This window comes from Nycticebus coucang, chromosome 10 (genome assembly GCF_027406575.1).
Source record: "Nycticebus coucang isolate mNycCou1 chromosome 10, mNycCou1.pri, whole genome shotgun sequence".
NCBI lineage: Eukaryota > Metazoa > Chordata > Mammalia > Primates > Lorisidae > Nycticebus > Nycticebus coucang.
In genome coordinates, this window is record NC_069789.1 from 113,670,882 (window position 1) to 113,741,805 (window position 70,924).

A 70,924-nucleotide genomic window follows, 5' to 3' on the forward strand; every position below is an offset into this window, starting at 1 on the left:
GCATTTATTTGATCCATGGATTGACCCCTGAGCTTTCTGGAGGACATTGTATAATTCTTGCCTTTTCCCTGCATAAAAAAAGACTTCAATAAATGATAGTTTACCTAAACCTTTTGCTTCTGTACTTCTTTTATAGGGCGGTGCCTGTGGCTCAGTGGGTAGGGCGGCGGCCCCATACACCAAGGGTGGTGGGTTTGAACCCCCCACCCCCACCCCCGGCCAGCTAAAAGAGCAGTGGTAACTCGACAAAAAATAGCCTGGCATTGTGGCTACTTGCAGTGACATAGAGAATCGCTCAAGCCCAAGAGTTGGAGGTTGCTGTGAGCTGTGACGCCACCGCACTCTACCGAGTGTGACATAGTGAGACTCTGTCGCAAAAAACAAACAAACAAACAAAACCTTTTGCTTCTGTACTTCTTTTATAATCACCCAGGGTACTTGCATGTCTAGTACCTCTTTAGGTCACCAGCTCAATGCAGTCAGCTGAGCCCTTCTTCCTATTTTGACACATGGGGACATTAAGATCCCCAAAAGAGTCTGTGGTAACTAGAAACCCACTAAAAGGTTAGAGGGACCCACAGTCTTTACACAAGAACACCCTCGCTTCTGACACCAACTCCAAGTTTGGCGAGTTTCCCAAACTACCCTCAAGCTCAATCATTTGCTAAAAATATTCACAGAAAGAGAACAAAGCAGACTATCTGAATGAACAAGGAAGAGATGAGGAAGATGAAGCTCCCAGCTGCGAGGGGCAGAGAGAAGTCACTTGAAAACATTCTAGTTTCTCTAAGGTCTAGATGTCCTTTCTGCAGTTGGCTCCCCATAAATTCCCTTATGTTCTTCCAGAAAGCACGTTTCACTCAAGCCAGCTTAAGTGGGTTTCTGCAACTTGTGCCTAAGCACTCCATTCCTAAGACACGCATGGTATTTGCAAGAATGAATGTGGTGTGGTACAGTACTACTGAGGCTGAGCATGATAAAGGGAATGGGGAAGAGACAAAGCTGGGGGAAAGGGGGAGAAGAAAATTACCCACTAGGCAATTTACTGGGAGATCCCCTGGTCTTTCTGAACCAGCAAACCCTGGAAAGGCAAAAAGGCCTATGATGTGGCCTAAGGACAGGGAAAAATGATACCCCCTGTCCACTCCCAAATCCTGACAATGTCTAGCTCATACCTAAATAGTGCCTCCAGGGAACACAAATGGCTCTAGTAGAATTTAGACATTAAGAATACAGACCTTGTGGCTTGGTGCCCGTAGCTTAGTGCCAGGCCCTTAGTATAGGGCGCCAGCCACATATACTAAGGCTGGTGGGTTTGAACCCAGCCGAGGCCTGGTAAACAGCAATGACAACTGCAACAGCAACAACCAAAAAAATTGTTGAGCATTATGGCGGGCACCTGTAGTCCCAGCTACTTTGGGAGGCTGAGGCAAGAGAATCGCTTAAACCCAAGAGTTGGAGGTTGCTGTAAGCTGTGATGCCACAGCACTCTACCGAGGGTGACACAGTTACACTCTGTTTTAAATAAATAAATAAAAGAATACAGACCTTCGGGCAGTGCTCATACCTCAGTGGGTAGGGCGCTGGCCACATACACTGAGGCTGATGGGTTCGAACCCAGACTGGGCCAGCTGGACAACAATGAGAACTGCAACAAAAAAAGTAGCTGGGCATTGTGGTGGGTACCCAGCTACTTGGGAGGCTGAAGCAAAAGAATCGTTTAAACCCATGAGTTTGAGGTTGCTGGGAGGTGTGACACCATAGTACTCTACCTTGAGTGACATAGTGGGACTGTCTCTCGGGGAAAAAAAAAAAAAGAATACAGACCATCCTAGGCTGGGAGCTGTGGCTCACACCTGTAATCTCAGCACTCTGGGAGGCCAAGGCAGAAGGATGTCTTGAGCTCAGGTGTTCGAGCCCAGCCTGAGCAAAAGCAAGACCCTGTCTCTTCTAAAAGTAGAAAAACTAGCTGGGCATTTTAAGGGGTGCCTACAGTCCAGCTACTTGGGACGCTAAGGCAGGAGTATCCCTTGAGCCCAAGAGTTCGAGGTTGCTGTGAGCTATAATGCCGTGGCACTCTACCCAGGATGACAGAGTGAGACTCTGTCTCAAAAAAAAAGAAAAGGAAAATAGAATACAAATCATCCTAACAAATTGTCTGGATTGGAATCTTGACTTCACCTCTTATAAGATCCATGACTTGGGGGGAAATGAATTATTTTTTCCATGTAATATCCTCAGGGAAAAGACAGCACACTAAAATGAAATTTCAGCACACTAATTGAAGAGAGTTTAAGGATGGTTCCGGTAGACTAAGGTGACCAATGAGGAAGGCGGGGGGTGGGGACCCAAAACTAGCAACACGGTATATTAGTTTCTTTTTGCTGCTGTAACAAATAACCACATACTTGGTAGCTTAAAACAACACACATTTGTGTGTCTTACAATTCTGGAGATCAGAAATCTGAAACTGATTTTACAGGGCTAAAATCAAGTGCCAAAAAGGCTGTGTTCCTTCCAAACATCTAGGAGAGACACTGTTTCTGGCTTGTAGAGGCTGCCCAATTCCCTCAGCTAATGGTCCTTCCTCCATCTGCAAAGCAGGCAGTGTAGCATCTCCAAATGTCTCTCACACCTGGACACCCTTGCCTCCCTGTTTCACTGATAAGATCCACAGGACGACATTGGGTCCACTGGAATAATACAGGATCATCTCCTTATCTCAAGAGTCTTTTTTTTTGACAAACTCTGAAGCTCTCGCCCTGGGTAGAATGCCATGGCGTCACAGCTCACAGCAACCTCAAACTCTTGGGCTTAAGTGACTCTCTTTCCTCAGCTTCCCAAGTAGCTGAGACTACAGGCAACCACCACAATGCCCGGCTATCTCTCTGTTGCAGTTGTCATTGTTGCTTAGCAGGCCTGGGCTGGGTTCGAACCCGCCACCCTTGGTGTATGTGGCTCACAGTGTAACCACTGTACCATGGGCGCTGAGCCATCTCAAGAGTCTTAACTTGGCCAGGTGTGGTGGCTTACCTCAGGTCAGCCAATAGATCAAAAGGCAAAGTATTGGGGCAAGAAATAAATTATGTTTATTCAGAGAGCCAGCAAAGTGAGAAGATGGCAGCCTAATGCCCCAAAGAACTCTCTTAAGTTAGTCTGAACTTTAGGCTCCTTTTTCTCCTAAGGGAAGGGGCATTAAGAGTTGGATTGCAAGAGGTAATCAAGGATCACAGACATCTGGATGTCAGTGAGGGTCTGAGGAGGTTGCAAAACTTCTTTGCTCTTGGTCAGTTAAATTTTAATGTAGCTTGTTACTTGTGTGCATACCTTTCTTATCACCTCAGGAGTTAGTTTGGGAAAAGGCCCAGTTGTCACTTTTCTTCTACCTTACCTGCAGAAGCTCAGCAGAAGCTTTTAAGCTACGGAATGTGACTACAGAGGGTCAGAAGCAAAACAGAGCTGGTTATGTTAAGCTTCCCTTCAACTGTTACAATTCTGGGTAGTTAAAGTGAGAACTGAATTAGAGTGCGACAGTTGGTGTCTGCAGAAAATTAGAGGATTGCACAGTGTGGAAAACCCACACCTTGAACGTTAGAAGTGTTTTGAGTATAAAAACAGGTTTTTCCTTTCATCTTCAATCCAAAATATCACAATCAACCCCCACATGCGGAGGACCGTGAGTGGGAGAACCTCGCACATCTGGACCTCCGCGAGGCCCCTGCTCTCCCCACGATGGGGCTAACACAGTGTTCCTTGCCCTTGGCTGTTTGGAAATCAGGAGAGACCCTGGTTCCGGTTACACGGGCAGTCCCCAGCCTATTTCCCCTCCTTGTTCCTCAATTCTATTCCTTCAGAAGTTCCTGAAGCTTGAGAGCAGAAAAGCTCCACTTTGTGGAGTAGTGCTCCACAAATTACTGGAACCCAGACAATCCCCAGGGCAAGAGCTATATTAGGATGTGCACCTGGGTCGGAAAATAGATCCCAAGGCCGGTTGGTGGCTCTTGCCTATAATCCCAGGAGTCTGGGAGGCTGAGGTGGGTGGATACCTTGAGCTCGGGAGTTGGAGACCCGTATGTACTACAAATAGAAAAACTAGGCAGGCATGGTGGCGGGAGCCTATGGTTCTAGGTACTTGAGAGGCTGAGGTAAGTGATCACTTGAGCCTAGGAGTTCGAGGTTGCTGTGAGCTGATGCCATGGCACTCCACCCAGGGTGAGAGGGAACCTCAGTTCGTGTGCTCCCAGGAGGGAGTGCTCAGGACAGACACCTGGGACTGAAGGCTTCCTCTCCTTGAGCCTCTGTCTTCTCATTTGTAAAATGGGTATATTAACAGACCCTCTCATGCAGGATCATGGCACAATGAAAAGTGATAGTTTATTTCTTTACAGGAATGGGGACGAGCAAATCACAAGCACGCGCACATTGTGGGAGAAGCAAGGCACAAAGGTGGGGGCACTGTATCGTTTCATCTGTAGGAGCTTTAGAAGTGGGGGGGCTACTGCTGATCAGGGTTAGGACAGTACTTACTCTTGTTGCATGGGGTGGGGGTGACCAAAGGGGCTTGTGAGGGCGTCCTGCGTCTGGATCCCGGTGCCGGTTTCAGGGTGTGTGAACATTGTGAGTTTGTTGGGAGGAACATTTGTAGGAGGTGCAGAGCTCTGTGTGTGTATTAGTCTTCAGTACAGATTTTACTGAGAGAGAAAGGAGGGAGGGAGAGAGGAGGAGACACAAGGGAGGAAGAGAGGAGAGGAGATGGCGACAGTGAAAAGAAAGATAGATTAGAGAGAGGGAAGGATGGAGGGAGAGAAAGGAAGAGAGAAGAGAGAGGGAGCCATTACTTGACTGAAGTGAAGAGTAACCAAGCATTTATTTGTAGCCTGATTATTGGTGATATAATTATAAAAAATAAAATTTGAGGCTCAGCGCCTGTGGCTCAAACAGCTAAGGCGCCAGCCACATACACCTGAGCTGACGGGTTCGAATCCAGCCTGGGCCCGCCAAACAGCAATGACCGCTGCAACTAAAAAATAGCCGGGTGTTGTAGCGAGCGCCTGCAGTCCCAGCTACTTGGGAGGCGGAGGCAGGAGAATCGCTTGAGCCCAGGAGTTGGAGGTTGCTGTGAGCTGTGATGCCATAGCACTCTACCCAGGACAACAACTTGAGGCTCTGTCTCAATAAATAAATAAATAAAATAAAATAAAATTTGACTGGCTTTAAAAAAAATAACTCTAAAAAGAGGTACTGGATTATGCAAGTTTCCCTGAAGTTATAATTGTATGGCATTTACAATAAAGAGAATTGTATGTTAAATTATTATTTGTAAAAAGAGTGCTACATATCCTTTATAATAAGCAAAAATTATAGTAAACTTATGTATTTATACACAGAGATGCATTTGGTTTTCCTGGACAGCCAGTCGTTAAACATTTATCGATACACCACTGTGCAGGAAGCGCATGTGGCTTGGATTCTGTAAAAGCTGCGTTCAAATCCCAGATGTTACTACTTATGTGTCCTCAGACAAGTCACCTCCCTTTTGAACCTCAATTTTCTCTTCTTTAACATTGGAGCTGTAATTACTACCTGAAGGAGACCTTTAGGCTGGAGCCCATGAATCTGAAGTGGGCACCACAGACCTTGGCATATGTATCATGGTCACCATCAACATGATGGCTATTTCCATCCCCTGGAGACAGGCCTGCTTTCTCTGTCCTCTGAGACCCAGACCGCTGTGACATGGCATTTCCTGCCCGATCTGCCCTCTCCCAGCCTCAGAGTCTTCCTTCCTCCTTGCACCTCCCTCAGGCCATCAAGAAACTGGGGGATCATTTAGCAGTAGGTTTTACTCTGACATCCTCCAACGTGGAGACATCACCTTCTGGTCCCATGCATCTTAGAAGAGGCCTCAGGAGCAGTTCTTAGAAGAGGACTAACCTTATGAACTTTTCCAGGGCAATGACCAGTGGCCAGCTTGTCACGGCTTGCGTGTGCTCTGTGCTAAGCTGATGCATTGGTTTGCTAGGGTGGCTGTGACTTGTCACCACAAACTGAGTAGCTGCAAACCACAGAAATGTGTGAGCTCACAGTTCTGGAGACCAGAAGTCTCAGATCAAGATGTCAATACGGTTGTTTCCTTTTGGAGGCTCTGAGGAAGAATCCCTTCCACTTGTCTCTCCTATAGCTTTGGGGGACTGCTGGCAATCCTTGGCATTCCTTGGTGTATGGATTCAATTTTGTCTTCCCAACCCACCTTCTTATGTTGGTTGAAGCCCTAACCCCTAGTACCTTAGAATGTGTTCTTATTTACATTGGACCATTGATGTCTTTTTTCTTTTGGAGACAGAGTTTCACTTTGTCACACTTGGTAGAATGCCATGGAATCACAGCTCACAGCAACCTCAAACTCCTGGGCTTAAGTGATTCTCTTGCCTCAGCTTCCCAAGTAGCTGGAACTACAGGCACCCACCACAATGCCCGCTATTTTTAGAGATGAGATCTCGCTCTGGCTCAGGCTGGTCTCAAACCTGTGAGCTCAGGCAATCCATCCGCCTCGGCCTCCCAGAGTGCTGAGATTATAGGGGTGAGCCACCACTTCCAGCTGTTATTTTGGTTTTTGTTTTTGAAACAAGGTCTCACTCTGTCGCCCAGGATAGAGTGCAGTCATATCATCATAGTTCTGCAACCTTAAACTCTTGGGCTCAAGTGATCTTTCTGCCTCAACCTCCCAGGTAGCTGGAACTACAGGAATCTGCCACCATGCACTTCTATTTTTAGCTATTGTTTGGGACTATACATTTTTCTGTTCTTAAAAAAATTTTTTGAGACAAGCTCTCACTCTGGCACTGAGGCTGGAGTACAGTGGCCTGTAACAGCTCACAGCAACCTCAAACTCCTGTGCTTCAGCGATCCTCCTGCCTCAACCTCCCAGTAGCTGGGACTATAGGCACCCACTATAACACCTGGCTAGTTTTTCTATTTTTATTGGAGACGGGGTCTCACTCTTGCTCAGGCTGGTCTCAAATTCCTGAGCTCAAGGAATCCTCCCAGAGTGCTAGGATTATAGGCATGAGACAGCCCCCTCAGCCTAAATTTTTCTATTTTGGTAGAAATGGGGTCTCACTGTGTTGCCCAGGCTGATTTTGAACTCCTGGCTTCAAGCAATCCTCTCTCCTCGGCTTCCCAATGTGCTAGGATTAGAGACATGAGCCACTACGCCTGACTGCAGATATAATTATTAAGTTAGATGAGGTCATATTGGAGAGTAGGGTGGACCCCATAACCCAACATGACTCATGTTCTTATGAAAAGGGGAATTTTGGACACGTGCTCAGAAAGGGCACCATCTGATGAAGGCAGAGATTGCAGATGCTTCTACAAGCCAGGGGACACCAAAGGCTGTCAGCAAACCACCAGAAGCCAATTGAGAGGCGTAGAATAGATTCTCCCTCATAGCCCCTGAAGGAACCAGTCCTGATCTTGTACTCCTAGCCTCCAAAATTGTGAGACAATAAATTTCTGTTGTTTCAGTCACCAGTTTGTAGTACCACCAGCCCTCGGCATTTGCAGGTTCCTTATTCAAGGATTTGACCAATTACAGACAGAAAATATTTGGAATTAAAAAACAATAAAACATACCACGAATTTTTAAAGTATAGCATAACAACTACTTACATAGTATTTACATTGCATTAGATATTATAAGTAACCTGGAGATGATTTAAAGTACACAGGAGGATGTGCACCAGTTATATGCAAATACTATCCATTTTATATAATTGTCTTGAGCGTCTGTGGATTTTGGTATTCAGAGGTCCTGAAACCAATCCCCTGCAGAAACTGAGTGGTGAGTGACTTAGTTATTGTGCCAGAAAACTAATGTTTGTCTACTGCACACATTACTCCAATCTCTGCCTCTGTCTTCACATCATATCTTCTCTGCGTTGTGTCTAATCTCCCTCTGCTTCACTCTTGTAAGGACACCTGCTTGGAATTTAGGGCCCAGGATAAGCTCAAGTCAATATTATTGTTATTATTATTATTATTTTTAAGCCTACAGCACTGGATACTCCCAGGCGGTCTCCCATCCAAGTACTAACCAGGTCCGACCCTGCTTAGCCTCTATGCTTTTTCCTAATAAGGTCACATTTACAGGGTCTGGACTTAAATGTATCTTTTGGGAGGGGTCCCTATCAACCCACACAGTGAGGGCTCATATGCCTCCCTTCATTTGATCCTCACTCCAATACAGTGACAGAGGAGGGAAACCAAGATCTGAAAGAATAAATCACTTTCCCAAATTCACAGATGTTGGAGGTGGTGTTAGAATCCCTGGTTCTTCTGACTTCCTGGGGTGTGAGGCTCCATTACAGAGGATGCCTCAGTGACAATGATTGATGAATGAATGAGTGAGTGAGTGAATAAATGAATGAAGCAATTCAGTAGCAGGCAAGCAAGCTTTTTTTTTTTTTTGCTACATATTTACTTATTGTTTTTGAGACAGAGTCTCATTCTGTTGCCCAGGTTACAGTGCAATGGCCAATCCTAGCTCACAGCAACCTCAAACTCCTGGGCTCAAGCAATCCTCTTGACTCAGCCTCCTGAGTAGCTGTGACTATATGCACTCACCACCACGCCCAGCTAATTTTTCTGTTTTTAGTAGAGTCAGGGTCTTGCTCTTGCCCAGGCTGGTTTTGAACTCCTCAGCTCAAATGATCTTCCCGTCTCAGCCTCCCAGAATGCTAGGATTACAGGCATGAGCCACCTTGCCCAGCTCAAGCAAGCTATTTTGTACAAATGGGTTCTAGAAATCACAAATTACCTATGAAATAGTTTGGGAGCCCATTTAAGCTAGGGTTTCTTCCCTGGTTCCTCCAATTCTGCAATGACACCGAACCTATCAGGAACCTTGGTTTTCCTATTTGGGAAATGGGGATTACAATACTTTCCTCAATAGTATTTCAAGGATATTGAGAGAAAGTACATAGGTTGATGCCAGGCTCATAGATACATTATTTCACCTTTGGGATGAGTTTTGTCTTAGTCCAATGGTTTTCGGATTTCAAAGTATGTAAGAATTATCTGGGGCATTTGTTGAAGTCACTTCTAAAGCTCTGAGCTGACCAAATCAGAAAAAATGGGAGAAGGGTCCAGTAATTTGCATGTTCAGCAAACACGCACAGATGATTTAGATGTTTTAGGGTCCACAGACCAGTTTGCAGGATACTTGGTTATATGGAGACAGTAGCAGCCAGTACAGCCAGTGTCCTGGGCTGTGCCCTTGGCAGCTTTATTCATCTCTCATCTCTAACATTTGGAAAATGGATTCATCACAGGGACCAGAGGGCACTGGCCAGGATGGTATCAGACTTGAAAACACAGATCTCATCTCGAAGTCCTTAACTTCATAACACCAGCTTAAACATAATCCCTAAAACTCTTTTTTCCAAGTAGGGTCACATTGAGATGTGCAGGGTGTTAGGACTTGAAGGTATCTTTAGGGGCCACCAGTGAACCCCCGTGCGTATGAGAGCTCACGGCACCTTCTCCTGGGACCCTCTCGTGTAATCCGTAGCAGCATTATTTCCTCTTCCACTGGAAATGACAGCATTGTGGTTTGGAGCCGCTGGACTGTGGGTACTTGCAGCACAGACCCCAGATGGGGCCCCCAGACTTGCGAGGCTCTGACTCCTCTGTCTGCGGCCCACCAGACACGCCCCTCTGATGACTCACCATTCACACTGCACAGTTTGGCTGCTCCCCAAACTTCTCTGAGCTTCTTTTTTGCTATAATAAACTCCCCCCAATATGCCAGGATAGGAGGGTCTCCTCACCCCATGCTTGACAGATTTCCTCTGGGCCCAGGGAGGAACTCACACCCGAAAGAGTTCCATCCACCCACATCAGCATGGTGATGGGCTCTCCTCGGCCACAGGTGGCTAAGGTGGAAGAGCAGGCTCGGGCCCGAAGGTGGCTTGGGGCTGGGAGGTAGCTTGTCCATGGCCACCAGCCTTGGAACCCAGGAGTGTCTGATTCCAGAGCCCGCACTTAGCTGACCTCTTGGATGAGAGCTGTAGTGTTCAGGGAGGGTGAACTGTCCCCTTTCTTGCCACTGAATTAGCCATGGAAACCTTCAGCTACTGCTGATTCAGAGATGGCTAAACTCACTTCATAGTCCAGAGTGCCAGGCATACTCTCTGAATCTTAAGGGTTACCCTGTGAAGGATAACTTAAGATAGACCCATTTTACAGATGAGGAAAGAAAGGCTCCGGGGAATGAAATGTCTCCTTGCCAAGAACTTTCAAGTAGCTATAACATAACAATGGTTTTTGCATGTACTTCGCTGATGTTACAGCCCAGTGGGGTCCCTGCACAACCCCCAGTGAAAACCAATATCCTCAGACCAGTAACGCAGTAGAGAATGAGCTTTTATTTTTCATGTTCCCCCAAAATGAAATGAGAGTAATTTCTCAAATCTGCCTCCCTGAGAATTTGGGAAAAAAGGTTTTTAAAGATAGTTTGGCAGGCAAAAAAGTTTAGGGAATTGGGTCTGCCGATTGGCAGTGAATGAGCGCATAGAATTGGGATGCAGAAATTATCTTCTCATTTGTGACATTTCCTGGATAAGGAGTTTCAGGGTTGTTGGATCTGTTCCCATGTCTCTCCATGGGTCTGGCTGACGTCCGTAGGTCTCTGGGATGCAGAGTCTGCAAAATACTGTAAAGACCAGTTTTAGGATTTACAATAGAGATGTTATCTATGTCACCACAAGTGCTTGGGATTTAACAGCAAGAACCCCAAGAGGGATTTTAGGATTTACAATAGTAATGTCATCACAAAAATAGTGGGGGCTCAGCGCCTGTGGCTTAAGCGGCTAAGGCGCCAGACACATACACCTGAGCTGGCGGGTTCGAATCCAGCCCAGCCCCAACAAACAACTAAGATGGCTGCAACCAAAAAAAAAAAATAATAGCCGGGCACTGTGGTGGGCGCCTGTAGTCCCAGCTACTTGGGAGACTGAGACAGGAGAATCGCTTGAGCCCAGGAGTTGGAAGTTGCTGTGAGCTGTGATGTGACAGCACTCTACCCAGGGTGACAGCGTGAGGCTCTGTCTCAAAAAAAGTAGTGGGGAAGAGTCACTAATCTTGCCCCTGTTGTCTGTCAGAGAGGATAGTGCCATTAAACAGTAACCAATTATAGCAGCAAGGAAGTTAGGGAATGATGACTAGTTAACTTCTGGCTATATCTATGGTTTTTATAAAAATCTGACTTTGATTACTATTTACACTTTGTGGCTCTACTATTTTATTTTGTTTTATTTGTTTTTTTGAGACACAGTCTCACTCTGCTACCCAGGCTAGAGTACAGTGGCCTCAGCCAAGCTCACAGCAACCTCAAACTCTTGGGCTCAAGCTATCCTCCTGCCTCAGCCTCTCGAGTAGCTGGAACTACAGGTGCCTGCTACAACCCCTGGCTAATTTTTCTATTTTTAGTAGAGATGGGGTTTCACTCTTGCTTTGGCTGGTCTTAAACTCCTGAGCTCCCACCTCAGCCTTTGAGAGTGCTGGGATCACAGGCCTGAGCCACTGTGCCTGGTCTCTGCAAGACAGTTTCACTAAAATTCACTGTTGAAATCCTAACCCCCAAGCTGATGGTATTAAGAAGTGGGGATTTGGGGGGCATGATGAGGTCATATGGGTAGACCCCTCATGAATGGGATGAGTGCCCCTGTAAAAGAGGCTTGAGAGAGACCCCCTCCACCATGTGGGGACACACAGAGAAGATTACTCTCTTAGAAACAAGGAAATGGGTCCTCACCAGACACCAAATCAGCCAGTGCCTTGACCTTGGAATTTTTTTTTTTTTTTTTTTGTAGAGACAAAGTCTCACTGTACCGCCCTCTGGTAGAGTGCCGTGGCGTCATATGGCTCACAGCAACCTCGAACTCTTGGGCTTCCGCGATTCTCTTGCCTCAGCCTCCCGAGCAGCTGGGACTACAGGCGCCTGCCACGATGCCCGGCTATTTTTTTTGTTGCAGTTTGGCCGGGGCTGGGTTTGAACCCGCCACCCTCGGCATATGGGGCCGGTGCCCTACTCACTGAGCCACAGGCGCCGCCCTGACCTTGGAATTTTTACCCTCCAGAACTGTCAGAAATAAATTTCTGTTGTTTATCAGCCATACCAGTATATGGTGTTTTTTAGAACAGCAAGAATGGACTGAGACAATAAGAACTATATATTTGGTCTCTGGCCCTGGTTTCTGGCACTGAGCTCCTGTAACTCATGTAATTTCCTGAGTGCTAGAGATGAAAGGAATGTCTTTTTAATTCATAATAAGCCCCTTTCCATGGTAAGCCCCTTTCCAAGAGTTTATGTTAATGAGGTGACTCTAGAAGGATCAAGGTCTAGTTGCCAAAGGAATCAACCACCTGATTAGAAAGTTATAACTTCCAGCCTCATCTCCAACCTTCAGGAAGCTTACAGGGGCTAGAGATTTACTAATAACCAATGGCCAGTGATTTAATCAATCACACCTAGATAAAGAAGCTTCATGAAAACCCTAAATGATGGGGCTCAGAGAGCATCCATATTGCCAAACGCATCCATATGGTGCCAACTCCACGGAGACAGAAGCTCCTGTACTTGGGACCCTTCTAAACCTCCCCCATGTACTTCTTCACCTGGCTGTTCATCTGTATCCTTTTTAATATTCTTTAAACTGGTAAATGTAAATAGGGGTCACTCTGCGTTCTGTGAGATGTTACAGCAAATTAGTGAACTTGAGAGGGGTCATGAGAGTACCCAATTTGTAGCCAAGTCAAATAGAATGTGGGGACCCTGTGACCCCACTACCTGGGACTGACATCTGAAGTGGGGGGATAGTCTTGTGGGATTGAGCCCCCGACCTGTGGGATCTGTACCAACTCCTAGTAGTTAGTGTCAGAATTTAAATGAATGCTTAGACATTCAGTTGTTATCCAAAGAGTTGGAAAATTGATTGTTACTGGAAATAAAACTCCACACATTAGAGTATTATGAGTAGAGAAACAGTAATTTCTTTCAAAACTACTCTTCCCTGGTGGCCCCAGAAGTCCAGGCAGCCAGCCCTGCCCCTGGCTCTCCATCTTCAGATTTATTTTTTGAATCACACTGTTGCATTCCTCCTACAGAGGCTCTTTGGCCCTTGCTATAGTGAAGGTGGATCCAGGATTCCAAGTGGGCAACAGGGACTTCAGAAGGGTGGGGGAAGGCACAGAGCTGAAGCCACATATGCAAGAGGAACCTAGGCCTGGAAAAATCTTCTGTCACATTTCAGAATGGGGTAAACCTGAGAATTCAGGAAGCGAGGACTCTAGCCCCCTGGTCCCTTGGACCCAGGGATCCACTCAGCCCCTCCTCCCTCAGATCCAGGAGTCTGGACCCCCAGCCACTATTTCTACAGTGACCTGCTCAGTAGACAGAGAGACAATATCTGACATCTGATTTCTATTACCTGGCTATACTGCTCTGTGCTGCATCTCTCTGGCCAGGAAACAACTCTTCTCAGGCCTCATTTTCCTCATCTGGAAGATGAGATGCCTCCTCCTTGCTTCCCTGGGATAGACAGCTGCTGTAAAAGGAAGTCCCCCTCTTCCACTCTGTGGCACTTTCTGATTGTTTCCCTCCAGGGAAAAAGGCTAGAAAGACAGTGGAGGCCTGGAGGACAGTGTTTTTGGCTGGACACACACAGGGCTCTCCCCCTCCCGGCCTTCCCTTCCTTCCTCCTGGCTCCTGTAGCTTCTCCCAGAGGTGCCAGCTGGAAGCAAAAAGTAGATGTACAATCATCATTGCTGGCTGGCCTCCCTCCCTCCCCCAGTTTCAGCAGAATCTTGGAGGCCTAGATGCTTCCCAGAACGCATGTGTGTGGGGAGAATGGCCCAGTCTAACTCCGAGTCAGTTGGGCTCCTCTGGGAGAATGGCAGCCGAGCCTTCTGAATTCCTGGAAGTCCAGAGGCAGTTTGCTCTGCCGATCCTGACGTTTTTCTGCCTAAGGCCCCACTTCTATGGGAGCTTCTTACCCATCCCTCCTAGGACTGGCTGCTCTAAGTGGGGAGAGCAGGGTGGAGGCTCCACCTGCTGGGTCTTCTTCCTTACATCTCTCTGTCCTCCCCCATTCCTTCTGTTGGGTTTCAAGGCAGCTGCCTGTGTCCTAAAATATTGGGGTTTTAGGCAGCTGACTGGATCCTTGACTCCTGGGGTGCTCTTGGTCAAAAAATGAGCACCTTGGGTGGCGGTTCGAACCTGGCCCCGGCCAAACTGCAACCAAAAAATAGCCGGGCGTTGTGGCGGGCGCCTGTAGTCCCAGCTACTCGGGAGGCTGAGGCAAGAGAATCGCTTAAGCCCAGGAGTTGGAGGTTGCTGTGAGCTGTGTGAGGCCACGGCACTCTACCGAGGGCCATAAAGTGAGACTCTGTCTCTACAAAAAAAAAAAAAAATGAGCACCTCTGCCCATCTTTGTTCACATTTCCCTAAGGCCTGCATCAGTGCCCTGTGTTAAACTCCATCCAAGCTTAGACTCAAAATTCTCTCTAGTCCAGAGAAGACCCTGGTATATTTGACTCTCTGATAGGACCCCACCACCCTGTGGGCCCCCTGGTCAAAAGCACCCCCTAACTCCTGTCACTCCATCTACTTAGTCCCTCATTTGGACCTAGAGTTGATCCTGGCCCTCCCTTACTTACAGCCCTCCCATGGCTCCCCAGTACCCCCAGGCCAAAGTCCTAGCCTCTGATTCCGTTAGTCAAACCCTACATGTTGCATATATTAAAGAGCTTGACCCAGCCAGTCTACAACATAAACATCTAGCAAAGCATTGTATTGTGCATCATAATAATAAGCACATATAATGCTTATTTGTCAATTAAAAAATAAATTTAAAAATTCTCCACATGGGTGGACCCCATTTGGCACCCACCTCCCACTCTTTGGCTTTACCCTTTACACTCCCACAGCACCAATTTACCTATGTACTTTCCCTTTCCTGCCTAGCTGCACCAGTTCTTGCCTTGGCTGCCTCTTTTCTTTTCTTTTTTCACTTTCTTTTCTTTTTTTTTTGAGACAGAGCTTCACTATGTCACCCTCGGTAGAGTGCCATACCATCACAGCTCGCAGGAACCTCAAACTCTTGGGCTTCAGCAATTCTCTTGCCTCAGCCTCCCAAGTAGCTGGGACTACAGGTGCCTGTCACAATGCCTGGTTACTTTTTTGTTGCAGTTGTCATTGTTGTTTAGCTGGCCCAAGCCGGGTTCATATCTGCCAGCCTGGGTGTATGTGGCTGGTGCCCTAACCACTGTGCTACAGGTGCTGAGCCAGTTGCCCCTTTCCTTACCCTCTACTTTTACTATGGCCTCTCCTCATTTAGTCAGGGTCATCTCCTCCAGGAGGCCCTCCTGGACTCTCCAGCTGGGTTGGTGCATCCTTGAACTGGCTTGTAGTCCTCTGTTTACACAGCTGTCTCCTCCATGGCATTGGCATCTCCTCAAGGGCAGGGCCCAGAGCTGAGTCATCTGTGTGTGCCCAACATCGCCCCACCCAGAACCCTGCTCTGCAGGGGTCAGGAGATGTCTCTAAAGTGGATAAATCTTCTTTCCACTGCCTTTTCTCAACTTTTGCTTTATCTTTACCACCTTTCCGTCCTTTCTGTCCTGGTTCTGCAAATCATGGCCTGAGGTTTTCTGACAATGATCAAAATCCTGGGAAGGCCATGTGCGGCCAGGGCAGGGAATGGAGGTCAGTTGCCATTGGAGTGGAGGGTTATGGGAGACACAGCTTTGATCGAGGGGTGCTGGAGGTCTCTGCTCATCCCCTCACTGCCAGACTCTGCCTTCCATGGGAGTTCCCAGCTCCCTCTCTTGTCTTTCAGTTCTGATCTTGGTTTCTTCCAGCCTTGGTCATCTCTCCCTACAAGGAATTCTAGGAGACTGGACATGTGGGTCTGAATGAAGAGGTGGGGGCCAGGACCACTGTGTCTGAGGGAGGAGAGGCTAGGGACCCCGACCCCTGGATATGAGGGAGGAAGGGGCTGGGGTCCTGGACCCCTGTGTCTGAGGGAGGAGGGGCTGGGTGCTGGACTCCTCAGTCCTGTAGTAGGGAAACCATCAGGGTCCTAGTTTTTCCTTCTTTATCCACACTCTAGTTTTAGAAACCGCTGGTTTTATACAGGGGCTCCACCCAGGCAGGGCAGGGTGGGGGCTGGGCAGCTACATGCTGGGCTTCTGGGCGGAGCCTGGGCTGCCTCCTCCCACTAGGGGGAGAGGGGTCACCCTCCCCTTCTGCTCCGGGCTAACCCCGGATCGTCAGATCGTCGGAGGATCCTTCGTCCTGACACGGCCAGACACCAGGCGCCCAGCAACAGCGGCAGGCACCGCCCGGCCCGCCCTGGCTGGTGGGCGGGGTGCCCTGGCAGCCCGGCCTCCTCTCCCTGCCAGCCCGGCTCAGGCAAAGGCTTCACCTGGCGCCCGCCCCCACATCCTGCCTCCCCGGGGAAACCCAGTGGGTGAGGACTTGGTGTCTGGCAGAGGAGCAGCCAGGCCAGGCTGGAGGAGATGGAGCCGCAGCAAGAAACCAAGGCTTGGAGACAGAAAAGCAGAGAGAAACAGTGAAGGAGAGAGAGAGAAACGCGAAACACATGAAGAGATGGAGTCTCAGGAAGAAATAGGAATGTAGAGAGGCTGAGGGGAGATGAGAGAGAGAGAGTGAGTAGAGAGAGAGAAGGACAGGGAGAGACATTAAAAACATTCAGAAAGAGAGAAAGTCACAGAAAAGGCAGTCAGGAGTCAGGGAGACAGAGCAGTTCAGAGACAGACACCAACCCAGAGAGGAGCAGGTGGAAATGCAGAGAGAAGGAAGGAGAGAGAGGGAAGCAGGAAGAGTATCGGACAGGCATAAACACACAGGAATACACAGGGATAGAGACCCAGACAGACAGATGGACAGATAAACAGAGTTGGGGAGACAGAGACAAAATGACAGAGACTCAGGGAGGGACTGAGACAGAGAGAGAGAAGTGGGCATGTGCTACCACAATCAGTTACAGGGAGAAAAACAGCTGCTGAAGTCAGGGGCGACATTACCAGTTTATAGTAAGAGGAGCAGAAAGCAAAATAGATACAGAGAGGGTTTTTTTTCCATAAATCATGAAAAGAGGCCAGGCGCGGTGGCTCATGCCTGTAATCCTAATACTCTGGGAGGCCGAGGCAGGAGGATCCCTTGAGCTCAGGAGTTTGAGACCAGCCTGAGCAAGAGCAAGAGACTCATCTCCGTTAAAAAACAACAACAACAACAAAAAACAGCCAGGCATGGTGGTGGGCACCTGTAGTCCCAGCTACTCAGGAGACAAGAAGACTGCTTGAGCTTAAATGTTTGAGGTTGCTGTGAGCTAGGCTGATGCCATGGCACTCAAGCCTGGACAACAGAGTAGGACTCTGTCTCAAAAAAAAAAATCATTGAAAGAAAGTCTGGGAGATAATGACATTTATCACTGATTTTCTAGTCTGGAGGAGCTGGGGCATCAGACACCTGGGTCCAGGATCTCTTTTCCATTGTGGTCTGACTCAGTTTCTGTGATGGGTCAGAGGTTTGACCAAGCCTGTGTGGCTCCCTGGGGGCAGCTGACCAATAACTCTGAGTCCCCGAGGTCATGACTCTCAGTGCCCCAGCCCTCCACCCCAGACTCTGGTGTGCACACACGCACACAGGCACACACGCACATGCAGACCCACGTCAATTAGGTGTCTAAGGGACAGACATTCTCTCACAACTCCAGTTCCAGGCAGCTGTACCTCAAGCCAGTGCTCACAGGCACACCCGCAGCACGCACGTGTGTGCATTTTTTATTCCATCTGCCAGTTGCTGAGACACATCATTCCTTGGAGACCCAACCCAGAGACTGATTCAGGGGACAGGGGGGGTGAAGCCATGGGGAGGGGCAGTATGGGGGTGACTGAGGAAGGTGAGGAGAGCTGGGGAGGAAAGAGGGAGAGAGGGAACTGAGGGAGAGAGGAGGAAAGAAAAGGGGGGAGAGAGGGATGGAGGGAAATACAGAAATTGGGAGAAATGTAGAAATGGGGGAGAGAGATGAGGGTGGCAAGGAGAAACATAGGGTTGGGGAGACAGAAAAGTTGGAGAGAGATACAAGGAAAGATGAGGGGAGCCCCCAAATGCAAAGGAGGTGAGAGAGAAACATGGGGGGAGGAGGCAAGGGGCAAGAGAGAAAGAGAAAAAACAGAGGGAGAGGCAGGGAGGGAAGGGGGAGCGGTGGGAAAGAGGACTGAAGGGGTGGCGGCAGACTTGGGGGGCTGGGAAGGCAGGCTGGCTTGGCTGGGAGAGGGCTTAAGAGGGGAATAGCGGGAAGTGGGTGGAGCTGCCCCGCGCGGCCGTGACCTCAGAGCCCCTGGCCCAGCTTAGCCTGACGTCAGCGACTGCTCCCGCCCCCGCCTGTGCTGGTCTTCAAATCAAACCCCCTCCAGCTCTCCAGTCTAGAGAGACTCAGAGAGCAAGCAGGAGAGGACACAGCCCAGCCGGACCGCTGCGATGAGACAGGTGTGTGTGAGCATAGTGAGGAAATGACTTCCAGCTGTGCGACATGTGTGCTGGGAAACTGTGTGTGTGAGATTATACCCGTGTGTCTGAGCACGCATTCTTCCATTTCTGTGTGGAAGCAGCCATGCCAAGTCCATGTATGTGAGACATGACGTGTTTATGTTTCTGCGCATGTTTGTCTGGCTATAAATTCGTGTGTGTCTGTGTCCCCCAGGAGGGGAAGAGAAAGAGTGAGCAAACTAGCAACAGGGGGCTATCGAGAGAGAAAGAGAGGGATGTATTTCCCTGTACTACATGGGTCTCGATTTATTTTATGTGTACCTTAACTATTAAGTTGAACCACATGAAATCACAGATATTCAGCCACTATTAACTGGTAAAAATGGCAATTTTATATGGTTAAGTAGCGTCTAAATTACTATTCCTTCTAAAATCCTGCTTTTCCGTCTCACTGGCCCAGACCCTGGGGGTTGTTTGTATGTTTGTTACCACATGGGTATCTCTACAAGGTGTGCTTCTTCCTGCTGAGAGATGAGTGTCTCCAAGTTCACCTGTGTGGTTGTAAGTGGGGGGTCTCCGGGTCACTCGGTGTGTCACTCATCATGTGTGAGTGCACGTGTGAGTGGGTGTGTCCACATGTGTGTGATGAACTGAATGTGTGTCCACGTTGCTGGAATCACCACCTCTGGACCTCCACTTGTCATGGTGATCCTCAGCATAAGCAGAGCCTTGCCAGGAATTTGGGCAGGGCCAGTGCAAAGCAAAGGGACAAAAAAGGATTCTAGAAGAAAGAATTGCTAATATGGAATGATTAACAACTCCATCTCAGCTCTGTCCTATAGAAACATGACTTGAGCCATGATCTACAATTTAAAATTTTCTAGTAGCCACATTTGGGGAAGTTAAAAACAATGGGTGGAATAATTTTAATACTATATTTTACTTAACTCAATGTGCTCAGAGTTGGCACTCTTTTTGGTAAAAGGGCAGATAGTAAATATTTGTGGCTTTGGTGGCCACGTGATGATCTCTTTTGAAACTATTCAACTTTGATGCTATAGTGTGGAATTAGCTGCAGTGTGTAAACAAATGAGTGTGGTTGTATGCAAATCATATATAATTTGATTTATAAATGCTGAAATTTGAATGTCGTATAACTTTTTGTGCTCCACAAATATTTTTTTCTTTGGCTTTTTAAAACCACTTAAAAATGTGAAACTTAGCCTTCAGCGCAGTGGTTCTCAACCTTCCTAATGCCACAATATATTTTCATTGTTCAGTTTTTGGCCAGGGCCGGGTTTGAACCTGCCACCTATGCTACGTGGGGCCAGCACCCTACTCATTGAGCCACAGGTGCTGCCCTGTATTTTCATTGTTAAAAAGGGATCACAGCCCATAGGTTGACAACAGCTGCTGTAGCAGGTCTTAGCATGCTTACTTCTATATGTAAAAATATGATCATTTCAATCTATAGCCAATACAAATTTTTTTTAATTTTTTTTGAGACAGAGTCTCACTTTGTCACCCTTGCTACAGTACTGTGGCATCATAGCTCATAGCAACCTCAAACTCTTGGGTTCAAGCGATTCTTTTGCCTCAGCTTCCTGAGTAGCTGGGACTACAGGGGCCCACCACAATACCCGGCTATTTTTAGAGATGGGGTCTCAGTCTGGCTCAAGCTGGTCTTGAACCCATGAGCTCAGGCAGTCTACCCACCTTGGTCTCCCAAGTGCTGGGATTACAGGCGTGAGCCACGGCACCTGGCAATACAAAAATATTAATGAAATATTTTACTTTCTTTTCATTGGACTCAGGCTTCAAAATCCACTGTGTACTGACAGCACATTCACTCAGATGCTACATTTTCACTGGAAACACTTGATCTATATTTAGGTTTTGTAAAATTTACGGTCAAAAAAGAAGCGTCATAGATCCAACTTGTTCCCAGATAGGTTTTTTTAAAAGCTTTCTAATAACTGAATCCAATACCAGTTCTTAATTTAATTAAAGTTAAATTAATTAACATAAAATTTTAAATTATTAATACAAATTAATTAAAATTAAATTCAATGTGAAATTCAGTTTCTCTCTCTATTTTTTTTAAGAGACAGAGTCTTACTTTCTTGCCCTCCGTAGAGTTCTGTATCGTCACAGCTCACAGCAACCTCCATTTCTTGGGCTTAGGTGATTCTCTTGCCTCAGCCTCCTGAGTAGCTGGGACTATAGATGCCCGTCACAATGCCCAGCTATTTTTTTGTTGCAGTTTGGCTGGGGGCAGGTTTGAACCCACCACGCTCGGTATATGGGGCCAGCGCCCTACTCACTGAGCCACAGGTGCTGCCCTTAATTTCAGTTTCTCAGTTGTATTGGCTGCATTCCACCTGCTCAGGTGACATCTTTATGGACATGGAAGGTCTACTACTTAATAACTGATTCCCTTAACTCACAATAAGCCCTCAAGGCAGGAACTAGTGACATAAAAGGAAGCGTCCCATTGAGGGGAATAAAAGAATGCCTGAGTTTGAACCCTACCTCCTCTACTTCCTGTCTGAGTAGCCTTGGGAAAGAGAATTCACCTCTCTGCGCTTCTGTTTCCTCATCTATAATGTGAGATAGTAACAGTACCTACCTCAAAGGATGGTTGTAGAGTAGTGTCTGGCACATGGAAGGTGCTAAATACCCATTTTACAAATGAGAAAATGGAGGCAACTTTTCTCTCTGATTCTGCACTCTTCCAGCAACACCTACTGGGCATCTGCCAGGAAGCTGGGCAGTGGAAAAGGAGAACCAGGCCACGCCTCTGGGAAGTCAGAGAGGAGATTCTCTGAGCTATGAGAGGCTGACCTTGCACAAGCCCCTCCTCCTGGCTAATCAGTCCTCCGTTTTGCCATCTATGTGGTGGGGAAAAACACTTTCCCCTAGGGCCTCTCCAGGGGAATAAAGGTAGTACAGAAGGTTGTCATTTGGTAACTAGGTTACCAGGGTACAGATCCTGGCTCTTCTTCTTTCCAGTGGCCTTGGGCATGTTGGTGCATTTCTGTGTGACTCAGTTGGCATATCTGTAAAATGGCGGTGATAATAGCACCTACCAGCTGTTAGGTCACCCAGCTGCTGTGTGGATTCAAATAAGTTAGTTCATCCAAAAGGCTTAGAGCAGCACTCGTTCATGTCATTTTGTATTGTTCTTTTGGTAAGTGTTATTTTTATTACTGTCAGAACACTAAGAAACCTTTGATTGTGGGATGAATTTTTATTTTTATGTGCCACTCACAAAGAGGAGAGAAACACGTGTTAATTAATTAAACTGTGACATTCCATTGTGTTAATTCTCACAGATTTAAGAGATGTTTACAATGTGAAAAAAAGGCCAGGCACCCTTGGCTCATACCTGTAATCCCAGCACTCTGAGAGGCTGAGGCAGGTGGATTGTTTGAGTTCAGGAGTTCAAGACCAGCCTGAGCAAGAGCATCCTTACTAAAAATAGAAAAAAACTAGCCAGGGTAGTGGTAGTGGAGGGCATCTGTAGTCCCAGCTACTCAGGAGGCTAAGTCAAGAGGATCGCTTGAGCCCAGGAGTTTGGGTTGCTGTGAGCTATAACATGGTACTCTAAGCCCAGGAATTGGAGGTTGCTGTGAGCTGTGATGCCAAGGGCAATAAAGTGAGACTGTCTCAGAAAAAAAAAAAAAAAAAAAGGTAAAAAAAGGTATATTAGAAAGGCTAAAATCAGATATTAAGCCTAGATAACTGTTTGTCCCAGTTTAAAATGACTTTGTAGTGCTGGGGGAATCTCCTTTTCCAAAAGGTGACGTTATCACCCTGCCTAGGGGTAAAAACCCAGGAGGTCTTCTCAGAGGAGCACTTCAAGATTCATCCCTTTTCCTTTTCTTTCTCGGCTGGCAGCAGGACCCGCTCAAGCCCACCCAAGCAGCCCGCCGCTGCTCTGGCCTGGCCCGGCGGGTGCTGACTATCGCCTTTGCCCTGCTCATCCTGGGCCTCATGAGCTGGGCCTACGCAGCCGGGGTGCCACTGGCCTCCGATCGCTATGGTCTGCTGGCCTTCGGCCTCTATGGGGCCTTCCTCTCGGCGCACCTGGTGGCTCAGAGCCTCTTCGCGTACCTGGAGCACCGGCGGGTGGCGGCGGCTGCGCGGAGGGCGGCTGCGCGGGGACCCCCGGACGCGGCCACTGCCCGCAGCGTGGCGCTGACCATCTCGGCGTACCAGGAGGACCCGGCGTACCTGCGCCAGTGCCTGGTGTCCGCCCGAGCCCTGCTGTACCCGCGTGCGCGGCTGCGTGTCCTCATGGTGGTGGACGGCAACCGCGCGGAGGACCTCTACATGGTTGACATGTTCCGAGAGGTCTTTGCTGACCAGGACCCCGCCACCTACGTGTGGGACGGCAACTACCATCAGCCCTGGGAACCTGCGGCGGCGGGCGCGGTGGGCTCCGACGGCTACAGGGAGGTGGAGGCCGAGGACCCCGGGCGGCTGGCGGTGGAGGCGCTGGTGAGGACGCGCCGCTGCGTGTGCGTGGCGCAGCGCTGGGGCGGCAAGCGCGAGGTCATGTACACCGCCTTCAAGGCTCTCGGCGACTCGGTAGACTACGTGCAGGTGAGCGGAGGGCGCCCTCACCCGACTCGTGACCCTAACCTCCGCCCTCCCCCGAAGAAACCCGCTTTCCTGGGGCCTTTGCTGCAACGCAGACATTCACATAAATCTCTCCTTTCTTTATTCTTTCCTTCACTCATTCATTCGTATATCCATTCATCATCCATCCTATATGGAGATGATTCCTTCATATCGATTCCGTCATTTATCCATTCAATGTAAGAGTCATGCCTGCCTTCCTTTCCTCATGCACCCACCCAGGGGAGGCAGAGACTCTGTTTCGCTCATTTATTCATTTATCCACCCATTCAGTCCAGAATTAAGTTCTCCTTCTTCCTTTCTTCATGCATTTATTGAAGACGTTCTTTCCTTCACTCATTCATTCCTGCGTCCATCTATCCTTCCAATATGGAGACCATTGGCTCACTTATTCACTTATTTATTCATTAAATGTAAAGTTTTTTTCCTACCTTTTTTCCTGTCTTTTGTGGCGAGCTACTTTTTTTTTTTTTTTTTTTTAGAGACAGAGTCTCACTTTATCGCCCTTCGTAGAGTGCTATGGCATCGCAGCTCATAGCAACCTCCAACTCTTGGGCTTAAGCGATTCTCTTGCTTCAGCCTCCCGAATAGCTGGGACTACAGGCGCCAACCACAACGCCTGGCTATTTTTGTTGTTGTTTTTGCAGTTTAGCTGGGGCGGGTTCGAAACCTCCGCCCTCGGTATATGAGGCCGGCGCCCCACCTACTGAGCCACAGGCGCCACCCCTGTTGAACTACTTTTGTTCATACACTCAACCATCTATGTGTTCAATATAGAGATTCATTTATTCATGTAATCATTCATTCATTCATTCATCCATTCGGTGTAGACAACCATGCACTAATGTATCAATTTAGATTTTTTTTTTTGCTTCATAACAAAATACCATACACTTGGAGGATTGAGACAAAACACATTTATTATTTCATAGTTTCCATGAGTCAGGAACACAGGCACAGCTTAACTGAGTCCTCTGCGAAGGGTATCACCAGGCTGCAATTAGGCCCTGGAACTGGGTCTTAAGACTCAGGGGTCCTCCTCTCAGCTCATGTGATGGTGGAATTCATTTTCTTGAAGCTGTAGAACTTGTGATAGGTCCTCTCGTCAAGACCAGCAAGAGAGAGTGTCTGGCTTCCTTTTTTTGTTTGGATTTTTTAAGAGTTCACCTGATTAGATCAGGCCCACCCAGGAGAATCTCCTTTAGATTAATTAATAGTCAACAGATTTGGGGCCTTAATTACATTGCAAAACTCATTCAACATTTGCATATAATCATGAGAATTACAGCCTATAACTTTTGCCATATTCTATTGGTCATGACCAAATTACAGATCTTACCCACATACCGAAGGAGGGTATTATACAATGGGTCTTGGAGCTCACCTTAAAATTTGATTAGACTTGGCAAAACAAAAAAACCCTGCAAAATTATGTTCAATTTGGTTACAGAGCACCCAACTTCCCCCCACCCATTAGCACTCTCTCCCCCAAGCACTAGCCCTGTGTAAGGGTCTAGTCTGATGCCAGAATTTCATACCTCACAGGTCTGTGATTCAGACACAAGGCTGGACCCCATGGCACTGCTAGAGCTGGTGAGGGTGCTGGACGAGGACCTCCGGGTAGGGGCTGTCGGAGGGGATGTTCGGATCCTTAACCCTCTGGATTCCTGGGTCAGCTTCCTAAGCAGCCTTAGATACTGGGTAGCCTTCAACGTGGAGCGGGCTTGTCAGAGCTACTTCCACTGTGTGTCCTGCATCAGCGGTCCCCTAGGTGAGCAGGGGCAGGGCTGGGGAGGGCCATGGATGGGTGGGGATGGAGAAGGGAAGCCAGAGCTAGAGGGGGCTGATGTAATTGAAGTTGGATGTAATTGAAGTTGGCAACAAAGATGGAGCTGGGGCAGGCATTTGGATCGGATAAGAATGGAAGCTGACAGTGAAGATGTAGTTTGAGCTAGAGCAGGGTTTGGTGTGGGGACTGGGATTAGAGAAAGGATACAGATGGGGATTAGGGCTGGGGCCAGGGAAGTTCATTCATGTGGGATGAAATGAGCTTAGAGTCAAAGACAGGGCTGAGGCCAGGTTTGAGGTTAGAGATGGGGTTTTGGATGGGGATGAGCAGGAAATGCTGCTAAGAGTGGATACAGACTTGGGGAGTTGATTGGAGTAGGTTTGCAGCCACACTGGGGGTGGTTCAGGGACAGGCAAGTTGGAAAGTGATTCAAATTGTGAGTTTGAGGACAGCATTGGGGCTTAAGTTGTGTTTGGAGATGGGATGGAGATAGGGTTGAGGTGGGGACTGCAATGATTAAGGATGGGGCTGGAATTGGAGATGGGGCTTGGCTTGAGTCAGCACTGAGGATGGTGTTAGTGACAGCAGAAGCTGATGCTCTCATACATCTTCTCTCCCTCCAGGCCTATACAGGAATAACCTCCTGCAGCAGTTTCTTGAGGCCTGGTATAACCAGAAGTTCCTGGGCACCCACTGTACTTTTGGGGATGACCGGCACCTCACCAACCGCATGCTCAGCATGGGTTACGCCACAAAGTAAGTTGAGGGGGTTGAGTGGTCGGGTGTGGGTCGGGTGTGAGGCCAGTTAGTATCCCAGCAAATGTGTGTGCATGTGTGTGTGTTGAGAATTCTCCAAACCCAAAATAACTCACAGGACAATGGCCTCTACCAAATAAGATTTTGGAACAGAGAGGAAGATACTAGAAAGGGAAGAGGGGGCATTTGCTTTGAGCTAGTGACTTTACTATAAGTGAGATATTAGGAGAGAGTGGAAGATACCCTAAGGAAACAAGGGTGGCATTTGCATTGAAACACATGGCCCGTGGACTTTACCAAGTGATGCAAGAGTGTGGGTGGGGAATTCCACCTAGAAGATACAGAATGAAATGCAATGAGCTGGCTGTACCATGAAGACATCGAAATAGACAGTACAGATCACTCCAAGTGAGGAGTGAGGTAGGGTGGGAAGGGCAAGAGATAAATGGACAGAGTGGGGTCTAACTAGTGAGAGAGCCACCAAGAAAGAATCAATTGAGTGGGGGGGGGATCAAAACTCTAGTAAATGTTTCAGGAGAATTCAGTGAGACTCAGAGGGATCTGAGCTAGACCAAGCTCTAAAAGCCATGCCCAGAGAGAACTTGGGATATATATATATCCCAGAGAACTTGGGATATACTAAGGGAACTTGCTTATTCATCTACTTGACAAAGATTCATTCAGTGCTTACAGTGTTTCGAGCTCTGGGGATGCAGCAGTAGACAAAAGGGACACTCATTCATGCTCATATTGACTGGGGACATAAACAACAAATAAGGTAAATAAGTAGAACACACAGCATGGTAATGAAATGTGCTGAGGATATAATAAAGCCTGGAAGGGGGATAGGAAGTTCTGGGTTATGGCCGGAACAGTGGCCATGTTCCACTTCCATTACAGTGGCTCCCGCCTGTAATCCCAGCACTCTGGGAGGCTGAGGCAGGTGGATTGCTTGAGCTCAGGAGTTTGAGACCAGACTGAGCAAGATCAAGACCCTGTTTTACTAAAAATAGAAAAAACTAGCCAGGCATTGTGGTGGGCGCCTATAGTTCCAGGTACTTAGGAGAGTGAGGCAAGAGGATCACTTGAGCCCAAGAGTTTGAGGTTGCTGTGAGCTATGACACCACAGCACTCTACCCAGGGCAACGGACTGTGACTATGTAAAAAGAAAAGAAAGAAGAAAGAGGGAGGGAGGGAGGAAGGACGGAAAGAAGGAAGGGAAGGAAATAGTTCTGGGCTAGGATAGGGATGGAGGCTGAGAAGAGTACAGCTGAAGCAACGAGCCAGGGGTGGAGCAGAGGGAGTGGGGGTTCGTGTTAGGAGAGGGGGAGAAGGAATTACAGGGGTTCACTCATGAAAGGCTTACAGGCTATGGGAAGGACTTTGGCCAAAGACGAGGGAGCCACAGAAGGGTTTTAAGGAGAGGAGTGATTGTTGTAACATAATCTTTTTGGCAGCTGTTTTGAGTACAGACTGCAGAAGGCCAGGTCGGAAGCAGGCCAGCCATTGAGAATGCCAAGTGACACAGGGAAGGAGACTGGACACAGTCAAGTAATGCCTGGGATTCCTTGGCTGGAAGCTGTGCAGGGATTGATGAATGATGATGTCTGCCAGGGACAGGAAGGGGCCTGAGGGTTCCCTGGAGCTGCTCTAAGGCATGGACTGCCCTAGGGAGCAATCACTCTGGACTTGCTCCTCACTGTAGAGCCTGCCAATAGCAGGAAGCACAAAATATTAGTAATATATTAGTGATAGTATTAGTAACAGTGTCAGGAATCTCAGTGATCTTAGTAATGGTATTAGTCATAATAAAAATAATAGTAGCTGACATTTATCTTCTAAGCCCTTGGCATTCAATCTTCACAGAGCCCTTATGAGATAGGAATCATTACTGACCCCATTTTACACATGAGAAAACTGAGGTCCACAGAGGTTAAGAAACTCAACCATGGTGGCCTCCCTCAGTGGTCATTTCTGGCTTCAGAATCCTACGTAGGCCCTAAGGACGACCATGCTGACGCCTACGTTTCTGGCCCTGTCCAGGTACACCTCCAGGTCCCGCTGCTACTCAGAGACGCCCTCATCCTTCCTGCGCTGGCTGAGCCAGCAGACGCGCTGGTCCAAGTCGTACTTCCGCGAGTGGCTGTACAACGCGCTGTGGTGGCACCGGCACCACGCGTGGATGACCTATGAGGCGGTGGTATCGGGCCTCTTCCCCTTCTTCGTGGCGGCCACGGTGCTGCGGCTGTTCTACGCGGGCCGCCCCTGGGCGCTGCTCTGGGTGCTCCTGTGCGTGCAGGGCGTGGCGCTGGCCAAGGCGGCCTTCGCGGCCTGGCTGCGGGGCTGCCTGCGCATGGTGCTGCTGTCCCTCTACGCGCCCCTCTACATGTGCGGTCTCCTGCCAGCCAAGTTCCTGGCGCTGGTCACCATGAACCAGAGCGGCTGGGGCACCTCGGGCCGGCGGAAGCTGGCTGCTAACTATGTCCCTCTGTTGCCACTGGCCCTCTGGGCTCTGCTGCTGTTCGGGGGCCTGGTCCGCAGTGTGGCCCATGAGGTCACAGCCGATTGGAGCAGCCCCTCCCGGGTAGCCGAGGGCTACCACCTGGCCGCAGGGGCGGGCGCCTACGTGGGCTACTGGGTGGTCATGCTGACGCTGTACTGGGTGGGCGTGCGGAGGCTCTGTCGGCGGCGGTCAGGGGGCTACCGCGTCCAGGTATGAGTCCAGCCACGCAGGTGCCTGCTAAAGCGTCTTCAGGGGGAGACTGAAGGTGACCTGCGGGGCCCCGGGAGCCACAGACTCGCTGGATGGTTCTCTGGGCCTCAGTTTCCCTCCTCTGTGAAGCGAGGGGGTAAACCCAAGATTCTTCAGTCTGGACTTTGGGTCTGGGACTTCTGGGTCTCTGGGGAGGGGTATTTATTGGTCAGGGTGTGGGTTTGAGGAGCAGAGGGGAAAGGGCCTCGCTTTCTCCCTGTTCTTATTTAACCTCCATTTGCACTGTGTGATTAGGATATAATAAAGAGTTCTATTTATTTTCTCTGAGCCTCTCACCTTTTTTTGAGAACTGAAAGGGCTGTGTGATTGAAAATTGAAGACTCCTGGCTCAGTTTTGGGGACTAGCTGTTTGAACCTGGACAGGATGCCCTCCTTCCTCAGAACCTTGTTTTTTTCTTTGGAAAATAGGGATAATCCCATCAGTCAAGGCTGTTGAGAGGGTTAAAGTACTCAACTCATGCACATATACCTACGGAGCACCAACCACCTGCCAGACATTGCCAGGCTCTATGCATGGTGCTTTTGTACCTGGTCCATCTCCTCAGGAGATGAATTCATCCCTTCTTTCCTAAAATAACCCCTCCCCCCAGCCTCAATCTTAGCGGGCTTCCAACCTCACAGAGAAAATAGAGGTTATAAGAAGAAAATGTTTGGAATCCCCATCTGTCTTCTCGCTCACATGCACCTGTGCTCACAGACACCCCCTTCATCCTGTTGCCCAGGGTGAACGCCCTGCACTCTGAGCCAACACCAGCCTCTTCCAATGCCGCTCATCTACTCAAAAATCTCACTCCCACAGTTCTTGCCACTTGATCTCCATCCTCAATTCTTCCCTCTCTTCAAGGTCTTTCCCATCAGTATCCAAACATGTTGTTACTCTCCCATTTTTTTTTTTTTTTTTTTGTAGAGACAGAGTCTCACTTTATGGCCCTCGGTAGAGTGCCGTGGCCTCACACAGCTCACAGCAACCTCCAACTCCTGGGCTTAAGCGATTCTCTTGCCTCAGCCTCCCGAGTAGCTGGGACTACAGGCGCCTGCCATACTCTCCCATTTTTAAGACTCCCTGTCTTGACCTGTTTTCCGGTAAGCTCCTGTTCTATTTCTTTGTTAATAGTAAAACTCCTTGGAAGTTGTTTCAATTTGTCTCCAATTTCTTTGCCAGAGTTCACCCAAGGTGTACAATTCTATGGTTTTTAGTAAGTTTATAGATTTCTGCAGCCACCAGCATAATTTTGTTTGTTTGAGGCAGAGTTTCACTCTGTCATCTTGGATAGAGTGCAGTGGCATCATAGCTCACAGCAACCTCAAACTCTTAGGCTTGGACAATCTTCCTGTCTCAGCTTCCCAAGTAGTTGGGACTACAGGAACCCACCAGAAGGACTGGCTGATTTTTTTTATTTTTAGTAGAGATGGGGTCTCGCTCTTGCTCAGGCTGGTCTCCAACTCCAGAGCTCAAACAATCCACCAGCATCAGCCTCACAGAATGCTAAGATTACAAGCATGAGCCACTGGCCTGACCTCATAATCTAGTTTTTTTTTGAGGCAGAGTCTCACTATGTCACCCTTGGTAGAGCGCTATGGCGTCACAGCTCACAGCAACCTCAAACTCTTGGGCTTAAGTGATTCTCTTGCCTCAGCCTCCCAGGTAGCACCTGCCACAACACCTGGCTATTTTTTGGTTGTAGTTGTCATTGTTGTTTGGCAGGCCTGGGTTGGATTCAAACCCGCCAGCTCCAGTGTATGTGGCTGGCGCCCTAGCTGCTGAACTACAGGCACCGAGCCTCATAATCTGATTTTTAAACATTTTCATCACTCCCAAAAAGGAATGCTATACCCATTGGTAGTCCTCCTCATTCCTCATCCTGTTATATTTCTAAGACCTAGGCAGCCACTGATCTGCTATCTCTAGATTTACCTGTTCTGGATGGTTCGTATAAATGAAAATTATGTGATAGCTGCTCTATAGTGAATCCTTTAGCATAATGTTTTCAAGGTTCATTCATGTTCTTGCATGTATCACTCACTCATTCTTTTCATTGCCAAATAATATTCCACAGCATGGAAATATCACATTTTGTTTGTCCATTTATCAGCTGATGGATATTTAGGATGCTTCAACTTTTTGGCTGTATGAATGATACTACTATAAATATTCATGTGCCAGTTTGTGTGTTTGTGTGTGTACATAGGTTTTTAATTCTTTAGGTATATACCTAGGAATAAAACTGGTAGGTCCTATGGTGATTTTATGTTTAGTTTTATAGTTTTATGAGGAACTATCAGTTTTCCCAAGGGCCGCACCATTTTATATTCCCACCAGCAATATATGAGGGCTCCAGTTTTTCTATACATTTGTTACTACCTGAGTTTTGATTACAGCCACCCTAGTGGGTGTTGAATCTTTTTGTGGGTTTGGCTTGAACTTGCCTAATAACAAATGATGTTGACTTCGATTGACTCTCATACCCATGCCAATCTGATACTGTGCCCCCATGGAAACTGCTGTTGTAAAGTTCACCAATGATATCCACATTGTTAAAACCAATGGCCAATCCTCAGGCCTCCTATTTCACAATTTGGCAGCACCTGACATAGCCAATCACTCCTTCATGAAATGGGCTTGCCTAGTGCTACACTACCTTGCTTCCTTCCATCCTCAGTTTTCCTTCCTAGATCCTCTTCATGTGGCTGCCTAACACTGGAGACACCTCTTCTCACACTTGTCTCTTACCCGTCTATAATTGTTTCCCCTGTGCATCCAGCATTATGGTTCTGAATGCCAGTTCATACTCCATGTACAGAGACAGGACTTCCTAACTTATCTTTAGACCAGATCTTGCTCCTAAACCCCAGACTTGCATATCCAACTGCCTCCAAGGCATCTCCACTTAGACACCCAGTAGGCATCTCAGACTGTGCTCCTCATCTCTCCTCCACTTCCTTCCTGCTTATCCCCTGGAACCTGCTCCCTCTTCCTACAGTCTCCCTCTCCCCTCTCTGTCAACAGAATTGCATCCTCCCCACGGGTCAGGCCCCCAAATGCTAGAACTGTATTGTCCATGCTGTAGTCACTACCACATGGAACATTCATTCTTTGATTCAATGTCCCCAAAACATTGAGCTGAATTCCATCTACTCTGCCAGGTTTGCAAGTATAGGAACAATTAAGCAAATGCTTCTCTGGCCTTCAAGTAAACACGAGAGTGAGCCATCGGTGAGCACACCCAGACATGTTCCTGACTTCTATGATGACAAAGCAGGGACTATTTAACTTAAAACTCACTAAAGCGGGCGGTGCCTGTGGCTCAGCGGGTAGGGCGCCGGCCCCATATGCCGAGGGTGGCGGGTTCAAACCCAGCCCCGGCCAAACTGCAACAAAAAAATAGCCGGGCGTTGTGGCGGGCGCCTATAGTCCCAGCTGCTTGGGAGGCTGAGTCAAGAGAATCGCCTAAGCCCAAGGATTTGGAGGTTGCTGTGAGCTGTGTGACGCCACGGCACTCTACCGAGGGCGATAAGGTGAGACTCTGTCTCTACAAAAAAAAAAAAAAAAAAAAAACTCACTAAAGCTACCTAAGGTTATAAATTCAGTTCCTTGGTTGCACAGGACACTGTTCACGTGCTTCACAGACATACGTGTCTGGTGCTGCTGCATTGGAATCTACGGTTCTAGAACATTTCCATATAGCAGATGGAGAGGGTTTCACACACTGTGCTGCCCTGGTGACCCTCGACCCTCCTCCTTTTCTCACACCTGACATGCCCATCTATCCACACATCCCATCATTCCTGACTTCAGGACACACCTAGAGCCACTGCCTCTTCCCCACCTCGTCCACGACCTGTGTCTCTTGCCTGGATTATTGCAGCACCTCACAGGGATGCCTGCTTTCACCCTTGCCAGCCCCCATCTATTATCAAATGAAAATCAAATCATGACAGATTGCTTGAGCTCAGGAGTTCAAGACCAGCCTGAGCAAGAGTGAGACCCCTGTATCTAGAAATGGAAAAACTAGATGGGCATAATGGCACGTGCCTATAGTCCCAGCTACTTGGTAGGCTGAGGCAAGAGTATTGCTCAAGACCAACAGTTGCTGAGAGCTATGATGCCATGGCACTCTACCTTGGGTGACACAATAAGACTGTGTCTCAAAAAAAAAACAAACAAAATCTGGCAGTGCCCATAGCTCAGTGGGTAGGGTGCTAGTCACATACACCAAGGCTGGTGTGTTCAAGTTCAGTCTGGGCCTGCTAAACAACAACAACTGCAACCAAGCAATAGCCAGGCGTTGTGGTGGGCACCTATAGTCCCACTTACTCAGGAGGCCAAGGCAAGAGAATCGCTTAAGCCGAAGAGTTGAGGTTGCTGTGAGCTGTGACACCATCGCACTCTATCGAGGGTGACATAATGAGACTGTGTCTCAAAAAAAAAAAATCAAATAATCAAATTATGACCTTCCTTGGATCAAAAACCATCCAGGACTCTCATCTCACACAGAGGAAGTTCTGCTGACCTTATGGTGGCCAACATTCTGCTGGGTTGGGTGCCTGAGTTCTCTGACTTCACTGTGTATTCACTTTCTAGGCCTTGCTCCAGCTGCACTGGCCTCCTGGCCATTCCTCCCCCATGCCTAGCACTCCTGCCTCAGGCTTTATATTTTTTTTGGCCTGGAACACCCTTAACACAAATACCCATAAGGCTCATCCCCTCATCCCCTTTCCATCATTATTCAAATGTCACCTTCTCAGTGAGGTCTTCTCTAAAGATCCTATTGCTATCTCTTCTCCCCATTCCACTTTTATGATTTATCTTCTCCATCATACATATTATCACATGACTTGATATACAGTTTATTTTACTTAATTTTCTTGCTTATTGTCTGTGACATACTAATCTTATTTGGCATCTGCCCCCAATTCCTAACCTAGGGCTCCCAAAACTCTTAGAATTTTCTAAGTGATGTGGGAGACAGAAGCATCTTAAATAGGGCTCCTAAATCCTTTGGAATGTTCTAAGTAACAGAAATGTCTTTTGTTCTACAGAGTGTGACTTGGGGTGGGCTTCTGGAAGGGGCTGATCATCAAGCAAGACTAAACCATGAGAAGAAAATTTGAGCCGCACCCCCTCAGTGAGGAGAGGGGCTGGATATTGAGCTAATAATTAGGCCTATGATGAAGCCTCCATAAAAATACCTAAATTAGTTCGGCACCTATAGCTTAGCAGCTAGAGCGCCAGCCGATACATAGGAGCTAGCGGGTTGGAATCCAGCCCAGGCCTGCCAAACAGCAATTGACAACTGAAACAGAAAAATGGCTGGGTGTTGTGGCGGGCAGCTGTGGTCCTGCTACTTGGGAGGCTGAGGCAGGAGAATCTCTTAAGCCTAAGACTTGGAGGTTGCTGTGAGCTGTGACACCATAGCACTCTGCCAAGGGTGATGTAGTAAGACTCTTTCTCAAAAAAAAAAAAAAAAAGTCCCTAAACTATCAAGTTCATTGCATTTCTAGGTGAACACATGCACATGCCAGAATGTGGCACACCCTAACTCTATGGGGACAGAAACCCCCGCACTTGGGACCCTTCCAGACTTCTCCCTACTTACCTCTTGGCTACTAATCTGTTTCCTTTATAATGTCTTTTATAATAAATCTGTAAACATTAAGTAAATGTTTCCCCCAGTTATGTGAGGTATTCTAGCAAATTAGCAAGCTGAGGGGCACAGGTGCAGGTTATGGGAACTCCGACTGTAACTGGCATCTGAAGTCAAGGCAGTCTGTGGGCCTGAACCCTGAAAACCTGAGGAGTTTGAGACTAACTCTGGGTGGTTGATTTCAGAAATGAATTAAATTATAGTACACTCAATTAGTATCCAGAGAATTGGTTGTCATGGGGGAAAACACCCACAAATTTGGTGTCAGAAGTGGTGAGTATACAGTCTTCCTTAACTGTCCATTAGAATCTGAGTTCCATGACAGTACTATACATATTTTTTGTCTCTTCTGATTTCTTCATTGCTGTCTCTACATAATGCATAGTAATTGCTGAATAAATATTCACTGAATGAATCCACATAGAGAAATGCATCAGTGAACAATAATGAGTACAAGTTCAGAAGGGGTTTCCTTTTAAGGTGGGAAAGAAGAATCCTAGGCACAAGCTAAAATTGGGGGATGTCAAACACATAGTGTGAGGGGTAGTCAGCGATGACAACAGAGATGGGGTCTGTGCAGTGAGAGGAACATGGGTCTGTGATGTTCAGAGGGCAGGCTTTATAAGTATGAAGCACAGCACTGGAAATGGGACTGATCTTGTACGTTTGAGTGACAAAAAAGTGGGACTGGACAGAAGCAAAGGAGATGAGGCCAGGTCGAGTCAGGAAATGCAGTGCCAGTCTTGCAGAGTTGTCAGAGGGATTAACTGGTTAATACATGTAATGGCTGCTCAGGGAAAATCATAATTGAGTTATCTAGACAAAAGGAGAAAACATTATTCTAGGCAGGAAACAGCATATACCAAGATCTTGGAGAAGGTGAGATCAATCATAATGAATGCAAGGAAGGAAGAAAGGCCAGAGAATCTACCCAGTAGAAAGATCAAAGGGACAGTGGTGGGAGGGGACAAAGCTAGTGAGGTCAGCAGGGCCCAGAACCTGTGAAGCTGTGTAAGCTTTGACAAGGAATTGGATTTTGTTCCAGTGGCAGTAGGGAGCCACTGAAGGATTCTGAGCAGAGGAGTGACCTGATCTGACACACTTTAAAAATATTCCTCCCATTGCTACTTGCAGAATGGACTGCAGTAGAGCAAGGCTAAGTAGAACCAGGGAGGTTAGTAGGGAGGCTGCTCCAGTACCCAGATGAGAGACAGAGATATTTAGGAAATAAAAAGGCTGAAGAAATGAATTGGAAGTAGAGGAGAAATTAAGTAAGAAATTAAATAGGTTTCTGGTTTGAACTGCTAGATGGTAGATGGTGATGCTCTTTCTGATAGGAGGAAAGTCTTGGAGAGGAAGAAGCTTTGAGGGCAACATCAAGGACTCTATTTCAGGAAGTTTTCTGCAGATGGTAATGTCAAGGGCACTGTCAAAAGTCTCAGGAGGGGTCTGGGCTGCCACCTAAAGCCCTCTGCACTCTGAGAAACCTGCACTGTGATAGCCTGTTAGCATTATTATGGAGCAGTATTCACCTGGGCATGTGTAGGGTATGCTGTACCTCCTCCTACTCCCATCAAAGATTAAGAATCCAAAGTTGAAATATTCTTTATTTTAGGAATGGAAATAGGGTAAGGAGAGAAGAGATACCTTTGTTAGTTCCGCTGAAGTACCATTGAAACAACATCCTGGGGAAACAAGGAGGCATGTGTGTTGGAGGAGGGAGTGGTGACCAGAAATCTAGGTTTGGGAAGCTAGGTAGATGGGGCCTGGACCCCTGGGTCTGAGGAAGGAGGATATTGAGAGTCTGGACTCGTGGGTAGGAAGGAAAAGGGGGGTGAGGGCCCAGACTCTGGATCTAAAAAAGAAAGGAGGTGGGAGCCAGACACCCAGTCTGCAGAAAAAAGGAGCTGGATAATGGGACTCTGGGGTCCCAAGGACTCACCACATCAACAGGGTCGCAGACGCTGATACGAGAGCCGCGACAGTCGCGAGCAGGAGTAAGTTGATCGGCGTCAGAGCCTCGGGCCTGGCCAGTAGCTCACCCAGGCTCGGCCTCCAGGGCTGGATCATCTCTGCGTCCCTGGGCGCCCAGCGCAGCACCTCCTTGAACGTCCGCTGGAGCTCGGTCTCGCCGCGCGGGGGCGGGCCCGTCACTGCGGGGGCGCGCACGTCAGTCCGGTACGAGTCCCGCCTCCAGAGCAGCCCCGCCTCCTCGCGCAGCCCAGCCCGCACGCACCGTTAAGGAAGAAGTACAGCCGCGCCAGGAGGCGCTGGTCGTGCGTGATCAAGCAGGAAAAAGTCCCGCGGTGCTTGGGCTGCGCCGGCCGGATCCGTGCCACATATCCATGGGCCCGCGGCACATCTCGGAAGTAGGACAAATCCTGAGTCCGGAGCTGCGGGACACTCTGGCTGAAAGCAGGTGGAGGAGCGGAGCCCGACCCCAGCCCAGCTATGGCTTTGGCCACTCGCACTTTCCAGACGGTAACAAACATGCCCCGCCCAACCACGCACTTTTGGGCTCCTGCCTCAGTCTTTATTCGCGGATCCTTCAAGCATAGCCCCGCCTTCTAATCGTGACTCCGCCCCCTGAGCCCTCAACTCACTCTGCCTCCCTACACGCACCCCCAACCCTCACTCCTTAAACCCTTACGCATAACCTACACCGTGTCTGGCCCAGTTGTCTGATCCGTGACCTCTCCCCTAAATACCAGGACCCTGTCTTTGCGCGAAGCCCCCATCTAGGCCGGACACCCACCTCATACATCCTGACACCCTCATCTACTAAACACATCACGTGAATCCCGCTCCAACTCACACCTTCTGCAAACTTCCAGGAATAGGTGATCTCTTTCTCAGGCAGCTGGAAGTTCACGACGCAAGAAAACATAGCTTGGTTACCCCGAGTCACCGTCACATCCCGAACTGAAAACCAAACCGGGTCATACTCCCTGGGGCCCGCTCACACCAGGCCTCGCCCCTCCCTCGCAATGTCAAGGCCGCGCCCCCTAACCTGGACAGTCCACCGGGAGGTTGCAGACCTTGGAATAGCACCCGCTGCAGCGGAAGCGTCGGGAAGCCTCCTGGAGTCCTGTCGGCCGGGAACACTGGGTCTGGGCTCCACTTCCCTTTCCCATCCCCGGGCCCTTTGGCCACCTGAAGGTCTATTGCCCAGCTAGAAGGTAAAATCTCGGCCCGCCTTCCTTCCTCTAGCTGGCCGGCTCCCGCGACTCTTCTGTCTAGTGTTCCTACTGGTTTGCTTGGTTCTCTGACCCGCCTTCTATGAGGTTCCTACAGGGCTTTTATTGGCCCTTTTCGTCTGTGAAGCCCGCCCATTTCTCGCTCTTGAAGTTTAGGCCACGACTGTCTCCCTCCCACCGCAGTTAGATTTAGATTAAGTCCTTACCGCAGGGAGGGATGCAGGCCTGGGCTGTGGAGAAAGAGGAAGAGTCACTACGCTGAAAGTCGCGGGAGGGACCCTATCTGAAGCCCCCCTGGCCTGAAGGATGTTGCGGGGTCCAACGCATTCCTCTGAGGGGGCGGGGCCAAGTTTGCCGTATCGCACGTGGGGATCCGGTCAGACCTGTGGCCCAGTGGCATCCGCTAAGAGGTTAGTCACAGGCCATCTAAGTGCGTGTGGGAAGGGATACACGGGTCCGCGGCCAGCCCTAAGGAGGGAGGGGCTAGTCTGGGTGGAGTCCACCAAGGAAGGAAGGGTGCTAGATTCTAGGGAACCTTCCAGGGAAACTGGACCAAATCAGGAGGCTCACTGGAGAAGGAGTGTGGCCAAGGTAGCCCTCTAAGGGAGGCCAGCTGGAGAGGAAACATTTCACAGAGTGCCCAGGGCCAGCCACGGAGATCCTAGTGTGGTCTGGGTCAGGAACATCCCAAGATGGGTCCTGGCTAGAGAGGAAACCTCCGTGGAAGGAGCAGAGCCAGATCCAGTGTTCTAGGCAGGAAAAGTCACCCAACAAGGAAGGGCTGGAGCTCAGAGATTAGGCCAAGATTTGAAACTAATGGGCGAGGTTGTGGATCTAAGGGGGGTAATGGTTTCCTAATTGAGTGTGTTTCTGAGCGTGGGGCCAGAGAAGAGCCAAGGAATCCATTTTACCTTCTGTAAGCTGTTCAATAACCTCCTTCATTTTCTCCGCAGCATCAGAAAAGGCAACCTCAAAAGACTCTGGAGGGTAGAGGGGCATCTTTGTAGTAAAGGCCCTTCCCCTAGGCCTGGCCTAGCTTGATAGGATGAATTGCCATGGTGTCTGCACCCCTTCCCCAGCCCCTCCAAATGCTATGCCTCTCCTATTTCCAGGTCCTCCGTCCTCCTCCTCGCCTACTCTGTCTACTGTGAAGGCAGATGTGTCCCCAAGTCTCTTCTGCATCTCCAGTCTCTCCAGCATGGAAACCCCTCTTGGCATGGTCTGCATTATTTTGTTGGGGGGTGAGGGGAGGCAGGAAAAAGATCAAATATCTCACCAAGGTGTACTTCTCCTCCTCTGTTCCATCCCTCATGCCCACCTTTCATTTCCCTTAATATAAAAAAAAACAAAAACATTTCCTAGCACCTCAGGGCCTTTATACACCCTGGTTTCTGTTTCTAGCACATTTTTCCTCTACTACTAGTCATCCTCAGGTCTTACATTTCAAGCATCACCTCCCTAATGGCTTTCCATCAACATAAATCTAACCTAGAATCCTATTCACTTCATTCATAGCTCTCACCACACTGTGGGCAGTTATGTACATACATCCATCTCTTAAGTGCAGTGTCCTTGGAATCCAGAGGAGGGCCCCAAGCCTTTAGAAAGTGGTCAATAAATATGTGTAGAAAGAATTCCAAGATTCTGGAATTGGAACTGGAGATCACAATAGTGGCCTATGGTCCAAATCCATCCCCTGGATGTGTAAATTTGTCCTGAAAAGTGTTTTGTTTCCTTTTTAAACCAGTTGCCGACATACAAAATTTGAGAAGTCTCTCAAATTTTGTATGTCGGCAACTGGTTTAAAATGTTTGGCATCTCTTTAAAAAAATAACTAGAAGGGCTATAATGCAGAGATGGCATTTCCATCAGGCAGGCATTAGCCACAGCTTAGCAGCAGCCACTCCATTTACACAGGACATTCATTGGCCACCTCTCCATGTCTCCAGCCTCTACTCCTCTTTCACTTTTTGATGTTCTCTTTGTGGGTGTTTGGATTTTGACCATTGTAATGGCCTCCAAACTATCAGGTTTTGTGGCCTTTTCCAGTGGGGAAAAAAGAGAAAGCAGATGGCTACATTGATTTCTGTTGTGGCTTTGGAAATCAGAAATATGGCAGGCTGTTACGGATTAAATCGTGTCCCCACCTAAATTCATATGTTGAAGTCCTAACCGCTGGTACCTTAGAATGTGACTGTACTTGGGAGGTAGGGTTCTTAAAGATGATTAAGTTAAAATGGAGTTATTAGAGTGGACCCTAAACCAGTGTGACTGGTGTCCTTATAAGAAAAGGAAATTAAGACACAGACATGTACAGAAAGACTTGTAAAGACAGGGAGAAGATGGCATCTACAAGCCAAGGGGATGGGCCTATAAAGAAACCAATCCCGCTGACAACAAAACCTTGATCTCAAACTTGTAGCCTACAGAATTGTGAAAAAATAAATTTCTGTCCTTTAAGCCACTATGGTACTTTGTTATAAAATAATTCCTCTATTAGTTTGCCCTTAGAAACTGATAACAGAAATTGTCAGTTGCCTCCAAATACTTCTATTTTCTCTTCAGTAACAGGACACTACATTTTATCTGGGAACATGCCCCCCAGCTAAAAGACTTCATTGCTCAGCCTTCCTTGCATTTAGTTATGATCATGTGACCCATTATAGCCACTAAAATGAAAGTGGAAGTGTCAGATGTAAGTCACAAGAAGTCACCTTAAAAGGGAGGTGGTGCTATCTTATTGATCTCTTTACCCCCATCATGCTGCCTGAAACTTGGTTTTGAGGGCTGGAGCTCTAGCAGCCATACAGGTCTATGAGGATAAGGGCTCTAGCCTAGGATGGCAGACCAGAAAGCTAGAAGCAGCTTGAGGCCTAAAAACTGAAGCTGCTATACTAGACTAGTTTTAGGTACCTACCTTAAGATGTGTTTGATATGGGAGAAATAAACTTTCTCATTTGCTTAAGCCATTGCAGGGAGTGGGGGAAGGGTTCCTCTGTGGCTTGAAGCCATAAAAAAGGGAAGGGAACTGTGGATATTAGCAAGAGAGTGGATGAAAGGCATACGCCAGGAAAGAGGGAGCACTGAAGCCAAGAAGTGGGTTCAAAATGAGGGGTCAAGGGCTTAGAGGTCTCCCCTTGACCACAGAGCAGGAATGTGGTCTTGAAATGGCAGGATGCTTAGGAGGATGTGGTCAGAGTGGGGAGCTCAAATGAGAGGCCAGGATGTTGGAGGACCCATCTGTGGCATATCCAGGCCCCAAACCAAATGACTCATGGGGAGGGTGAGTGTGAGATATACCAGGCAAGCCATGGTGTCAGGGTAGGTTTACATATCTAGTAATACATAATAAATCTGTATCCAAATAGGCCAAGGGGTGTGGGTTATATCAAGTGGACCACAAGGGGGAGTGAGTGGATGTTAAGTCTTTCCAAAAGAACTGCACATAGTTAGGAACTCCGACTCTGCTTGGTGTTGTCTGGGCTTCAGTCCTGGTTCTTCCACCTCTAGTGCACCTGTCTCAAATCTGAGGCATCAATCGCAAGCCTTCCTCCTTATGTGACCCTGACCAAGTGACTTAACCTTCCTGATCCTCAGTTTCCTCACTTACAAAATAAGAACGATAGCTGTGTCTGCCTTGCAGGATGGGCAGGAATGTCCTATTCCATAAGAATGTCCTCACCCCAAACTATTTCATGGGACCATTTAATGACTGCCTGAGATACTGTCTGTTAGTGCTTAGAACAGTAACTAGCTCATAGTGAGCTGCTATTATCTCTGAGCTGGACGTGGGGCAACTGAGGCATGGAGAGATTAGGGAACTGGTCCAAGGTCCCATAGCTACCTGTGAACCCAGAACCTCCACACCTAATTGTTGCATGTGGTGTACCACCCTCATCTGTCACGCCATCCATTCTATGGTTGATATGCACAGACAGCATCACCTGTGACTGCCAAGAGGCAGCCCTGAGTCACCTGAACATCTCTCCCAACTTCTATCTGGGAAAGATTTGAAAGTCGTCCTCATTCTTCCCACCCCCCTTACCTGTCTTTCTTGTCCAGCTGAGCCCAACTTCCCCATCTGGAAAGTGGTGTTATAAAACCCTGCCTCACAGAGAAATGAGGGTATCTTTTAGGAGGATAATCAATGTGAATAACTCTGTCTGGCAGACACACCCTCTCACACAGTCAAATCCTCATGCCCTGTGCCTCTCAGCTCAGACCTCACCATGGGTCACACAAACCACCTCAATGGGTCTGAGCCGCCACCGACAGGCTTCTCGCTGGTCTCCCTGTCTCTACTCTGGCCCCACATGGCTGCCAGAGGGATCTTACTAAATCCTAAGTCAGATGCTGACTATGTGTAAAATCCTCCAACAGCATCCTCATTTTAAGACTAAAACATTCCAAGGGTCTATAATACAGATTCTCAAAGTGTGTTTGGGGACTAGCACCACTGCCACCAACTGAGAACTTGATAGAAATGTCAATTTTCTGGCCCTACCTCAGATCTACTTGCTACTTCTTTGATCCCATCTCCACTCCTGCCCCACTGGCCCCAGGACCTTTGCACTGGCTTTTCTGGTGGCCTGAAGCACTCTCTTTCCCCAGACTATCTGCGTGGCTCCCACTATCACTGTGACCAAGTCTTTGCTCAATGGGACCAACCTATTTAAAATTGTCCCCTTTCCTTTCCCCTCCACAGCATAGGTCACCATACTGAAGTATTTTACTGCTTTTGTTTATTGTCTGTTTTGCCCCCACCCCCGTATGAGCAACCTGAGGGCAGGCGGTTTGCAGTTTTGGTCACAGCTATGTCCCTAGTGTTGTTCCTGGCACATTCAATAAATATCTGTGGAACATATTGCACCAGCTTCTCCCGGCCTCCAGACTCCCTCTGGCCTGTCCTCCATAGCACCAGAGGCTACTTCTGCACCCAGAGCTGACAGCCCCCTCCCCTGCTCATAGCCCTCCCATGGCTCCTCAGTGCCCCCAGGACAGAGTCTTGGGCCTCCCTGACTTTTCAGCTGTACACTGTGGCCAGGTATCTGTCTCCTGGATGTGCCCAGATCCCTCAGTCCCTATGTCCTAATCTAGCTCATAATCGGTCCCCACTCTAGCTCCTTCTCCCAGGCTCCTCATCTCAGGGATGACCCATGACCCTGTAGGCATGAAACCAGGTCTTGGGCACTACCTTCGAACCTTCCTCTCCCTCCCCTAACAGCCCAGTTGACTCAGAATGTCCCTCCAGCCCCTTCTCAGCCTGTCCCCTCTTCTCCACCTTCACAACCCCCCCACCTCCCCGCCACCTCAGCCTCTTCTCCACCTTCCCACCAGCACCTCCACCTCAGGCCTCTTCCCCTCTGGCCTGACCCCTCACCCCAGGTCCTTCTGTCCCCTCCAAGTCCCTCCCACATGCAGCCCCAGAGAGGCCATCTCCTGCCAGAACTGGACTTCTTCCTAGTCTTTTCAAAACCTCCTGTGACAGGCTCAGCACTTGTAGCTCAAACAGCTAAGGCGCCAGCCACATACACCAAAGCTAGTGAGCTCGAATCCAGCCTGGGCCTGCCAAACAACAATGATAACTACAACCAAAAAAAAAATAGCCAGGCATTGTGGTGGGCGCCTGTAGTCCCAGCTATTTGGGAGGTGGAGGCAAGAGAATCGCTTAAGCCCAGGAGTTGGAGGTTGCTGTAAGCTGTGATGTCATAGCACTCTACCCAGGGCAACAGCTTGAGGCTCTGTCTCAAAAAAAAAAACACCTCCTGTGACCTTACAGCCTATGTGAGGAGAAAGAGCATTTCCTGGAATCCTGCGCCCCAACCCACCCAGCTTTCAAGCTCCTCAGGATCCCCATGAGGGACTTAGCTTGGCCCTTCATAGATGGGAACATCCCCCTCCTTGGGGACCTTTTACAAAAAGCTTGGTGTGACCTCTGCTCAGCCCCCAGATGCCCCACTAGTGATCCAGCTCACTAGGCCTCCTAGCAGTACCCCTCCCAGGCCACCAGGGTCTCCTTCCTCCACAGGTACCAAGGGAGTCCCACCCCTCACCACTCACCGTGGGCAGTGGCCAGCTCCTGCAGGGAGTGGGTCATCTGGGTGAAGGCGTCATGCAGGTGGTTTCTCTCATCATAGTCTGGGGGTAGGAAGGAGTGAGTCTGTAGGAGTCAGCTCCCCATACCAAGTCCCTGATGGACTTCCTCCCCTCTCTGAGTCTCTGCCTTCCCACCTTCACCTTCCCCTCTCTGAGTCTCTCCATCCCAATCTCTACCCTCTCCCACCTCTTACTCCACCTTTCTCTACCCCCCAATCTCTGCCTTCCCTGATTTGAGTCTCTGCCCCCTCTCCTCTCTGTCTTCTTGGGTCTTTCCTGTTTCAGTGTCTCTGAGCCTTTCTCTTTTGACTTTGTGGACCCTGGGTAGTTGGAAAGTCTCCTCACTGATTTCAATGTCTTCAAGGCCCTGGAAGGCGTCTGTAAAGACCTTCTCGCATCTCTTGAGCTCAGGGTTGTCCATCCCAGCAAACATCTGGCAGATGTGGAGGCGTTCTGTATGGGTAGTGAAGCAGATGAGACAGGCCCAAGTCGGTGCCCTGAGGACCGCAAGGGCCAGCAGGGCAAATGGGACTGCTCCGGGCAAGGCAAATAGGGCCATCATAGAGGGTCTCAAGGCCCAGAGAGAAGATGGTGACCTTTATGAGGTCACCTGAGGTGGGGGAGGGGCCAGTGGCCTGGAGCCAGAGGTCAAGTTTTGGTTGGTGGTCAACTGTCAGGCTCTGGAGGAAGGGTGTGAGGGGTCAGGGATTGGGACTGCAAACCCCAGGTTTGTGGTTGAGCCAGACGCTAGGCTCCCAAGAACCTCACCTGTGACCCTGGACGTCCTCACAGGTTAAAGGGTCTCAGGGACCCAGAGGCCGGCAATATGGTACATGGTGGCCCCAACAGGCCCTGTGGTGGGCTTTGAGATGGGGCCCAGAGATGGAGGTAGGCATAGAGACATTAAAATGCCAGAGGACAGAAAGACCAAAGAGCCAGAAACTGAGATAAGAAGAGATTTGGGGAGAATCAGAGATGCAAGAAGTCAGAGTAAGAGAGATGGAGACAGGGTCCCAGAGGCCAGGGTGCAGAGAAATGCAGAAGCTAGGGAGACACAGCAGAGATGGAGACAGAGAAAGTAAAATAGATTTCTTGATGGAAGAGAAACTTCAAGGAAGGCAGGGAGGGGATAATGGACAGCTCAACTCCTCCTCCCAGGGTCTCCGGGGCAGCGGTGAGGCTAGGGGTCCCACCGGCCCCGTCCCGTGCAGGGCGCAGCCTGGGGAAAGCTAGGAGGCCGTATAGTGATCTCCTTGGGTGTCCTCCTCAACTATACAACCTCCTACCTCAGCCCGGGGGGCGCGGCGGGTGGACAGAGCAGACAGACAGATGGGGTGAGGAGGGCCAGGGAGGGCGCGGAGGGCCGGGGAGGCCCCAGCCGCGATGACGAGCCCCCGACACGGACCCACAGACACGAGCTTGTGTGCGGCGAAGGCCCCGCAAGGTCGGTTCTACGGGTGGGTGCCAGGACCCAGGAGTCCAGGCCCCCGGCCCCCCTCCTCCCTAAGGAACCCAGGAGTTCAGCCCCCCAGCCCATCCTCCCTAAGGAACCCAGGAGTTCAGGCCCCCAGCCCATCCTCTCTCAGACCCTAGGGTCCAGATCCCTGGCCCCCTCCTCCCTCAGACCCAGGGATCCAGGTCCCCAGCCCCTTTCTCCTCCCTCAGACCTAGGGGTCCAGGCCCTCAGCTCCTCCTCCCTTGCACCTGGGAGTCCAGCCAAGCAGGCCTCCCTCTTCCCTTCTTTCCAACCTCCCAGATCATCAGGCATAGCCTGCTAGGAGACCTGGCTTCCTGGGTGCAGGTCAGAGAGAACATCTGTTTTGAAATTCCAGCCCATTGGGCACCGTGCTCCCTACCTACCTTCCTGTCAGGCTGCAGAGGCGCCAAGCCCAGGGCTAGGGGACTGGCAGGGGACAGGAAACCTTCAAAGCCTCTCTGGGTACTTCCCCCCCCCCCTTCTTTTGGCCTCTTGTCATTTGTAACGATGACAGCTATGACCTCTGGGCACTGACATTGCACCCTACCTCCAGCACCAGTCTTTTCTCTGACACCCCTAGGTGTACAGAGTGGTACTCTTTGCATCCCCATTTTGCAGGTGAGGCAGGTGAGGAGGCCCAGTCCCGGAGAGGGGAGGATACTAGCCAAGCAGCCTGTAAGTGGGAGGGGCCAGCTGCCACCCACCCTCCCCACCTGGGCTCTCCCCTGTCCAGTTCTCTTGCTCTCACCCTCCCACTTCCTCACAGTGTCCTGCAGCCTGTGCTACCCCTGCCCCTATTTCCCCTTGTCTCTATCTCTCTCTCAGTTGTCCTCTCACCTGTGTCCCAGCCTCCTCCAGCATCTGCAGCGCTCCCTGGCCCTGCACCGATGCTCTCTCCCCCTCCTCCTCCCCGTTCCTCCTTACCTCCCTCCTTTCTATGCATCTCCTGCTTTTCGTGCTCCCCTTCTTTTCCTCTTCTCTCTTTGTCTCTCTCATTCTCTCCGACCCTCTCCCAGGCTCTGTCTCCCTCTCTTACTCTCACCCTTTTCCTCTCGCTTTTTTTCGGGGTTTCGCCTCACTTCCTCTCCTTCCTCCCCTCCCCTTCTCTCCATCTCCAGGGCTCCTTCTCACCCTCTGCCTTGGTCTCTCTCCTTTCTCTCCCTCCCAAGTCTCTCTCTTCCCTCCCCTCCCCCTTCTCTCCTTCCCTCTCTCCCTCCCCCTCGCAGCTCGGAGAGCCAGGTCTGGAGCTGGGGGTGGGGTGGGGGTGGTTGGAGAAGGGGCCCAGGGCTGGGGTAGCGACCTGCTGAGGAGGGGGAGGAGAGGCGGGAAGGGGGCGGAGAAGGAAAAGGGGGAGGCAGGGCCCAGAGACTGGTCTGCGGTCCCATCTCTCTTCCCCCTTTCCTCCTTTCCAACCTCCCAGACCCTCTGGCGGGGGCGAGAGTCAGGCCAAGGTGGGGAGGAAGGGGAAGGGAGGAGGCTGCCCCCCCCACCTGGCCCGGAGCCCAGGCCCGGGTTCCCGGCATGCCCTGGGGCTGCCTGGGGCCTGACGAGGGGGGTGAGGGGAGAGGGAAAGCTGAGAATCTTAAGATTGCTGGGACCTGAGCATCTCCCCCAACCCCCAACCAATTCCTCCTAGGGGAAACTGAGGCGAAGAGAGACCCGTCAGGACTTGTTCAAGGTCACTGGACAAGGCGTTGGCGGAAACGCGATAGCCCTGGGCCCATAGTCTGGCTTTAGGAATGGGGTAGGCTCTGGACTTCCCCCAGGCCTAGGTCCCCTTCCCCCTCTCCGCGGACCCTGGGGAGCCCCCAAGGGTCAGAGAGCAGACCCAAACAGTCTGGCACCATGGTAACCAGATGGCCCCGCCCCCTTAACCCCTGGAGGGCTGGACTCCAGCTGGGTCTTAAAAGGAGGTGGGGACTCCTGGGTTCTGAGACAGGAGGGGTCTGAGGGTCCCCGGAATCCAGGCTTTGAAGGGAGGCGGGGACCTGGGCTCTTGGGTTCTAGTGGACGAGGGGTTGGTGCTCCTGCTTCTGGAGAGGTGGGGCTGGGGTTCTGGGGTTTTGAAAGGGGTGGAGGCTCGAGTGTGGACTCTGATCTGAGAGAAGAGGCTAAGGGCCCAGACTCCTGAATCCGGGGGGGAAAGGGGCCAGGGGTCTGGATTTGGGTAATTGGGAGGCGGTGGACTCCCAGGTCTGAGGGAGGAGGGAGCTGGAATCCCGGGTCGCCTAGGGAGCCTGGATGCTGGGCCTCTCCTCCGCCAGACATCCCCTGCCCCCGCCGCTGACCCTGGCCTGTCTGGCAGCCCAGACAACCTCCCCCCCTCCTCCTCAGCCCCCTCCCACTGGCACGGCTCACCCTTGACCCCTCAAAGCCCCGCAGCCCCATCCCTGCCCCTCCCCCTCCCCTCCAGCCAGACGTTAACCCTTCCGATTCCAGAAGGACGGCCAAAGCCAGACTGTCTTCCTCCACCTCCCAGGAGAGCTCGGGCATCTCGCCCCTGGTCTCCTTCACCCGCCAATGCTACCTGACCCAGCCCCCATCTCTGTCCTCGCTCTAGAATCCAGGACGTGTTCCCAGCTTTCTCCAGCTTCCGGACCCCGGAATCCTGGTCCCAACCCTTTCCTTCAATGATTCAGGGGCCTGAGCTCTCAGCGCCCTCCTCCTCCTCCAAGAACCCAGAAATCCCGGCCCCCGCCTCCTCCCTCAGGGACCCTAGAGTCCCGGCCCCAGGCCCCATTCTCCGCCCTTTTCGCAGACTCACGGCTCCCGGCTCCCGCGTCGGAGGTAAGGGGTCACCTCGGCCGGCCCCAGGCCCGCGGTCGAGCCCCACCGCCGCGGAGTCCTCTCCATCCTCTCCCCGCCTCCGTTGCCCGGCGGCCTCTCCCCTTCCTCTTGCGGTCCCCGCCATCCTCCTTCCAGTCTCCCCAGCTCCCTTCGGCCGGCGCCGCCTCCCCGGCTCTGAGGTCCCGGGCTCCCCCTCCCCGGACCTAGCAGCCCAGCGGCCGTCAGACCAGCCCCCTCCCCAGGGGGCCCCCGCCCCGGCCCCTCCCCACCGCCCTGCCCAGTCCGGCCTGGCTTCCCCCCTGCCCTGGAGCTGGCCCCGATCCAGGGGAAAAAATTCCATCCAGCCCCGGGGAGGAGCAGCGGGGCGGCGGGGGAGGGAGCGGGGAGGGGGAGGCCGGGCCAGGGGAGCATGACGCAGAGCGGAGGGAAGGGACAAAAGAGAGGCCGGGGAGGCGGCGGGGCTGCCGGCGCTCCCACTTCTCCCTCCCTCCTCCCTCGGCCAGTGCCCGCTTTTCCTCGGCTTTCCCTAGGTCCCCTCCACCTCGCCTCCCTTCCCCTCTCTCTACCCCCTCCCTCTTCTGCCTGCCTCGTTCCTTCTCGCTCCGAGCGCGCTCGCCGCCGCCTTCCCCCACCCCACCGTTGCCGCTGCCTTTTTTCTCTCTGCCGGTGTCATTCTGAGATTTGCTCCCTCTCTTGTCTCTTTCCGTCCTCCCTTCCCTCTCGATATCTGTCCTTCTGTCTTTCTCTACCCCTGCCTCTGCGTCTCTATCCCTTTTGCTGTCTGTGGGTCTTCTGTGTGTTTCCTTTTATTCTGTTTTTCCTCCCACCCTCCCTGTCTCTGTGTCTCCATCCCTCCTCTCTCTGGCTTTCTCCTCCCCTCTCTCCTCTTTCTCCTCGCATCTCCCCCGTCAGGGTCTGCCCTTCTCTCTTTCCCTTTCTGTTCTCCCACCCTCTCTCTCCTCCCTCCGCTTTGGTCTCTCCACCCCCACGCTCCCCCACTGGGGACTCAAAGGTGAATCAGACCCACGTCTGCCCTTGCAGATGGAGCTCCCAGTCCGATGGAAGAGACAGACCCAGCTGCAGACAGTCCCAATAGAGGGTGATTGGGGTCTGACAGAGGGAGAGACCAGAGGCTGTGAGAGCCCAGGGGTGAAGGAATCCTTGCAGCAGGGACATCAGAAAGGACCCCCAGAGAAACTGTGATTCTGGCATGACCTCCAGAACCAGGAGAAGTTAGATGTGAATTCTTGAGAGAAGGCATCAGTAAGGGTGTTCCAGGCAGAGGGCACAGCAGAAGCGAGGCCCAAAGGCAGGAAACCAAGGCAATACTGGAATGACATCAAAGCAGTCAAGTCTAGAGCCTTGGAGGGCGGGGACCCAGGAGCACAGGAGACTTGCTGGGCTGAGTGGGCGGGGCCAGGTTCTCAGCAAGTTGAAGGCCAGGCTGAGAACTTAGTCTTCTGAGAGTAACGAGGAGCCATGAGGGATGTGAGCAAGAGGGAGGGACAGGGTCAGGTCTGAATGTCAGATCCCTCTGGGATAGAGACAGGAGAGAGGATGCTAGGAACATGTGGGGGAGGCACGGAGAATGTGAGGAGCCAGGGATGAGGACTGCTGGGCTGTGGAGGGGAGAAGGGGAGGAAAGAGGTGAGGAGAATATAACTCCCTGGAGTCCAGCCCAGGAACTGAGGAGACAGGAATTGTTCCCAATGAAGAACCAGGAGGAAGAGGAGGACTAGCAGACAGAAGATGCTGTGGGTTGCTTAGAACTTAGTGGACATTAGGAGTCAGGGGACATTTAGGGATGACATTCAGGCCGTGGTGGGTTTATGGTCCTGGAGCTTCAACAGTTAAAAATAGGTCTCCTTCTCACCCTGTCCCCTGGCCACCCACTTCTCCTCCATGGGAATAGCTTACACTTAACCAATTATAGTATCTGTCCAGAGGAATTCTATACATCTGTGCACATACACCACCACCACCCCTCCTTTTTGTCTCCAGATAATACTATTCTTAACCTTGCTTTTTTAACACGGCACCCCCAAGTCCTCCCATATCTATATTTATAGAGGTACCTCATTCATTGTCTCAGCTGTGTAGTAGTCTATTGTGTTCATTTGTTGTCTGTAATTTATTCAGTTGGCTGGGAGATTGGGAGATATATTTATATATACTAATACTTATGCATATTCAAATGTACTAGTTTGGGTTTGGGTTTGGGTTTTAGTGATTTTATCAGATGCTTTTAAAGCTCTGAACCCAGGTATTTGATAAATACTTCTAAGTCTTTTTAAATTTATTGATAATTACTAGTAACAGGGATAATGATAATGAAAACACATACCCTTGATTGAGTGACTGCCTGGAGCCAGTCCTGGGACTATTTGTTATGGATTACATCATTTGTCACACAGCAACTTTATTGTTAGAAATTGTCATCATTCTGGTTGTAAAGAAGAGGAAAAAGTTTCTACAGAGTAAGTTGCCCAAGCTCAGGAAGTGAGTGTCAAGAGTCAGTGATTGGAACCCCAGCCTCCCTTGTTCCTTCTTTGAGGGTGTGCTGCCTCTGGGAAAAGGTGCTGCTATAAGGAGTTGACATTGGGAGTGTTTAGACTTGTCATGCACACACATTTTGCATGTGACTGTGAAGGAGCCTTTTTTGAACCCTACACTTTAACTTGGGAAGTGGAATTACTGTCACTCCATATTCACCGTGGATGCCCTGTAGACAGGTCAGGACAGTATCCCCATGCTGTCTCCTTGTCCTGGACCTGATTTCATTGTGATTTTCCATGCCTAGGTCTGTCTTTGGGAATTCATTGAGGGCATGGTCTAGGTCTGAGTCATCCCTGTGTCCTCAAGGGATCACCCAACATAGATGTGGCTCAGATCAGGGGCTTAGGAAAGTGCTGAGTGAATGGAAGGATAGGTGAATAACAAATGGCTTGTGGGTTAGGCTAGAACTTGCTTAAGCCTCTGGGATAAGAGATCATAATTCCCATTAGTTCCTAAAATGTGAGGTCTCCGATCCCATCAAGTTATTGGGATCACTGTTTCCATTATTCTCTTATATACAGGGCTCCAAATCTCTCAGCACCTAAGACTGCAATTCCTCCAAACCCCAAGCTTCAAGATCTATTATTCCAATCAGACAGTGGCACACAAATCCATGTTGAGCATCCCTAATCAAAAAATCCAGAATCTGAACTGCTCTGAAATCCAGAACTTTTTGAGTACTGACATGATGCCACAGGTAAAAAAATTCCACACCTGACCCTATGGAAGGGTTGCAGTCAAAATGCAATTAAAATTTTCTTTCATGCCCATTATTAAAAATATTGTATAAAATTATCTTTGAGGCTCGGCACCTGTGGCTTAAGCTGCTAAAGTGCCAGCCACATACATTTGAGCTGGCGGGTTCGAATCCAGCCTGGGCCCCTAAACAATAATGATAGCTACAACAAAAAATAGCTGGACGCATGGTGGACACCTGTAGTCCCAGCTGCTTGGGAAGCAGAGGCAGGAGAATAGCTCGAGCCCAGGAGTTGGAGGTTGCTGTGAGCTGTGATATTACAGCACTCTACCCAGGGCGACAGCTTGAGGCTCTGTCTCAAAAATAAAATATTATAAAATAAAATAAAATAAAATTATCTTTGGGCTATGTAGATAAGGTGTTTATAAAACATAAATGAATTTCACGTTCAAACATGGGTCCTATCCTCAAGATATCTCATTATGTATATTCCAAAATCAAAACGAACCAAAAACTCTGAAATTCCAAAATCAAAACAAACCAAAAACTCTGAAATCTAAAACACTTCTTATCCCATGCATTTTGGATGAGGGATACTCAACCTGTACTGCCATTATAGTCAGTCTCTACTACTCTATGTCTTAATTCTCATACCCCTTAGACTCAGGCACCTCTATTCTCATCAACTCCAGAAACTTGGGTACCACCATTTTTATTATCTCTTGGAACAGCACTCTAATGGACAATAGTAACTTCCTAATGTTCAGGAGGCTATCCTCAAGTTCCTGAAACAGAAGCTGGTAGACAGGAAGATACCTCAACCTACCTTGAACTAGGTCTTGATCCCCAAACCACATGTTACTAGGTCTTGATCCCCAAACCACATGTTACTACTGTAAAAGAGGAGGTGGCAGAGTCATGAGAAACATCAAAGTAGCAAAGAATCCTCCTCTGTAAGGTATTAGTCCCTAAAGATAATCCTACAGTACCACCAAAGAATCCTTCCAAAGTAGAAGAGCAACATCAAACCCAAGATAATCCTAGGGCACTACAAAATCTCTATAGTTGGGATAATACTCAGACTGGCAGAACATAAAATCACCAGATGATCCAGATGATGCAATAGATGTGCCTGTTGCACTGTTAAATAACCCAGAATGACACCCTGCCCCTAATGGACTTGTAGGAATTGAAGACAAGGGGCACTGTTTTTATCAGGGCTGATGGGGAGGAGGGGAAACAACAAATCTCATTCCCATTATTATTAGCTCTTTTCTGAACAAGGGCCATGGTGGGAGGGCTTCCCTGTAGCCTTTCTCTTCACCTTGGGCCATGCCTTCTGTTCATTTGATGAGTGAAGGGCTTTCAACTGCTTTGCTGTTTACATTTAAGCATAAAGTTAGGGAAGATTACCCTGAAGTTCAAGGAGACTGGAGTGGGTATATTTTTGCCAGCCCTTGGACTGCCATCCGCTTTCTCTACCTCTGGTAACAGATGCTCCCTTTCCTGTGAGAAGCTCACTCTGTGGGACTCTGAGAAGAATGTTCTAGCACTAACGGTCTTCCTCCTTCCCCCCAGAAAACTTAGTCTGAACAGATGACTCAATACAGGCTAATCAGAAAATTTTATGTCTCCTAAAATAACCTAGCATTTGCACACACATGTTTTTGTTTTTGGGGATCAGAATTATATTACATACACATAGCAAGGTGATTAAGAGCACAGATTGTGTAGCCAGAATGCCTAGGTTTGAATCCTGGATTGGCCACTTTGCTAGCTATGTCTCTCTGGGCCTCAGTTTTATAATTAGTAAAAGGGATACAATAACAATAGTACCCATATCACAGGGTTGAGACATATGAATGAAAGAAGTTAATGTAAATAAAGTACTGAAAACTATCTGGCACATAGCCACATGGAAGGATTATTTGATGTTATTCCTACCAATTAGCTAGCTCTTTATTCTAATTTCTTCATACACATGCACAGAATTTATATAAACAGGGCAATGCATCTTATCTCCGTAAGATACTGCATTTTCTCCCATCTTTCTTCTTTCTTTGCTTACTTTAATTGACCCTTTTCTTCCTGCCCACTCCCCAGATCCTCTTCTCCCCAAATCACAAGTCATATCTATCTTGGGTTAAATTGTACCCCTTCCCCAATATATGTTGAAATCCTAAATCCTAGTCCCAATGAATGTGACCTTATCTGGGGGTCTTCATAGAGGTCATACTGCATTAGAGTAGGCCCTAAATCCAATGTCTGGTAATCTTATAGGAGAGAAAGATATGAAAATACAGAGATGACACATTGGGATGAAGGTCATGTGATGATGGAGGCAGAGATTCACACAACGCACCTACAAGCCAACAAATACCAAGGATTTCTGGCAACCACTAGAGCAGTGTTTTTCAACCTTTTTTTTTTTTTTTTAATCTCACAGCACACTTGAACCTATAGCGAAACTTCTGCAGCACACTTAAATTATGTTGATAAAAAATAAACAGGGCAGCGCCTGTGGCTCAGTGAGTAGGGCACCATCCCCATATGCTGAGGGTGGTGGGTTCAAACCCAGCCCCAGACAAACTGCAAGAAAAAAAAAAAAGGTCCAGGCATTGCCGGGCATTGTGGTGGGCTCCTGTAGTCCCAGCTACTTGGGAGGCTGAGGCAAGAGAATCGCCTAAGTGCAAGAGCTGGAGGTTGCTGTGAGCTGTGACGCTACAGCACTCTACGGAGGGTGACAAAGTAAACAAAAGAATATACTTATTGTGCTTTGAACCTCTTTTGAAAATAATTTAATTAATGATCTTTAAAATTTTTTGTGGCACACCTAAAATCCTTTCACCACCCATCATTTGAAAATCATTGCAGTGGCTGGAACATGGCGGGGTCTTCAGAGGAAGTACGGCCTTGCTGAGACCTTGATTTCCAACTTCTGGATTCCACAACTGTGAAAGAATAAATTTGTGTTGTTTTAAGCCACTCAGTTTGTGGTACTTTGTTACAGCAGCCCTAGAAACCTAAATTCTTGCCATTCTTTGTGTTTACCTAAACACATACACATCAATATGTGCATATCTGAGTTGCATTAAAATTCAGTTTCAGCCTCAGTATTTGTTCAAATTTTTCTTTTCTCTTTTTCTTTTCTTTTTTTTGAGACAGAGTCTCACTATGTCACCCTTGGTAGAGTGCTGTGGCATCACAGCTCACAGCAACCTCAAACTCTTGGGCTTAAGCGATTCTCTTGCCTCAGAGTCCCAAGTAGCTAGGACTACAGGCACTTGCCACTATGCCTGGCTATTTTTATTTATTTATTTATTTATTTTGGTTGTAGTTGTCATTGTTGTTTGGCAGACCCGGCCTGGATTTGAACTTGCCAGCTCTGGTGTATGTGGCTGGTGCCCTAGCCCCTGAGCTACAAGGCGCTAAGCCTGTTCAAATTTTTCTGTTTGACTTTGGCCTCACCTCCATCTTTGGAAGGCTGAAACACTGCATGCCAATGTAAAGGTCATTTCTGAAATCCCTGAACTTGTGTGGATTCATTGTATACATGATGGATTGGGTTACCATTGTATCTAACTGGTGCAATAACATTAGTGAGATGGGTAGGTCAGGTTGTTTCTATCTAATATTAATATCTTAATAGTTAATATCTTTCAAATTTAAGCATTCTAATGGAACTTGGAGGAAAAGTTGTGTGTGTGTTTCAAGGTTAAAATTTTGAGTCATTTGAAGTATAAGTGTGTGTGTACAATTATGTAATTATAAGAGTAAGAGGCTGGAATAAATAATGATGTATTATGAAAGCCTGTAGGCTGCAGGTGATATCTTCAAGAAACTGACTCTGAAACAGGTGGGGAGCTGTGGGGAGCAAGGGAAGCAGGATTAGAGAGTGGGAGAAGTTGAACTACTATGCCATCATAACAAAGGCCTCAGTCCATCCTACAGGGAGCTCTGGAGCGGATGGCTTTCAGGAGGTGTCCTGAATTGGGGCAGGGAAACTGATCCTTTATACCACACATTGACCTGCTCACAAAATAACTTCCAACAAATTAAATTTAACAGTTTATTTGAGCAAAGAATAGCTCATGAATAAGGTAACACTCAGAGCCAGAAGATCTTCAGAGAATTCTATCCAGGGTGAGCAGCAAGCTTTTATTTTTATTTATTTATTTCTTCTTCTTCTTCTTATTTTTTGAGACAGAGTCTCACCGTGTCACCCTTAGTAGAGTGCTGTGGTGTCACAGCTCACAGCAACCTCAAACTCTTGGGCTTAAGCAATTCTCTTGCCTCAGCTTCCCAACTAGCTGGGACTATAGGCGCCCACCACAACACCCAGCTATTTTTTTGTTGCAGCTGTCATTGTTGTCTAGGTGGCCCTGGCTGGGTTCAAACTTGCCACCCTCAGTGTATGTGGCTGGCGCCTTAACCACTGTGCTACGGACACCAAGCAAGCTTTTATAGCTGGAAGGCAAAGTAGAGAAATTGTCTGATTGACTACAGCTAGTTATTTGCCTCCTTTGGACATAGTGTGATCAGTTGGATGCATGCTATTTGTTGAAGCTTGGTTGTTTGTGATTGGCTAAAGCCAAACTATTTGTTACAAAAAGGATATTACTAAATCAGGTTGCAGTTTATTAGATAAGAACCCACAGTATGGATGACAACCTCAGGCTCATGGTTTCCTGCTTGTTTTGCTTGAACACAACAATCATTGAATGTGAACTGACCCAGGAAGGGGCTGTGACTTAGGGTGAGGCAGCTCCCTTTCTCTTCTGGAGGGAGGACTCAGATGAAAGTTGTTAGCCATCAACGCTCCTGGCTGCTGGATAAACAGGTGCTCAGTCTTGAGGGGTCAGTCTGTCTACCCACAACAGGCCTTTGACACCCCAAAACAATTCTTGAGAATGTTGGCCTAATTATACAATTCAGGAAATAAACTAAGCTAAGTATTGGTATAAAGATTACAAGTGCTTATGTTAGATAACTTTAGGAAGAATATTTTCTGCTTTGGGAACTGACAAGTGGTTATAAAAATGTAAATAATAACATGAGGCAGAACAGCAAAGATTAGATTAGCTGTAAGTCCAGAGATCATTTTTGTGCTAGGCAATCTTCTTTGTAGAATTGTTTGGTATTCTAGCATTCATATTTATTAAAGAAAATCATCTTTAATCATCACCTTTGATTTTTTAGCTGTGCAATTCCATTTAGGCCATGCATTTTTTAAGAAAAAGTGTTATCTGAAAATTACATTTGTGAAGGTGAATTTTAAAAAGATCTGCAATTTTGCTTACTTAAATTTCTTGAGGTAGAAAAAAAACCCTCTAAAACCATGTGTAACAACTTCTATGATAAATCATCTTTGATCCAGATGTAATAATAGATGCAACAGCATGAAAAAGAAAGAAAAGTGTTGGAAATGAGGTAGCCCAAACACATTTTGTTCTCACTAATCAAACTTCAAAACAACAGATTTTATGAGAATATTTTAAGAAGATAAATTCTTTATAGTCTGAGTTCATTGAAGCTAAAATCTTAAATCAAAGCTGTCAAACTGACTGTGAAGTACTGTCAACCATTTTTGGAAGTGGAAGATGAAAGATTTTTAAAATTCGTCCAAGCTATGATTCTTAAGAGTTATTTCAAAAACACATTTTGAAAAATTATTCTGGACCATGTTAAACTGTGCACAAAATTATTATATGTACTACTGTGTCTTATACATAAAACATTTGGACATGAAGAAACAATAAAGTGTCTTTTTACTTGATTTGTGACAAATTTAACTACATTTATACTCCATTGCTGAAATATTTCTGGGTCTTATGCACAGTTAACAACAGTGAATATGATTTGTGGAAAGCATGTAGAATGGAAAAATCAATTGTCATTGATAATGGAAGACAAACAGCAAAGGCTATGAGTGAATTAGAAATTACAGGCATGATATGATTTGTTCATACAACTTCAGTTGTGCGTCCAGAAATAATGAGAGATCAATATCAGATAAAAATTGCTGGCCCATCAGTCTGGTGTGGTGCCTCACACCTGTAATCCCAGCACTTTGAGTGGCTAAGAAAGGTGGATTGCTTGAGCTCAGGAATTGGAGACCAGTCTTAGCAAAAGCGAGATACCGTCTTTACTAAAAATAGACAACTAGCTGGGTGTGGTGGTGGGTGCCTGCAGTCCCAGCCACTTGGGAGGCTGAGGCAAGAAGATCACTTGAGCCCAAGAGTCTGAGGTTGCTGTGAGCTGTAACAATGCCACGGCATTCTATGTAGGGCAACTGAATGAAACTCTCAAAAAAAAAAAAAAAATTGCTGGACCTCACTAGGAAAATGGTTGGGCCACACTTTGATCATTCTTCTTCTGCCAAAATCAAAGTCATGACATATAGGAAAGTTGGAAACCACATTCCTACAAGTTTCTCAAATAGGATAGCAAAGCTGCTCTTGCACGTTCAAAGGCCCTACTTGAACAAAAAGGAGATACAGTACTCTGCAGATGACAATCCCAACACAGCAGGACTTTCTAACAAATGGGAGTTAATTGCTTGCAGAAAAAGTGGTTTATCTGATGAACCTACTGAAGAAGTAACTAAACCAATGTGCTTTAAGGGCTGAAGTATTTCACACATGATAATGCTGTAAGAATTTTGCTATTCTGTCCCTGCCAAGGTGCTGAAATAAGTGTGTAGCTTTTGAAGGCCAACATAGAGATGGAAATTCAGACATCATCTTCATGATGATGTTGTCAGCCCTCTGAAATGACTCTCAAAGATCTCCAGTTCCTGACATTCATGCCCTTGTGTGACTTCCTCTCCCTGAGTGTGGGTTGAACCTAGTGACTTGCTTACAACCAAGGGAGTATGGCAAAAATGATGAGACGCTAGTCCCAAGATTAGATTACAAGACTGTGACTATTGTCTTGCTAGCAAACTCTCTATATTGCCTTTTAAAATTTTTGCATATGACTAGCTCCCTGCATTGGGAGCTGCCATTTTGGAAAGATGGATGCAGAAAGGAACTCAGGCTCTCATTCCAATATCCTACTGAAGCTGCATGTTGCTAAAAACCAATTAAAGAACTGAAAAGAGGGTCATTCCCCAAGTAGAGCCTTCAGATGAGTCTGTAGACCCTGCAATCAACACCTCGAGAAACTGAAGTCAAGGACAAGCTAAGCTGTGCTTAGCTTCCTGACCTATGAAAACTATGAGATAATGAATGCGGGGTGTTTTAAGCTGCTTAGTTTTGGAGCAATTTATTAGGGAACAATATATAACTAATATGATTTTGATATCTTAAAAGTCAATGCCATGGTCTACTGTTTTATTTCTCATCCAAGATTTAAGGACAGATTCTTCCCAAGTGATTATATATGAAATAGCAAATGCATGGGAAAATCTTAGGGGGAGACAACAACAACAACAAAACAAAAAAGAAAAGAAAAAGAAGTGTTTTCACATTTTTGACAACAGTGGTCCAGGCTATGAGATTCAGCTCTTCTGCTAAGAACAATTAAAGGTGCTGGATAAAATACTGAAAACATTCTGTAGAAAATCAAGATTTCACAATGAGGGCTTGGTGCCTGTGGCTCAAGCGGCTAAGGCGCCAGCCACATACACCTGAGCTGGTGGTTCGAATACAGCCTGGGCCCCCAAACAACAATGACAGCTGCAACCAAAAAATAGCCAGGTGTTGTGGCGGGCCCCTGTAGTCCCAGCTACGTGGGAGGTGGAGGTAAGAGAATTGCTTGAGCCTAGGAGTTGGAGGTTGCTGTGAGCTGTGATGCAAAGGCACTCTACCCGGAGCGACAGCTTGAGGCTCTGTCTCAAAAAAAGAAAAGAATTCACAATTAGATCATTGAATTCTTGAAGGTTTGAAAATTAAGAAATCACTTCTAATTAGTTCATGGATTAAATTTCAGTCACAAATTATGAAATATTTAGAGAGATGTTGCTATGGTTTAGATATTGACCCCTACAAATTGCACATTGAGATTTGAGAGGTGTTTGGGTCCTGGGGGGTGAATCCCTGGTGAACGGGTTGATGCTGTCCCACCCCTTTTTTTTTTTTTTTGCCAGAGCTGGGTTTGAACCCACCACCTTCAGTATATGGGGCTGGTGCCCTACTCCTTGAGCCACAGGCACAGCTCTTACAGTAATAAGTGAGTTCTTACTATATCAGTTTCTATCAGTTTCTGCCTGAGCTGATTGTTTATAAAGAGTTTGGCATCTCCGCCCTCCTTGCTTTTCCTCTTACCATGTGATCACTACACATCGGCTGCCTTTTGCCTTCCACCATGAGTGGAAGCCACTTGCATCCCCCACCAGAAGATGCTGGTGCCAGGCTTCTTGTACAGCCTACGGAACTAGGAGCTAAATACATCGCTTTTCTTCATAAATTACCCAGCCTCAGGCATTTCTTTATAGCGACACTAAATGAACTAACATAGCTATCAATAGCTTCAAGTACATAATAATTGAGGAGAAATAAGCTAAACTTAATTAGGTCTTACTTCTCAAGGGATGAGAAATAAGTCTAAAGAAAGTAAAAAGAAGGAAATAATAAAATAAGTCAAAAATAATGACATTTTAGAAACTTACAAAATAGAATCAACAAAGCCCTAACTCATTCTGTGAAAGAGTAATAAAATGGATAAACCTCTGGTGAGTCTAATGAAAAAGAGAAGGCAGGTTTAGCCAACATCTAGAATAAACTAAAGGACATGATCATGGATGCTGCAGACATTGAAAAGATAATAAGATAATATTTTGAATTACTTTGTACAGATAGATACCTTTCCAATTAAGATTAAGTGGATAAATGTCTAGAAATATGTAATTTAGTGAACAGATTCAGAAAGAAGTAGAAAACCTGAATAGTTCTGTAACTATTCAGAAGAATCAGTAGTAAAAATCATCCCACAAAGAAAACTTTAGGTCTACAAGGCTTCACTAGCAATTGTACAAAAACTTTAGAAACAAATTAATCCATTTGTAACCAAAATCTTGCTGATTTTCTGAGGCTAATATGTTTTATATCAAAATGCAACAATATGAAAATCCAAATGTATGTACAAATCCCAATTATGTAAGGAAGGTCATCCCAATGAATAGCATAGTGAGATCCCACCACATACTCATCAGATTGATAAAATGAAAACAAACAAGGTTGGCAAGGATGTGAGGCAATGGGAACTCTCAAATTGTACACCCTTAAAACCATAAATTCATGCAATATCTTCAGAAAATAATCTAGCATTACCTAGTAAAGTAAAAGATGTGTGTGTGTGTGCGCGCACACGCGCGTGTCTGCATTGCACTTTATCCATTTGACTCCTTTTTTGTCTTCTTTGAGACAGAATATCACTCTGTCACCCAGGCTAGAGAGCCATGGCATCAGCCTAGCTCACAGCAACCTCAAACTCATGCGTTGAAGTCATCCTTCTGCCTCAGCCTCCTGACTAACTGGGACTACAGGCGCATGCCACAATGCTGGGCTCATTTTCTATTTTATTTTTATTGTTGGGGATTTATTGAGGGTACAAGAAACGGGTTCATTTTTCTATTTTTAGTAGAGATAGGGTCTCCCTCTTGCTCAGGCTGGTCTCGAACTCCTGAGCTCAAGGGATCCTCCTGTCTCCGCCTCCCAGAGTGGTAGGGCTACAGACATGAGCCACGACGCTTGGCCGTTTGACTCTTAAGTGACCAATTACACTTCTTCCAGATGAGGCCTATGATAAACAATGCTAGTGTGAACATTCCTATACACACATCTGGTATAACTGTGCATGAATCTCTCTAGAGCAATGGTTCTCAAACTTACTGGTCTCAGGACTGAAAAGCAATTCAATTATCTGTGTAAAGTGGATAAATGAAATGTGGTGTGTCCATATAACATAATAATATGCAGCAAGGAAAAGACATGAACTACAAGTACATAGAATACAATCTTATAAAAAGATTGTAAGATCTTATAAAAAGTTTGCAAGATACAAATGAATACATAGAATCTTGTTCTATACATCTAAATATGTCATCTTAAAAAATAGTTAAGAGAAAACTATGTAGGTAATAACATTAAAAAGAAAAGTGATGGCAAGACTATCAAAAAGTTAGAATGTTGCTAACTGGAGGGAGGCAGGGGTTATTTTTGAGGAAGACCATGAAGGGGATTCTGAACTATCGTACATGTGTCATTTCCTATGACTACTTTAAAATTATTCACATGTGAATAAATTCATTGTTTGTGTCCTTAAGTTACTCTTCCCGAAAATATAATAAGAGGTCAACAATCTTAACATCTACCTCTGAAGCCACTCAGAAAGTAGCTTTTCAGGCCAAGATGGTGGCTCACACCTGTAATCCTAGCACTCTGGGAGGCTGAGGTGGGAGGATGCTTGAGCTCAGGAGTAGACAGAGTGAGACTCTGTCTGAAAAAACAAAAAAGGAAAGGGCAGCACCTGTGGCTCAAAGGAATAGGGCGCTGGCCCCATATGCTGGAGGTGGTGGGTTCAAACCCAGCCCCAGCCAAAAACTGGAAAAAAACCAGAAAAACAAGGAAAGTAGCCTTTAATGACATTGCATCATCACCTTTGACCAAATCTTCTCCAAGAGGAAGTAATCCTCTTTTTTAGTTGGTTTCTATTAGTGAGGAAGGAAAACTTAATAACTTGGTGACATCACTGTCACTAGGTCCCTTTCCTGGCAAAGTAAGCATCTATTTAGTATCCAGACTCTCTGCAGTATGATGAACAGAGAAAAAAATAACAGCTGCTAATACTAAGAAATCATTGTCCACAGACTCTAAGGTAAAATGCTAAAATTTGACTACTTGACATTTTTTATGTTGACCTTGAGTGTTTCGAACAGTCACAAAAGTGGTGCAGAGAATTTCTTCTCTTATTGCTCTCTGCTCAGAACAAGGATCAAAACCAGAAAATTCACATTGATGTAATACTACAAACTTCACTGTATGTTTTTTAATAATAATTTATTGGAAATATTTTTATACAATTAGTGGTCATTTGAACTTTCTTTTCGGGAAGCCTACTGCTATGATCTGAATGTATATATCCCCCCAAAATTGTTATGTGATGATATTAGGAGATGGGACATTTGGGAGGGGATGAGGTCAGGAGAGCATAGCTCTCATTAGGGCATCTACTGTCCATATGTAAAAGGGCCCAGAGTCTCCTTTGCCCCTTCTACCCATTTGAGAACACAGCCAGAAGACCTCATTTCTATGAGCCAGGAAGCAGCCCTCACCAGACACTGACTCTGCCAGAGCCTTGATATTAGACTTCCCAGTGTCCATAACCATGAGAAATACATTTCTATTGTTTATAAGTAGTATTTTGCTTGCTTGATTATGGTATTTTCTTGCAGCAGCCTGAATAAACTAAGGTATCTACTCAGACTATTAATGCATTTTGCTATTGGATTGTCTAATTTTTTCCAGATTCTTGTTTTCTTATAATCTTCATTCAATTAGAATTATTTTCAAAATGTTTATGTATTTTTATTTATTTATTTAGACAGAGTCTCCCTCTGTCATCCTGGGTGGAGCAACCTCAGACTTTTGGGCTCAAGTCATCCTCTTGCCTCAGCCTCCTGGGAGCTGGGACTACAGGTGCCTAGTACAATGCCCAGCTGGTTTTTCTGTTTTTAGCAGAGACAGAGTCTCACTCTTACTCAATCTGTTCTCGAACTCCTGAGCTCAAGCAGTCCACCTGCCTTGGCCTCCCAGAGGGCTGGGATTACAAGTATGAGCCACTGCACTCAGCCTATGTAATTTATTTTAAATAACAATGATAAATCCATACAGGTTAACACAATATCCATACAGGTTAACACAATATATTTTATAGAAAAATCTATATTTTCAAAACCAAAAATCCAGGTGGCGCCTGTGGCTCAGTGAGTAAGGCCCTGGCCCCGTATACCAAGGGTGGCAGGTTCAAACCCAGTCCCGGCCAAACTACAACAAAAAAATAGCTGGGCTTCGTGGTGGGTGCCTGTAGTCCCAGCTACTCGGGAGGCTGAGGCAAGAGAATCACCTAAGCCCAGGAGTTGGAGGTTGCTGTGAGAAGGTTGCTGTGAGCTGTGACACTACGGCATATGGCACTCTACCAAGGGTGAGACTCTGTCTCTAAAAAAAAAAAAATCCATGTGAAGACGGACATTGTTTTACATTTTTGAAAATCTCTTTCATGTTTGGCTTAAAAGGAGATAACTGATTTTGCATACCTGTTCTTTGTTTATTTGTTATGATCACTTTTTTCATTTGTCCTGTAGTCAGTGGTGTAGGCAAACCAAGCTTATTCAGCCATTATCAGACTGTTGGACTTTCGCTTCATATGCAGTTTTGGGTTTTGTTTTTGCCACCATGAATAATGCAACAATTAACATCTTTGTGTGTTTACTCTCATGCATTACTGCTCTTGTTTCAGTGGGATGGATTCCCAGGAGGGATTGCTGATAAGGTGGCCGCCTTGCCTCCACCTTCTTCCTCACATTTATGCCAGCTAAGGGTGTTCAAATTCCTTGTCATTTTGCCAGTTTACAGGGGTAAGGTGACATTTTAATTTTACTCAAATATGCACTTTTCAAACTGCTGGTTAATTTGAGCAATTATTTCATGTTCAGCTGTTAGGACTTGCTTTTCTACGAATTTTCTAATCATAGTTTGTGCCCATTTTCTATTGGCTTGTTGGTCTTTTTCTTTTCAAATCAATTTTCAAGATTCTTGTTGCAATATAGATTTTGAATTAATTAATTATTCTTTTTTTAGAGATAGATAGAGTTTCCCTCTCCTAGGCTGCAGTGCAGTGGCACGATCATACTGGCACGATCATCCTGCAGTGTATTTTTGTGTAAGGTGTGAGATAAGACAGAAAATAAAAAAAAAATGTATTTTTTTCCAGATGGGTCAGGTTTGCCAAGCTCATTTAAGTTTAAACTAGCTAAAGCGAAATGAAATTGAAAATCCATGTCCTGGGTCACACTAGCATACATCAGGTGCTCAGTAGCCACACGGGACCAGCGGCTCTATCTTGGACAGCACAGGCAGGTAACATTTCCTTATTTTTTCTTTTTTTCTTTTTGGCCGTAGCCGTGCAGGCCACACGCGTAGTCGCTCTGGCCGGCCTCCAGGTTGTAGGCGGGCGACCAGTCCTGCAGCAGGGGCCTGTGGTCCATGGAGGCCCGGCGGCCCAGCCCTGCTGGCTCGGCCCGGCAGGGACGCAGCGGTAGGAGGCGGCGCACCAGGCGGCTCTGGCCCCTCGGAGGCGGCGCGGGGCGAGGCGGGCGGGAGCGCGCGCCGCGGGCTCCCCCGCCCTGGCAGATAACATTTCTTTCCCTCACTGTGGAAGTATTATTAGACACGCTATAGGGAGGATCTGTCATATAATTAAGAATCATTATACACATGTATATACATATTTAGCAAAATGGTAAAAATCACACACACACAGCAAAAATAAGAAGGAATTCTCTGACAATGGACCAAAGGCAAAAGTTTTTAAAAATCACTATTTCAGAATATCTAGAAAATAATTGCAATTGACCCTTGAACAAGATGAGTTAGAATTGTGCAGGTCCACTTGCTTATACACAAATTTCCTTCTGCTTCTGCCACCTCTGAGACAAAACCAACCCCTTCTTTTCCTCCACATCCTCGGCCTGCTCAACATAAAAAGGCGAAGATGAGACCCTTACGATGATCCCTTTCCACTGAGTGAATAGTAAATATAACTTCTCTTACTTATTTTCCAAATAACGTTTTCTTGTCCAGGTGCAATGGCTCAAGCCTGTAATCCCAGCACTCTGGGAGGCTGAGACATGTGGATTGCTTGAGCTCAGGAGTTTGAGATCAGCCTGGGCAAGAGGAGACCCTGTCTCTGCTAAAAATAGAAAAAACCAGCTGGGTGTTGCAGAGTAGTCCCAGCTACTCGGGAGGCTGAGGCAAGGATCACTTGAGCCCAGGAGTTTGAGATTGCTGTGAGCAGTGTGAGGGCACTCTACCCAGGGCAACAGAGGGAGATTCTGTCTCAGAAAAAAAATAAGTAACATTTTCTTTAGCTTACTTCATTGTATGAATGCCACATATAATACACATAACATACAAAATACATGTTAATCAACTATTTGTGTTATCAGTAAGGTTTATGGTCAACAATAGGCTATTGATAGTTAAGTTTTGGGGGGAATCAAAAGTTATATGCAGATTTTCAACTAGTAGAAGCTTAGTAACCCTTTAATGCCTGTGTTGTTCAAAATCTTTGGTGATAATGGTAAAACTCTGAGGTCTTCCCATTAATGCAGAAGCAGGCGGAGTCCTGCTATCATCAGTTCTCAGTGCTCTTGATGTGCTAGGGAAGGTAGCTAGACAGAAAATTGAAATAAGGTATAAATATGAGAAATGAAAAGACAAGATTGTAATTTTTTGCAGATAATATGATTGGCTACCCAGAAAACTGAAGAGAATTTATAGAAAAACCTTAGCACTGGTGGCACCTGTGGCTTAGTCGGTAGGGCGCCGGCCCCATATACCAAGGGTGACGGATTCAAACCCAGCTCCAGCCAAACTGCAACCAAAAAATAGCCTGGCGTTGTGGCGGGCGCCTGGAGTCCCAGCTACTCGGGAGGCTGAGGCAGGAGAATCCCCTAAGCCCAGGAGTTGGAGGTTGCTGTGAGCAGTGTGATGCCATGGCAATCTACCAAAGGCAATAAAGTGAGACTCTATTGCTACAAAAAAAAAACAAAAACCTTAGTACTTATAATCAAGTTATTTGATTTGGCAAGATATAAAATATATATACTAATCAGCATCTTATAAAGAATCAATAAGTAGAGTTATTAATAGACCACTATCTTACACCATGCACAAAGCCATTCCCAATGGATTTAACCAGATTTTGAAGGTGATGTGAATATGAACAAACATTTATTTATTTATTTTTGAGATAGAGTCTCAAGCTGTCACCCTGAATAGAATGCCATAGTGTCACAGCTCACAGCAACCTCAAACACTTGAGCTTAAGCGATTGTCTTGCCTCAGCCTCCCAAGTAGCTGGGACTACAGGCGCCCGCCACAATGCCTGAATATTTCTTTTTTGTTTTTGTTGTTGTTGTTGCAGTTGTCATTTTAGCTGGCCTGGACCGGGTTCGAACCTGCAGCCTTGGTGTATGTGGCTGGCGCCCTTACCCACAGTGCTAAATGTTTGAGCACCGCCCAAACATTTTTTAATTATAATTTTCAACAGGTCATTTTTTTAATGGAAGAAAATTATTAATTTTTATAAATTAATTGTGCAACCCGATTCAAATGTGGGTTAGTTTGCCCTCTCCCAGGGGACATTTGGCAAGGACATCTGTCTGAAGACTTAGTTTGTTACAACTTGGTAGGGGAGGGAGTGCTATTGGCATTTGCTGAGTAGACACTGGAGATGCTGCTAAACGTGCTATAATGCACAGGACAGCCCCCCTCTCCTGCCACAAACAAGGATTACCCAGTTCCAAATGTCAGTAGTGCTACATTGAGAAACTGTGGTGTAACTTCACACATTAACAACACATTGCTTGCTTCTAATCATTTTTGCAGTTAATTTTGAACTTTTATGCAATCATACTAATTGCAAATAATAATTAATTATATAACCTTTCCTGTGGTAGTGCCTTTTGCTTGGTTCTGTCTTGTAGTTGCATTTGGGGCAGCACTATAAGAACAATGTTTTCAGGGAACAGCTGAACTACTGCTTCTTTATTTGGGTCTTTATTTGGGTTTCCCATTGTTGTGTGAATCAAGGTCTTCCCATCACCAGAGACCTAAAATCTAGATACTTGTTTTCCCTGAAACCTAGTAGTTAGCCTGTAGGTATCTAATTAAACTTATGCTGAGATTTTATAAAGACATAAAGAAGGGTGCAATGCTGATTGTGATGCTTTGGCACTGAAGTCGGCTGTCCCTGGGCAAACTTGGCAGTGGTTGTCCTTTCATTGTTTCCTAGGGTTCTGACCCACTTTCTAAACTTGGTACTTTAGTTTTCTCATCCAATCTGTCAGCTGCCCATAGTCCCATGAGTGAATTCCCTCTTTTTCTTTCTTTCTATTTTTCTTTTTTTGCTTAAGTTAAGAATCCCAGTGTGAGAATGTTAAATAACCTTTGTGATAGTGGGTGCTGTTGTCTTGTTCCTGACTTTGTTGGAAGCAGTCTTTCATTTGTATTCACTCACTAGTTTGTTTATGAAACACGTATTGAAATCCATGATGTGCATTTGGCTAGAACAATGTTTGCAGTGAGCAGCTGAACTGCACTTCTCTCTTTGGGTTTTCCACGGTTGTATGAGTCGTGGTAGGAGGTCCTGCTTCCCACCACTGAGGACCAGATCCCATACCACATGGCTCACTCTGCTTTCTCATATGTATAAATCCCTTCTCCGAGAATGAGAAACTTATTTCCCATTCTCCACAAAATATCTACTTATCTGATCAAGTCCCCCATGCTCCCTATCTCAGCCCCTGTGCCCCTCCAGCATGGCTGTGGTCCTCATCCTGCTCAACCCTGTCTCCATTCCTGGGATACCCTCCCCTGCTCAGGGACTCCCTCATCACCCTATTCAAGCTCTGACACCCATGCAGGGCCATCCTTGTGTGCAACTGCTCTCCCTGTACCGGTCCTGACACTCCTCTTGGAAATTCCTTGGTCAACGCTCTCACTTTGCTTGGGATGCCCCCCTCCACACACCCCCTCTGCACAGATATCCATCTTGCTCTGACACACCTGATGGATTTAGGGCTTTCTTGGTCAGAGAAAGGTGAGAAGTGGTGAGGAGGGAGGGAGAAGGAGGAAGGAGAAGAAGAGGGAGGAAGAGGGAGGAGGGAGAAGGAGGATGCCAAGGAAGAGGAGGAGGGAAGGAGGAAGAAGGGGCAGGAGGAGGGGAAGGGAGAGTTCTGGGCATATTTTGAATGTAGAGCTGAGAGGATTGCTGACTGGATATAGCATATAAGAGAAGGGGGGAAAACAAGGATAACTCCAAGATTTTTGGCCTGAACTCCTAGAAATGGGGGGGGGGTAGAACTTACGGAGATGGGAAAGATAGTGGGAAGAGTATGGAACTCCGAAAAGAGGATGAGGATGAAGATTTGTATTTGAGTTGTCAGTATCTGGTAGTGATTTAAAGCTTTCAGACTGGATGAGATTGCTTTGGCAATGAGTGAAGATGGCAGAGAGGTGGTCCAAGGCCTGAGTACGTGGGGGACAATGTCATGTTTTTACATAGAAACATTTAACTTGCTTTTGGTTTTATGTGACTAGCTAGGTAGGTAAGTAAATACAATCCTTGATTAAGGAGATAATCTTAGATAAGTGGACTGTTATTGGGAAAGGTGCCTGAATTTTAGCTTGATGCCCTTTCAGCCTCTAACAAACCCATGTCCTGGTCTCCTTTAATCTAGTATCTACAAGTAATTTTAATAGATTTTCTAACATCCAATCACACCAGTATTCTTAGGTAACATCCGTTTGGCCACAATATTTTTTTAATTACTGGAGGTTCCTATTTCTAGTTATCTAATTGGAATTTTCCCATCGATATTCATAGACTGATCTGTAGTCTTCTTTTTGTATTGCTATGTTTAGGCTTTTATGTTATACTGGTTCTCATAAATAATTGTGAAGCATTCTATTTTTCTCTTTAGTTTACATCGAACCCAAATCATCTCTTTGTTGGTAATTTTTTTTCTTGAGACAGAGTCTCATTACGTCACCCTCAGTAGAGTGCTGTGGCTTTATAGTTTACAGAAACCTCAAACTCTTGGGCTTAAGTGATTCTCTTGCCTCAGCCTCTCAAGTAGCTGGAATTACAGGTGCCCACCACAGCACCCAGCTATTTTTTTGTTGCATTTGTCATTATTTAGCTGGCCTGGGCCCAGTTCGAACCCACCAGCCCTGTTGTATGTGGCCAGTACCCTAACCACTGAGCTGAGCCTGTTTGTTGGTATTTTGAAATAATATAATTCTGGGCGGCGCCTGTGGCTCAGTGTTAGGGCACCGGCCCCATATACCAAGGGTGGCGGGTTCAAAACAGGCCCCGGACAAACTGCAACGAAAAAATAGCCGGGCGTTCTGGTTGTGCCTATAGTCCCAGCTACTTGGGAGGCTGAGGCAAGAGAATCGCCTAAGCCCAAGAGCTGGAGGTTGCTGTGAGCTTTGACTCCATAGCACTCTACGGAGGGCGACAAAGTGAGACTCTGTCTCTAAAAAAAAGAAAAAGAAGAAGAAAGAAAGAAAGAATATAATTCTGTCAATTTACATCAATATTACCAACCTGTTAAATATGTCCATCTCCTTTTGAAAATATTTTTGTAATTTATGTGTTGCTAAAAAAATCAGTGTATCCCACATTTTCTAGTTACCAGCAAGAAACTGAACAAGGACTTTTCTAGATAATTTGGTTCCTCCAGCGAACCCTCCAACTCATCATTTTCATCCTTTGGTCCTTTCCTCTGCATCCTGCCTGAAACGCCTGAACCTGAACTCTCCACCCACCACTGCTTTTTGCTTTCTGTGTGCCAAGTGTAGTATGTTATGCCTCTAATTCGACCTTAGTTTTTCCTTGTCATCATTTTCTTTTTAATTATTTCAGCTAGATTTTCTAGTTTCATTTTTATTCTGTTGCCATATTGCTTACCTCTTGTAAGAAAGTTTTCTTTAATTTCCTCATAAGTAGGGAGCAGTTAGTCTACTATCTTCCTTTGATACAGTTAATTACAATACTATTTTCAATTATTTTTCGTGCGATCTTATTTTTCTACTTTATTATTTATCAAAAATGTTATTGGCACAAGGACCTGGAACGTTGGGGAACTACACTGGAGGGGCTCTTGGACTCTCCACGATTTACCTTTGGACATGCGAATCTCGTCCAGCAGAGGGCACGCTTGGACCTTGTTTGGCTTAATGCCTCCTCTAGAGCTGGTGCCACTGTTGAAAAATTAAGTTAGAGAGTAAACCCTCTGCACGGAAAATTTTTCTTTGATGGGTCAAGGCATCTATTTTCCCGGGAGTTTCAAGATCAAGTCCCTATAAGACGCTCATGGAAAATGAGCATAGCGGCTTTGCTAAACAATGGGGCAAGTATGCTGACAAATGGCCCCTGAACTTTGACCTCACCGTGGGGGACGAACGCCGGGCGCTTGGTGGAAGAAATGCTGCAAAATAAAGCCGGGCAGCTCCTGCTTGGCCCCGGCTGGCAGCTGTCATGTGGACATGCCAGGTAGTCAACCATTTCAGGAGAATGAAGCATTCAGATGACTGGGAGATATATCTCCAAATCTCTAATTGTAATCAATGAATTACAAACATTTTAGAAAGCTGCATGTAAACTAAATACAACTATAAACTAAAACTTTTGGTGTGTGACACTAGATGTACTGTATGCTCTGAATAGTGACATTGTAAACACTTTCCCCCTAAGGTCTGGGGGAAAAGAGAGAGAGAAACAGAGAAGTGTGTTTATTATTACCACTTCTATTCAATTTTGTGATAAAATTACAAGAGGGTGCAGTGAAGCAGGAAGAAGAATAAAAGGCACAGTGATTGGAAAGACAGAAGTGAAACATCACTTTTTTTAATGACAAGATAGTGTACGTGGAAAATCCAAAATATCCTCTAAGCAAACTGTTGGAATTTTTATGAGAATTTAGCAGAGTAGCTGGATCTAAAGTCAACTATAGAAATCTTTTCTATGTCTATAGCAGCGATGATCAAAAACTTGAATTAAAAATATGGTATCTATATTTTAAAATAGCATCCTAAATCACAGTGTTCCTAAAAGTAAAACTAAGAAAACAGTTTCAAGACCCCTACACTGAAAACTAGAAAATATTATTGAGAGAAATTAAAGAAACCCTAAGGAACAG

General features: G+C 47.2%; 2 protein-coding genes across 3 annotated transcripts; one reads left to right on the top strand and one right to left on the bottom strand.

Moving 5' to 3' along the window:
* Positions 1 to 10,431: 10,431 nt before the first annotated feature.
* SPACA6 (sperm acrosome associated 6) lies at positions 10,432 to 45,916 on the bottom strand. The gene is made up of 11 exons (XM_053606181.1): positions 45,792 to 45,916; positions 43,823 to 45,380; positions 43,442 to 43,519; positions 38,293 to 38,361; positions 37,588 to 37,611; positions 37,195 to 37,272; positions 37,000 to 37,106; positions 36,955 to 36,957; positions 36,421 to 36,577; positions 36,127 to 36,337; positions 10,432 to 10,714 (listed from the first exon to the last, which is right to left on the bottom strand). The coding sequence occupies exons 2-11, from the start codon at positions 44,037 to 44,039 to the stop codon at positions 10,534 to 10,536; spliced, it is 1,125 nt and encodes a 374-aa protein (XP_053462156.1). The 5' UTR covers positions 44,040 to 45,380; positions 45,792 to 45,916; the 3' UTR covers positions 10,432 to 10,533.
* Positions 18,491 to 28,801, top strand: HAS1 (hyaluronan synthase 1). Of its 2 annotated transcripts, none has more exons than XM_053606178.1 (5): positions 18,491 to 18,577; positions 22,478 to 23,185; positions 24,767 to 24,992; positions 25,634 to 25,766; positions 27,810 to 28,801. In XM_053606178.1, exons 1-5 carry the CDS (start codon positions 18,569 to 18,571, stop codon positions 28,483 to 28,485), a joined length of 1,752 nt encoding a protein of 583 aa, XP_053462153.1. In that variant the 5' UTR covers positions 18,491 to 18,568; the 3' UTR covers positions 28,486 to 28,801. The 2 variants fall into 2 exon arrangements, with proteins under 2 accessions (XP_053462153.1, XP_053462154.1); XM_053606179.1 differs by having other exon boundaries at positions 18,516 to 18,577; positions 22,481 to 23,185.
* Positions 45,917 to 70,924: the final 25,008 nt, after the last annotated feature.

Coding starts and splice junctions, on each gene's coding strand:
- HAS1 (XM_053606178.1), top strand. Junction 24,993..25,633: donor CTGCATCAGCGGTCCCCTAG/GTGAGCAGGGGC, acceptor CTCTCCCTCCAG/GCCTATACAGGAATAACCTC. Junction 25,767..27,809: donor AGCATGGGTTACGCCACAAA/GTAAGTTGAGGG, acceptor GGCCCTGTCCAG/GTACACCTCCAGGTCCCGCT.
- SPACA6 (XM_053606181.1), bottom strand. CDS start 44,039: ATGATGGCCCTATTTGCCTTGCCCGGAGCAGTCCCATTTGCCCTGCTG. Junction 37,107..37,194: donor CCTCCCGGTGGACTGTCCAG/GTTAGGGGGCGC, acceptor TTTGGTTTTCAG/TTCGGGATGTGACGGTGACT. Junction 10,715..36,126: donor TCTGCGACCCTGTTGATGTG/GTGAGTCCTTGG, acceptor TGGTCTTTACAG/TATTTTGCAGACTCTGCATC.